The sequence below is a fragment of the Brienomyrus brachyistius genome, chromosome 12 (assembly GCF_023856365.1).
Source record: "Brienomyrus brachyistius isolate T26 chromosome 12, BBRACH_0.4, whole genome shotgun sequence".
Lineage (NCBI taxonomy): Eukaryota > Metazoa > Chordata > Actinopteri > Osteoglossiformes > Mormyridae > Brienomyrus > Brienomyrus brachyistius.
In genome coordinates, this window is record NC_064544.1 from 3,662,690 (window position 1) to 3,734,778 (window position 72,089).

General features: G+C 44.4%; 1 protein-coding gene and 2 long non-coding RNA genes across 3 annotated transcripts in view; 2 read left to right on the forward strand and 1 right to left on the reverse strand.

Moving 5' to 3' along the window:
- Window positions 1–32,536: 32,536 nt before the first annotated feature.
- LOC125704601 (uncharacterized) lies at window positions 32,537–38,856 on the reverse strand. Its single transcript, XR_007381190.1, has 3 exons — window positions 38,716–38,856; window positions 38,012–38,076; window positions 32,537–32,643 (listed from the first exon to the last, which is right to left on the reverse strand). It is a non-coding gene; the product is annotated as an uncharacterized LOC125704601 (long non-coding RNA).
- An 11,606-nt stretch (window positions 38,857–50,462) lies between these two features.
- Window positions 50,463–51,219, forward strand: LOC125704600 (uncharacterized). Its single transcript, XR_007381189.1, has 3 exons — window positions 50,463–50,557; window positions 50,681–50,787; window positions 51,151–51,219. It is a non-coding gene; the product is annotated as an uncharacterized LOC125704600 (long non-coding RNA).
- Window positions 51,220–69,924: 18,705 nt separating this feature from the next.
- Window positions 69,925–72,089, forward strand: part of si:ch211-175m2.5 (uncharacterized protein LOC568697 homolog) — a 3,686-nt gene continuing 1,521 nt past the window's right edge. Inside the window, exons 1-3 of the mRNA XM_048970385.1 lie at window positions 69,925–70,079; window positions 70,652–70,822; window positions 71,701–71,800. Coding sequence (XP_048826342.1) covers window positions 70,023–70,079; window positions 70,652–70,822; window positions 71,701–71,800 — 328 coding nt within the window. The 5' untranslated portion in view covers window positions 69,925–70,022. The remainder of the gene's footprint in view (window positions 70,080–70,651; window positions 70,823–71,700; window positions 71,801–72,089) is intronic.

The window sequence follows — 72,089 nt, forward strand, 5'->3', positions numbered from 1 at the left end:
CCGAACAACAATGTGGTGCAGTAATTGGTCAAATCTGCATCAAAAGGCAAGACTTTCCAAATGCTTAATAACCCCTTTTTTGCGGCAGATATGCATGAACAGCCAGATGAGTGAGTCACTGCCTCTCTGCAGGCATGAATAACATATTTATTATAAAATACAAAAGCTACTGGCTCTGCTGTAATATGGGCTCAGTATGTGGGGGGCGGGAGGGGTGGGGGGCGGGAGGGGTGGGGGGGGGGGGAGGCCTTTACTGGGTTGTGTCTTTATATTAAAATGGAGATTTCATATTCTAGAGGGACAGCGTGTGGCTAAGTGGGTTAGGCCTCTGTGCCTGGGATCGGACGGTTGCTGGTTCGAATCTTCTGAGTGGCAGAGCAGTCGCATCCCTTTTGGGCTCTTGAGAAAAGCCTTTAGCTCAAGGGAACCCGGGTGACCCTGTGCTCAGACCCCAAGCATCAATCTCACCTCTATCTGTGTCTTACAAAGTAATATTTGATGTATTTAGCAGATGCATTTTTTAAGAACACATGGTCAGACAGTGCCTGCAGCTACTGGGGGTAAAGGGCCTCGCTCAGGGGCCCAATGGTAAAGTTACTCTGCCGACTATGGGATTTGAACCAGCGACCTTCCGATCACAGATACAGCATCTTAAACCACTGAGCCACATGTACCAAAACCCAAAACAGCCCACTATACCCATGCTCACACTTGTACAAAGAGTAAATAAAGCTTCTTCCCATTTCTGGAAGAGGGCCCCATGGCCGGACTCTTACCTGGAGCAGCGTAGAGCTGATGGCTTTCTGATGGCGGGCATGAGCGTGACGTGCGTGTTGATCAAAGGAGGCCCGTCCTTGAGTAATGGCTCCCAAAGGCATACAGCATGCAGAAATGGAAACTCTCAATTAAAACTCTTTTAATGTTTCCCCATTTCATGCCCTTTTTTCCTGCCCTTCAGAAACTTCAGAGGTAAAGTAATTTAAAAGTTAACAGTGATAATGCCTGGGCTGTTTTTTTTGCAGCTTTTGAGGGTAAAGGTGAGACCATGGAGATGAATTTATATCCTTTGCGTATAAAATGCATATTTTATATTTTATAGCAGCGAAATATTTCAGTTGTTTGACACGTAATGCGATAAGTGCAGTGATGGATTGATAGGGCTGATATCTATAAGATGGACAAAATGACAGGCAAAACCATGATGATGTAGGGGACTACACAATAATTTGTAAAGGTTAACAGCACCCGCAGAGTGGGGGGCAGGGAATGTATTTCCTTTTTGTGTAAATGGTTTTATGAAAAAAAAAAATGGTGTGAGGCTGTAGCTTATTGACATGGGATGTATCATTACACGACAGGAAAATGCTGGTCCCGGACTGACAGTATAAACCAGCACAGCCTATATAATGGGCAACAAAAAAAAGTGAAGAGGGAATGGATAAAAAAATATACATCAAAGAATAAGAATAGCATGGTAAACCTACACATCGTGTACTGGCTTTGTGAGGCCAGTAAACAAGGTAGCATTAAACACGAGAAGGGATTCAGGAACATGCCTGATCCTGAGACACCAGGACACAAAGCAGTATGACCAACCACCGACGACCACGCTCAAAAATCTGGAATCCACCGGCGACTAATGACCTTCCACGTCCCAAAAATCTGCATGGCATCCTTCCAAACCACCTCTGCGTCGCTCATCATTAACGAACCCGTGTCGTTTAATTGTGTGCCGCCGTGCTTGGGGACGGATGGGTGACGGACGTCATTAAAACCCTTGGCTGCACGTTATCGTGCCATGAGTGAATGATCAGACTGACATTATCGGCCCTTTGCCTCCCTCTATGCTCTGCTTGACATGTGAAATATGTAAAAAAAAAAATCAATAAACAAATACATGTGTGAAGAGATTAATGAGGCACGGGCATGCCTTATATCTCGGGCGATACGTACACAGAGAAGGCCAGCTCGTTAGAATGGAGGGACACGGGAAAGAAGATACAATCTGCCTGTTAGCGATGAAATGACAAATCAAACGTTGTTTTAACCTGACAGCCCTGCTCTCCCTCGGTACATAGTCAGTTAGGTAAAGTTTCAGAAAACAAAGCTTAGTCACAAAGTGAATTTTAGAACAGCCAACTGGAAGAGAGACCCGTGTTCACAAATAAAAAACAGAATGGAAATAGAAATAAAAACATTTATGCACTGCATTATATAATCTTCAATTGTGTTTTTAATAAATCACAATGACAACGTAAATATCTGCAGCAGCGCTGAGCACGTACAATCCATTGCCTTATTATGTAATGCATTAATCTGGGCTCTGATTACTCTGATTTTGAATATGAAAACAGTGTGTTTTCTTGCTGACTTGGAATGGAGTCAAAATGAACATTAAGTCGTCCCATATGAATGACAGATGGTGGTGCTTTACCTGTATGTTGCCTGACTGCCCCCCATCAGCTACAGCAAGGGATTGAAACACAAGATGCTTCTTTAAACCGCATTGCATTCAGATGTAAGATGCATGTTCAGATGCCTTAATGGTTTATTCAGGTAAATGCATTACGCTTAGTGTCACGGGACCCTGCTTCCCCCGACTGCAGGAAAATGGGCATCACTGCAGACTATGCAAATATTTGGATACAGCAGAATCCCCCCCCCCCCCATCCCCACCCCCTACCCAGTGGGATCATGGACACATCTGTCTCGTTAATCACTACCTTTAAGAACAGAACAAACTGTTTTGATGGTTTAAGGCCTAGAACTGCTACATTGCTATACTCTGGGACACTAAGTAATTATAATTACAGTAAGATCAGTATGCAAGTGAAAACAGGTCAGTTGAAAAGGAAATATGTGTGCAGACTTATAAAACTCATTATATGCTGCAGCATTATAGCACTAGCAGTGCTACCTCACACCCCGGAAGACCTGGACTCAAATCTCTGCCTTGGCAATAGATGTGTGGACTCTGCATGTTCTCCCTGTGCCATTGTGGGGTTTCTCCTTGCTGTAGCTGTGTGGAGTCCTATCTGTTCCATTGTGGGGTTTCTCCTTGCTATTGGTATGTGGAGTTTGCATGTTCTCCCTGTGCCATTGTAGGGTTTCTCCTTGCTATAGGTGTGTGGAATGTGCTTGTTCCCCCTGTGCCATTGTGGGGTTGCTCCTTGCTATAGGTGTGTGGAGTCTGCATGTTCTCCCTGTGCCATTGTGGGGTTTCTCCTTGCTATGGTAGCATTTGTGAGACGTAAACCCCAAACCCAGGGTGTGGTGTCTCTCTCTGCGCACGTCCGAGCAGCATGTGGACCTCAGGAAGCTCCAGGCAGCTTTCAGAGTGCTGAGGTGAATGATGGATATCCTAACTGGGCACCATATGGTCCTGGTTTACATCACCACTCCTCATTTGAAAGAAGCTGGTGGGGGGAAGAAAAGCACTGCAGTGGCTGAATGCTGTTGTCTCACCGCGTAGGATAGGTATTGCAAATAGGAAACATCTTACTTATGCAGCAGATGCTTTTACCGAAAGCGATTCACATTTGAGGGAAAGCAGAGTCAGCCAATCGTGGGAGCAACTGGGAGTCAAGGGCCTCACCCAGGGACCCTCTGCTGAAATTATACCGTCGACCTGGGGATTTGAACTGGCAACCTTCTGATCACAGGCACAGAGTGATAACCTGCTGAGCTAAACATCACCCCCAAGTCTGGCTTTGAGAGGAAACATTTCATATACAGTATATATACAAACATGGCAGGTCCAGCAGTAGGATAAAATAAAATAATATGCTATGTGTTAAAATAGCTGGGATTCAGCTTAAAAGCGGGCTGCCCTGCTGGAAGCATAGTGAAAAATCAGAGGGAAGGGAAGCAGGTCAGCCAAGGCCCAGAAGCCACCATAAGGATTTTCTGGTTTGTCACGATGCCAAAGAACCTCTCAGGAAGAAGCCCCAGGCAACACTGCGGCCAGCCCTGCATGTGCAGAGCAATTCATCGAATGAAACAACCCTTGACAACGCTCCCCATGAACTCGCAATGCAAGCTAGTTCAGTACTCTTCAATCCGAAGCCGTGTAGAGTGAGATGAACTCATTCTCTCCCTTTCTCCTACAATTCCGGATAAGACATATTATCATAATAATAAACATTCAAACGTAGAGAGGGGACTGACTGAAAAGGGGCACTTATCTCGTCAGGCGCACATTAATGACTTGAGCGGCACAAGGTAACGCTAATGTAAGAATACTGAAATGAACTGGCTCTGCAACCTTTCACAGGATCCGTGATTAATGATATATGAATAATTCACTCTTTTAAAAGTAATTATCAACCCAGGTGTATAATGATATTCCAAGCTTGAATGATAACTATATAAATCTAACCAGGTTAAATTCCCAAAATGTTTCCTCCAATGAAAACATTAGCGAAAATGGGGGCCACGCCCTATTCTTCTTGGAGTCATGTGACATCCCCACTCACCGTGATTTATGTCACCTGTTTCTTTCTCTGGTTGTCACTTACCACAGGTCGAGCATCGCTTTGTGCTGCGGTAACCGTGGTGACCCGATGTGGTAACGCCAAGCGACAGATCCTGCTTATGCCCTTGGCACTGAATCCTCAGAAGCCAAATTCTTCTCGCTAAATGGTTCTGTTCCCTGATTCTGCCAGAATTTTTGTTCCATTTCTATTTGATTTATTTAGCATATGCTTTTATCCAACGCGACGTGGATTTGAGAAAGGAGGTTCAGCGGGCCCCTGGAGCAATTGGGGGTTAAGGGCCTTGCTCAGGGGCCCAACAGTGACATCACTCAAGCGACCCTAGGATTTGAACTAGCGACCTGCTGATCGCAGGCACAGCATTTTAAACCACAAAGCACACACTATTCCTACAATTACTTCAAAATTAATTAATAAGCGCACGCACACAATCACACACACAATAAAACTGTATAGTATCACTACAGAATTTCTTTGTCCTGGAAACTTTTTTCACAATTCTTCACCATACACACAATAGATTAAATATACAGATATGCTTGTAAGACAAGGTGATGGACAGGGAACTAAGGTAAAGAGAAGTCAGGCGATAAGTCAGGCACTGCAACCAGCTGTGGCCATTTTACTGATGACAGACAGCAAATCTCAAAGCAACGCTGCGGGAAATGTAAGGAATCCGCCATTACGGATGTTACACTGACTATGGAGCTGGTACAGATGGTGTCCCAGTTAGAAAACAGGACAGGCTTGGGACCTGACTGTCTCTGACAGGTCACACCACTGACACACATGTGGACGTCGAGCTTTAGGAGGTGTTTCTGGACGGGAATGAGATGGGAGGGGAGAAAAAGCAGCGTGGGGGCACGCTAATAGCTAAGGAGTCAGAGAAGCACTTCTCACAAAGGGGTCACAGTGATTACGGGAAAAGTTTGGGGGTTTTTTTTCGGGGGGGGGTGACTTTTTATTTCTGCTTCTTGTTCTCCAGGGACTTTCAAACACTCCCTTTCAGATGTCCATTTGAAATATATATTTAATTTGTTTCTGATGCAATTATTTAATGTTTTTAGAATATTCAAGAACGTTAAAAAAAAAGCATTAATTCAAATATGTGCTACTTCACTGCCAGTACTTGCATTACAGATAAACAAGCATTTTTTTTTTTTAAGCAGCGTGCAAGGCAAATATTCCATCTGTCCAAATTCAAATAAGAGAACCCCAAAGGTGCCTTTCACAGCTCTGAAGGTGAAAAGTGTGGAAGTTTTACACAGCTATTATTAAGAACGTGTCATGCTGTTTTTAAAAAGGTTAAAAGAGAAAAGAAAAAAAGAACAGTATCGGATTCTGAGTAGCTCTAAAAAAAGATATGAAAATTAAGTCTGGGCACAGGTTGTGTTTTTATATTAAACCAAACGTGGAAAGAGGAGACCAGGTGTTTGCCGGTTATTAAATATTGATAGAGGTCAGGAGGGTCACGGAGATATGAATATGCCGTTGTGTCTCCAACTCAACTCATTTCTCTTATTTCCGTCTGGCAGATACGTGCGGCTTAACATGTCATGTAGCTGTTGACGATATTTTACATTTCATTAAATATGAGGACCTTTGAGGCCACAGATCTGTGTTGCGGGAAACGGCAGGTCTTTATCTCTCGAGCGGACCGACCTAACTATCGATTTTAAGCGAGAGAATCGGGATTAATTGTACCTCAAATGTGGCCGCAATTCAGCAGTCGTTATAAGTAAACAAAGTAACAATATCATGATAAACACTAATATATGGTTTGCATTGTTTTTTCCACCATCTGTATTGCTTTGCAGGGTCATAATTATGTGGCGCGGTTTTTATCGTTTTGCGTTTCTTGCTTTGTTTTGCCTTTAAATGTTCCTAACAGAAGGTGGCTGATGAATTAAGATCTAGAATGCACTTGTTGCACACGGCCAATAAAGACCTCGAATCTTGAAATTCAGCTGTGCTACATTGTAGCACAATGTAGCTTTTACAGCACCGAGGCCGTCGCGCAGAAAGATACGTGTTTCAAGACCCCTGAGTGCATCTCAGGGTACAGACATCGGCGGTCTTGGCCCACGGTGTACCAGATCAAGTCTTTAATAGGTACACATCAATTCTTCCTTTTTCTAATGATGTCTTACTATATCTATATATCTTATGAGTCCCAACCTTTTGATGCATAAGGTTGAATGCATCATGGCGGCATGGTGTAGGCCTATAGATATTTCCCAGGCCGGTAAAACAGGCGTTTCAGGTTTCCCCACACTAAAATTTGCTGGGGGGGTGCCTAATTAAACTAGCTGACCAGCACATTGGATACTGCCCACGCCAACACACTTTTGACTGTGACCTCACAATTAATCATAATGTAGCGAGTCAGCTTGACAGACGGTAGCGTACAGGTGAGTGATAAACTGTTGTGCAAAGTCCACCATCCAGCAGTGATGAAATACGAAACAGTGCAAGGCGTGCAAATAGTGTGCAAATAGTGTGCAAATAGTGTGCAAATAGTGTGCAAAAGAAACAAATGATTCTAACTATCAGCAAATATATACAGACAGTCCTACAAGATGAGATGCTTATATAAAGATGTAGGGTTCCCTGAAGCTCCTGCGTCAGCCGGACCCTGAACACACACGTGTCATTTCACAGTAGGCTTCTCTCCAACACGCATTTCTAACAGAACACCTGCAAAGCATGTTTCCTTATTTACTTGCCGTGGGTCGCGCAGCACTGCTCGGCAAACCTCACTTTCACCCTCGGCTGTAACCTGTGGACCCATTTTCGGGGAGTTTTGGAAGACGGCCTGGAAAGCTGCCTGCCCTGAAGGACCGACGTCCCTCCACGGGCACCGGCAAAGCCTGTCATGTTCTGGGGCCGTGGAGCTTCTGCTCGCCACCGGCGGACACTCGGGGAGCCGCCTTTCCTGGCCGAGCGCCCTCGAGTTATAGGGCTGCCGATTTTTTTATTTACGGCTGACATTTGACAAATAATACGATTTATTTACGGACATCGCTACCTTTTACCCAGGGACGTGGAGGCATGGTAGAAAACATAAAAGGAAGATTGCATGCTCTGCATATAAACTGAGTTCTCACGCTAATAGCAGACGTTTCACAACAACGTAAAGTATATTTTTATCCCGGCATGTGCCTTGTAGCTCCCTATTATAAGACTTGCATCACAGCTGATATTTTAAAAATAGGCCTATTTCTAAATGGGTTATAGCACCAGGAGTGAAACAGCAGGTTACATGTTATAAGCCTATTAAGAGTGTTTTTGGTTCCCTCCTTTAATGCCTTCAATTGGAATCTGACCTCAAATGTAAACTTTATCTATAGCTTTTTATGTAACATATAAACCATAAGAGGAGCACATTCTGTACGATCTGTCTGTAACGTTTGACATGCAGTCTGTTTGATTGCTTACCCCACATCTGCTCACAGGCAAAGGCAACTTTGAAGTATTGAAGTATCCAGAATATGTTATACCAACTTCAGTTATAAACCAGGACAAGTTAGTATTTAGATAAAAATGATACAAGATGGAGGTCAAAATATTACGTCAAGAGATATGTGTCAGGTATGTGGGCTGTGTTTAGGTTACTTAGATTAATATCAACATCAATAAGTAAAAATGAAAATTAAGTTTTACAGACAACATTATTCTAATTCTTACTTTGTTTAATCTATACTTTAGTACATATTTCACATTGAGGACAAACTTATTTCTAGAAAATGCACAAAATCATTGCCAGGTATGACTGACTGATCAATTTAATTCGTCCCCGGATTTTGAAAGGGATTTTTCTTGCATCATAGAAGCAAACTGACAGTTCAAAGGCTGATGAATAGTTGATGAATGAATGTCATGAATGTTGACAGATAGCAGTGATAAGAAACAGCCGCTTCCTGTCACAATTATCTTTGACATTATGTTCAAATTGGAGCTTCTTGAATGATCTATCTATTTCTTTCCATATGGATTCTATTAAATACTATTTAAATGAGTTTCACAAGAGCAACAAAATGTACTCGGTTCTAGATGCTGATTACCAATGACATGAGTTGTGGATTATTGCACTTATTAAAACTACTAAGAACCATTCTGGCAAATGTGGATTTTTTTTTCCTCGCCCGAATTGCAGTTAATTTTCATATTTATAGGGCAAAATAAAAGCAGTTAAGCAAAAAAAAAAAAAAAAACTTCTGAGAAATTAGAATTAAGCAAAGTATTTTTTACCAATGCATCACGAGCGTTAAGACAGGCAAAGAGAGACAAAGAGAGGTGGAGCGAGAGACAGAGAGAGAAAAACAGAAGGCAAAGGTTTTCACAAAAGTGCAACAGTCTTTTCTGTGTTGATATTATTAATTTAGATTTCAGTAATTGCAATCATTTTACCGTATTGGGGGAAGCTGAGCGGGTAGGCCCCCAGAGTCCCGAAAATCACCCCTGGTGAGAGATAGATAAGAAGGAGTCGTCCGGGAGTAGATGAGAGACAGACAGGGAGTGAAGTTTGTAACGGACCTGAGGTAGGATGTAGAGTATCAGGCAGAACGTGCTGCTTCAGCGTCTGCTAAATAAGCAACGTGTTTAAAAGTGCAGTGACTGTTTGCAAACCACCGGGGGCCTCGCATACATGTGAGGTTTGATTGGTGTTAAACACCTCAGATGATCTCTGTTAATCGTCTCTCTCTTACTTTCTTTTTATTTCACATTGTCTGGATTCCATTGTAGTGTAACTTCCCTCCGCAGAGCTGTCTTTCTGTGTTCAAAAAGCATGTATAAAAATCCTCTTAATTTGACATATATGAAGCTTTTTCCTTCATATTAACATCGGGTTGTTGTATGTAGTGAAATATTTCACTTTTAAAATTATTGATTAATTTAGAATGAAGCTGCTTATTTATGGTGCATATTGTGATATGTGGGCTACACTTAAATTATACACGGTAATAAAATACCTATACGCATAACTATACGCCTAGAATGCTGTGTTGTTACCACGTTCAATCCATCGATATATGGGTTGTTCTAAATTTATAATAGTAAAAGTTGTAAATGGGGACAGCCATATCTTTAGTGTCATAGACTCTTTCCTCTGCAGTAGGTTATATGTTAAATTATTTCTAAAGTTAATAATTCATGGTTTGGGAATCTTAAAAGAATATGTTCAACAAATGTGAAATCGCTATAAAGTATTGCTAGTTTCTACACTACATTAAATAATTAAGGTGATTATATTTTAATATCTTGTCATCTATGAAATGAGGAGATTTTTGGATCGTTTTAGATACAGTTCAACTGCACGTTGATTAAATATAATTAATATACTCAAGCCGTATAGGCACATTACCCCCCTGCTTGTTAATGGGTCAGTGCGATGATAAACTTCCATCGTATTTTTTGCAGGTTGACAAACCGCAGCCTAATTATTGCAATCAATCAATCAAAACTTTATTTGTTAATTATCACTCAAGCACCTCATAACGCCATCAGATGCGGACTCGGGCAATCGGAACCCCTAACGTCTCTTAAGCTCTTCACTATGTAAATCGTATTTAGTTCTCTTATGCCTTGTAGAATATTGGTTCTTCTATGTATTAATAAGGCAGTAGCTGTTTGTCAGCTGTCAGGGTTACACTTGCCAGCTCATTTATCTGCCCGCGATCCGCCGTTTGAGAAAACGCCCCGTATATGAATCCGATGTTTCAGCGATTGTCACACATTGGCGGCGCCGGGCTTCTCCTTCACCACTCTGATGTTCCCCACTTTTTGTTCTCTCTTCTAATGAGTACAAATTTCATCATCCTGACATCAGCTGGGGTTTTTCTTCGCATTCAGCCCACGTCTCTCTTTTTTCATGCTAGCGCCCCCCGAACAAAATATGATCCAACACTGCGGCAACTTCTCGGTACCGCCAGGGCCGCCGCTGCCTGACGAACGGGGTGCAAGATACGGGGGGAGAAAAACAAATAAAAGGCAGAAAGATAAGTGCTCGCTGTGATCAGACGTTTGTCATTTGTGCTAGGCTATTTATCAGTCATCCTGTGAGGTTCATTTATCTTTTTATCGTGTATAGTGAGACAGTGCTATTAATATAACAATTAAACTCCCGTTTCCCACGCAAAAGGCTGCCTCCGCGTTTCTCTGCGCCCTCCAAGGCCGGGGCAATGGAAAACAAGGCAGCACGTACAGGCTACTCTAATTTAAGGCTTAAAATGAAGACAATACTGTGCGTTAACTAAGCTGAAATGCTTCGTGCTTGAAGCAGAGAAACAGTAACATATATCTGGAAGTGGGTTTTTGTGCTTGAAGCGGAGAAGTTGCCATGCAGTAATTCTGAATCACGTTAGGCAATTATCTCAGCGAATTGTATTTCAGACGGCAAGAACCTAACGAAGAATCACTACCACTGTAATATGGAGACATTTTTCTGGCAATCAAAAAGAAAAAGAAGACTGAAGTGTTATCCAAATGCAGTAGCACTACCTATGAATGGGGGGGGGGATAAAGGGGAATTTAAGTAGTTTTATATAGAACGAAAACAACCCAGAGAAAACGCTGAATGAACCAAAGAAATATAATTTCACAGGAAGTGCCATTCAGAAAAAAACGCAGACTGCATAAAATGGAGAACAGAGGCATTATTCCCAGCTGCGTGCAGATCAAAGCGGCCGGGGCGCGAACGTCCCTCACTAGACGTCACGTTTCGGCGGACGGAGCTGTCACGCAAACAGGACTGGCATGCCGGCATGTAGCTTAATGGGGGGTTTGTCTCATACAAATTAGGCAAAGGCCCCCAAGTCACATCATCTCCAGGCTGCCCAAATCCCACACAAACATCCCACTGTGATCAGCAGAGATGAAAAAAAACGTATCACCCGAATGATAAAAGTGGGCCGAGTTGCAGGAGACATTATAAACTAGTAATAAAAAATAAATGAATAAATAAATAAATAACAGGTGGCAAGGGATCGTCTGCTTCAGGACGGAGGAAGAACTTCACTGAAGAAAACAGTTACAAAAACATGTTTTAATGATAACAAAAAATGTAAAATTTCCCAAAAGAGTCTGAGCAATTTGCATACAGAACACACACTAATAGTAGTGATAATAATAATAATCCAACCATCTTCAAAATGCTTATCCAGTCTCAGGAATGGGGCCTGACGTTGTTCCAGACAGCAGAGGGCAGATAGCCGGGGCTCACAAACACACACACACACACACACACACACACACACACAGACACGGAGCGGGGCGAGATTCTGTACTCTGATCTCCTTCAACAGCAAAAACACGTTCAGCTAGGTGGAGAGGTCTCTCTAATGACACTTTCCCACCGCCACCATGAACCGAGCCACAGTCGACCCGTACCGCAAATCGATGGGTCTCCATCGTAAATTATCAGAGCGGACCTGAGCCGGCAACAGCCCTGCTTACTGACGGGACCGAAATCGTGACCAACCCGAACTGGTTGCGTCACCGCCATCTGATTGGTCGAAAAATACGGAAATATCTGTGATCTGTGTCAATATGCTTGGATTATCCAAGAGAAAAACGGGTCTATTCTATATGTTGTTCATAATTAGCAGGATCCCGATGTGCTGATGGAGTCCAGATAACTCTGAACTTGAAAATTTCCAACCTCCTACGTAAAAAAAAAAATTACTATAGAATAGCTGAACAGACTGGATAATGCAAACTTACGCAAGCAAATGCTAAGTGAGCTAGCCTTTGATGCTAATATAAGAACATAAGATTCTCACAGACGTGCCGAGAGAAACAGTGAATCTCTACCCCGTGTAAACAGTAAACAAGCTTGTCTTTGGTTTTACGTCACTGTCGCTCTCCAAACCTCTCAACGCCTTTACTGGGACGACCCTTCTGTAGTGGAAAACAAGTGTGAGCTGGTACCGCACTGTAACTGGTCTCTCTCTTGGGTACGGCTTGGTTCCTGTTTGCCGGTGGAAAAGTGCAATAAATAGCTCTGCCTTACTGTGTGAGTTTGTACCCTGTAACAGACGGGGCATCCTGCCCTAATCCCCTACCTACTCCAGGCTGTGTGTGACCCAGGGTAAGCGTTTGGAGGGTGGATAGATGGATGGATGGATGGATGGATGGATGGATGGATGGATGGATGGACAGGTGCATACACTGGGAACCCATGAGATGCTTCACTTCACCCTGTTCTTCTCCAGTTCACTTTGGACACCCTTACTTTGCTGTAACACACGGACGCCGGCTTTCTCAGCATCAAAAGCGCAGATAAACCCCGTGTGGGGAACCGCGCTGTTTTACCTCAGACTGTTGCCGCAAGGTCCTCAGAACCACACCTGCCCGCCTTGTGGACCCTTCTCAGGGAGGGCTGGGGCTGGGTGGAGGGAAATAACAAACAAACAGAAAAGTAAAGACCGACAGGTAGACTTCAGCTACCGACTGATGCCAGGCAAAGATCCAGGCCGGGCCTCCAGAACCGCGACACCTCATCGAGGAGAGACGGCAACGATTCCACAGCTGACAACACTTAATCCGGCATCGCTAAGAAAATGAACAAGGAAGGAAAGGGTTGCCTAGGCAACCAAAGTGGTCATAGTTTATCTTCACTGTGTAGGGGACAGATTCTGTCTTCAGAAGGGTTATGAAATGGGCGTCTTTGCACGCTCTGTACAGGTGAATGCAGTAGTGACAAAGGCACGTATCCGCTCATGTGTAATCACATGGGGTGGTCAGTCACCAGTGGCCTGCGGTTTCATAAACACAGTGCTGTCTCCACATTTCCGGATCTTACCGGAATGCTGCCCAACGAGGGCCGCCTGCCTGCCACTTAGCAGACTCCAGGCTCCCCCTGAATTAGTTCTGGATGGAAGGATGGATGGATGGATTTAACATATTAAGTGTGTAGGGGGTCCTCTTTTATCCAGAGGGATGCACACTTTTGAGACAGTAGGGTCAGACGGTACTTGGAACAATTGGGGTTAAGGGCCTTCTTCAGGGACCCAACAATGACATGGGACTTGAACCCATGACCTTCTGATCAGAGGCACAGCATACTGGCTGAACCATGACCCCCCTCCCACGTAATGCTACAAATATGCCTGCTTCACCAGCATGTGTTCTACAAAGCAAGATGTGAAACTGCAACGTTTTGCAGGAGGGTACAGGCAGCAACCGGAAGCCGAGAGATGAGTGAGGAAAAAGATGTTAAATCCAACCGAAGACCACAGGCAGAATCTCACAGGACAAAAAGCCAAAAATGGAGTAAAGAGCGGATCATAGAACCGTCGACTGAGATCCGTCTGAGCTCAGCGCTCCCGCCTTCCCGAAATAGAACGAACAGAAAACAAAAGTGAGCAACTCTCCCTTAAACCAAAAAGACTAACATCTACACTAACATTTTAAGTTAGGTAGTAGGAGCAATGGGTCGTTTGCGTACCATGAATGGTTCAGCTAGCCCGGCTCTCTGCGATACAGACACTTATCAGACTAAGTGTCCGGAAGGTCAGATCCACAAAGTACAAATCCAGAATAAGGTTTTGTTTCAACCAACCAGTGACTGTGACTCTTGAACTGCCTCGTCAAAAACAAAATTTCGGTCTGGATTTGTACTTACTGGACCTGGACTGTCCTTATCCATTGTACTAGGATGTCAGCACATGTACAGATATGTTACCTGGAGCAAGCTGGCAGGTTCTGGGCCTCCACTTATCCCCCTCAGGATGTTTCACAACTAAATAAACAGCTAGTGAGTAGAATCAGAAGAATGTAACTAGCTGGCTAGTAGGACAGGTTGCCTCAACATCTCCTAATTAAGGACCACATGTATTTAAAGGGGCAGTTCACCCCAAAACTGAAAAAGTGCATGTTTTAGAGGGGCTTGAGTGCTATCTATCCATATAGGTTGTTCTGCTGGGAATTGCCGATTTTTGGAGACATCATCCGTAGAAAGTAGTTTGGATTCTCCCGAATATAATGTGAGTGAATGACATTCTTTCTATGGTATTTCAAACACCAGAACAATACATTTAAAACATCCAACAGCAAGGTCTATTGCCAGAAAGTATGACCTGTTTACCCAAGACAATCCACAGACTTTATAGTGAGCAATTTAATGCTTATTCTTCTACCGAGCTCCACACACCAGTCATACTCATGCTCGTCTCTTCTGCACGGTGATACATTTTACGTGCCCAGCCTTGTCTACGATGCCAGTTATGCCTTAATGTAAGTCAAGCTCAGTTTTTAACACAGTATAACAACCTGCCATGAATCGGAATGTTGAGAAAGGTGACAGGCTTTGTTCCTCCTAATACAACTCATTTAATTGCCTTTAAATTAGTACCGTACTGGTGCCGATGCTTCTTTCGTTATTTTTTACTACTTACTGCCATTTTTATTTTTGCGCTCGACTTTTAATTTATTATCAGTAATCGCATGGAGTACAGAAGCTGCAAAAATCTCGTACCTGTGCAGTGACAATGAAGGTATTCTATCCCATTCATTCGATTAATGGCAGCAACATGCACAATGAGGTTAACAGCGGAAGCACACTGGGCAAAGAGTGAGTCGGGCAAATAATGGACAAAATATGATTTAACCCAGAAGTGGAGTGAAAAAAATCACGTGAAATAAATACGCGCAGAGTCCAATGTTAAAGATGGACAATGAGAAAGAACGAATGGATGAAAAGGATGAAAAGGTAGTGGAGAGTGAAACATTAGCAGGCCATGTTTACAGCTTGTAACAATAATAATTAATGCGTGTTGAGGAATCTGCAGCCCATACCTCTGGTTACATATCACTTGTTCCTGATTATGCCTGTCGGTCTACCTGGGCGCTTGATTATGAAGCCAGACAAGTGCACAGGCAGTGTCCAACTTAACACCTGGATTCTGCCTGGGGGCATTAATCAGCCCGCCGACTGCCTGAGCTCGCCTCTGATCAGGCTCTGCAGAGGGCCAGGGGGGTCAGCTCAGGTACCAGACCATACAGCCCCAGGTGTATAGCAGCTCTTTCTTTGTTCTGCCACTGAGAACATCCCCTTTCGATAAAGTAACTTTCCTTCACTGAAAGCGCACGCGTGTAAATACGCAAATGGCTTTGCGTCATAAGCAGTCCACAATCTGCTGGCAATTCGGTATCGATCCAAATTACACTTTGTACTCTGCTTTGAGCCCTGGATCAAGGAAAAGTCTTAAAACAGTGGAACAAAAATGGAAGAAGCTTCGCAAACATTACAGTTCGCTGTCCCATAAAGCGAGCATTCGAATGGTAGTTCAGGTTGCCATCAGACAATATCATTTCATCCATCCATCCATCCATCCATCTACTTTTTTGCATCCGCTTGTGCTTTTCAAGGCCGTGGGGGATCCGGAGCCTGTCCTGGAAGCTACGGGCACAAGGCAGGGAACAACCCAGGATGGGGTGCCAATCCACCGCAGGGCACACTCACACACCAGGTCCGCAACCAGAAATACATATCTTGGTGGGTTTCCCTTGGTAGATTTCACCGACATGTGGCAGGGGCGTTTGCTGGATTTCCCCTTGGTGGACTGTGCCAGCCCGGAGAGGGGGCAAGGGGGATATAATCCCCCTCAGCAAATGGCCCCCAGGGATCGCCCTTGGTACGTTTCTTTGTTTGGGGGGGGGGGGGGGGGGTTGACTGGCTATGTGCATGATTGGTAACAACCAAACTCAGACACACAGTCACACCTATGAGTAATTCGGTAACTTAAATTCACTCCAGCGAGATTTAGGACTATCAGGGGATTGGAGTTCATTCATTCCGGTGTCAGCACCCTGAGCCTAAAACATAAACATCCACCCCACCTATGATTGGACGTAAGTTCAAGTGGAACGTGAAAGCAAAATAAATGCAGGATATAACATACAGGTAGAACAAGTGAATACAACCGATTAGAGTCAAGTCCCATCCCACCAGGTGTACTGCACCTTAGATAGTAACCTAAACCAATAAAATATTAAATAAAAATATGAACACAAATTTTGCAGCAATATAAATCAAATGGTCATCAGTGTTATTAAAAGTATTTTTAGTAGGTTATACAATTTATACATTGATTTATCTTCAAAGACTTAAAATTTCATGTGCATGACTCTATATTACACATGAAAGGATTCAATTACAAGAATAAACTAGAATCTCAATCAATTTTCTGTCGTATGTTAATGCAACTTCAACAAAGAGTAAAAAAAAAAAAACTATACAAAAGTGTAATTTAAACGTTTAGTCAAACCAATTTTAAGCTTTAAGCTAATGATGCAATGTCCAGTAGTATACAGCAGCTACTAATTCAGTTGTACATTTAGAAAAATCATGTTTCCTTCTAAATAAGCAATAAGTTTTATCCCACAACTTTGCTCGATTGATAATGTCATTTTCCACTCCTTTGGGGGGAAAAAATGTACAATAATTAATGTAATTAATAGAAAGTGAAGAAATAAACACGCAATTACTTGTGATTAGATTATGATTGTGATTCGCACATTTTTGTTTCTTAAACAGATTTACAAGGTTCCACTGGTACCTGTGCGGAATTAAAGATTTAATTTCTGATAGAATCTGATATGCTCGATCTATGATAGTGTTAAAACAATAATTAAACCGAAGACTTAGTTATTATCAAAATACGTTTTCAGAAAGTAATTTGGATTTGCACCTTCACTTTGTGCAAACTGTACCATCTGAAATGGTGAGCTTTTAAGCCATGTTGATTATATCTTGCAGGCACTGGGTTGTCAATCCTTTACTGTTTACCAGATGAGCTTTTAAAAATACAGAGCAACACTTTCCAGTCCCCAAATGTAATAAAAATCAATTAAAATTTGGAAGCAAAATCCGCAGTTGTTGCCATTTGTTTAGCTCTGCAAATAATCTATAAGGTCACTGTGTCACTTTTCTCCCACTAGAGGAGGATTAGGTCTTAGCTGTCAGTTAGCTTTTAGTTTTCATACATTTGGGGGGATTTAGGCTCTTGTTTTCTCACCATGTATTCAATGACTGTCCTGGAGGATCTGAAATTGTCGATTGTCTTTTCTTTCTAGTAATACTTTGCCACAAATTTGCAGGCTGTCAATCACGCTTTCTTTGTGTTCTTCAGACGATCTGAAAAGCCGACAGCTGAGGTTAACTTTGCCGTGACGGTGTAATTAGCTTACGGGCCAAGCAGACTATGATTTCAATCAGTTAAATGTTCCCAGCCTTGAAAACATCTTTCAAAACAAAATATGACATTTCTTTCTATAGCAAGCAAAGAATTAAAGGATTATTTTGTAACCGTTAATCGGTTGTTAAAATGATTAGGTCTCAGTGTTTTCTGCTAAACCATGTCTAATATCATTTCTTTTCAGACGTCACAGATTGTCACCTGGATAGAAAATCTCTTTGAAAGAGAGATTTTGCTCAAAGGTAAGTTTATAACTAATTATATAGCAGCATGTCAAATCATTGGCAATGGACTTAACTAGACACTGTGCGTGTAACATCAATACAAGCCAGAGTCTTAGTTACTAATTCCTTTGTTTTGACGCATGCTACTGTTTCAAAGTATAATTTCATGCACTCCCACCCAAACCTGAGACCTCTGCGTTACTCTTGTTCCTGACTGGTTTGTTTACGTTTTCATTACCATTTCATGCCTCTCATACAAAAAAAAAATGCAAAATAATCCTGACTAAAAGCAAAGTTTCAGCAGATCAGGCTCTAAAGCTGACAAATAAAGAATCTTTTGAATACTGTTTTACGGTGTCTGGAGATCACAGAAAAATCCGTCTCACGAGACACCAGCTGGCTTCCTTCTGAGGCTCGTGTTCGTCACCTTGCTCTGTCTTCAGGCTACATATATTGACGCCGACGTGAAGGGAGATACGTGCTACAGCTCTGCATCCAGAGTTTACGTGACGCTGACAGCCATCTCTGTCCGCTACTCCTGCTGCTCATCAGCCAGAACTGAATCTATCAACAGTTATTATCAAGAAGGTGGAGTGTGAGGGAGTGAATGTGAACAGGCATTGGTACCTGTCAAAGGCCAGGTGGCACCCTAGGAAGACTTCCTCACCGGCGCCCCCTGTCTGAGACAATGAGAAGTCGGCGGTCGGCACCCCCTCAGATGATGGTGCCGTAGGCAGCCGCCTAAGTCATCTTATGGGTTGACTGGCTCTGATTACTGCGATGGGCTGGCCCCCCATCCTGGGTTGTTCCCTGCCTCGTGCCCATTGCTTCCGGGATAGGCTCCGGACCCCCCGCGACCCAGTAGGATAAGTGGTTTGGAAAATGGATGGATGGATGGATGGATGGCTCTGATTAGCAGACTCCTGTTTGTTCTGAATCATTACAGAGTCTCGACTAATAATAATGGTTAATAATTGGCGAGTGAAATGTCTCTGTGAGCAGGGGCTATATGAGGAGGCCAGATTAGTGTTCGTCGTGACAGGTGGGGGGATCAGAAGTGCATGAGGATGGCTGGCAGGAAAATCGCTAGGTCAGGTCACCACCAGTCCCAACAGCTGGAAAGAGGGGCCCTGTCGAGAGGGACATGCCCCCCCCCCCCCCTCCACGCCAGAGGGATAATCCCAGATCTTATGCGACATGCTCCGCTCATGCTGCGCTGAGCCGAGAGCCAGAGGTGAGGTCAATCTCACTGCTGTAATCCCCATTCAAATTACTCCAAACCACCCCGGAGGGACCCAGCACTGCACAGCACTGTCGCAGTGTCACTGGCATCATTATACAGAAGGAATAACACCGAAAGAGAACAGACATATTTATAACAAAGCGTATGCAAATCCACACTGCATGTGTGTGATTGCTTAATCAGATGCATACTCCCTATTCTATAGAATACAGCTGTCAGTCTGTAAATATGCAGTTCAGGCCAGGCAATTTGTCTGAAGCTACGCAGGTTTGTACCTGGCCAGGATGTACATGGGAGACCAGCTAGGAAAGCTGGGTCACTGCTGGAAGAGGTGTTGGTCTGGCCAACAGGGAAGCCCAGCCTGAGGTCTATGTGGATCCCAGTGCCCCAGTGCAGTCACGAGGACACTGTGGCCAACAGGGGGAGCGAATCTTGTGGTCAATGTGGATTCCAGCGGCCCAGTGCAGTGACAGGGACACTGTGCTGTAACAATGGTCCTGGCTACAATTGCCCACTGTGGCCCTTTCAGATCTGGCCTCCTAATCATCCCCTGCATCTAACTGGTGAATACTCTCCTAACCCTTCACCACCTTAGCTACTGTGTGGTGAGCGTACTGGTGCAGAATGGCTGCCGTCACATCATCCAGGTGGGGGCCACACAGTGGTGGTGCTTGAAGTTGCTCCCATAAATGTAACATTTATTAATTCATCAGAGTCCAGTACAGTCAAAAATAACATATGTATCCATACAATTACAGCGACAGTAATGTATGATATGTACGTCACATCTACCAGGCGACACTGGCAGCCACCTAGAGGGGCATCTTCTGAGGGGGTGCCGACTTAGCAACCCTTGGTGTCAATAATAACCCCCCCCCCCCCCCCCCCCCGCCCCATAAAGCTTTACCTCCAGCTCCCACCTATCTCTCCTCAGGCTGAGAAGCGCATAGCTGAGGTTACAGCAAGGACATGCATCGTCAAATGCGAAGTGAAATTTGAGTGCTGAAGTTATATGTGGGGGGGGGGGGCGCGTCAACCGACACTGACATGCCGCGTTATCAATCCATCCATAAGCAGGTCCTTGTCAGAGTCCCATCAACCCCAGATTATAAACACGCCCGGGATTGCAATTGAAAAAAAGGCCACTCTTTCTCAATTATGCCTGCAGCTCCTTTGTGGCGTAAACGTTTATTTCTGCATTTCTTGTGCCCCCCCCCCCCCCCCCTTCTAATCAGCCCTGCTGCACGAAGCTTAGGAAGAACCACACATTAAAATATAAATAACAAGGGCAATGAAAGATAGGGCCCAGAGAATCCCGCGGGACACCAGCGCCTCCTATCTGCCGATCCCCCCAGCGGCACAAAACGTTTTATTTGTGACCTAAATGCACCTCCAAGACCCCCCACCCTAGCCTCTCCGCATCTGAAGCATAATATCGCTTTGAACTGACACCTCTGAAACCCAGCCGGTCTGCAGATAAATCGGCTGCATCCGGCGAACAGAACGTCGCGTGAGATCGACGCTCGGCATCGGGCACCTCTGCATGATTAAATACCCAAATTCTGCATCTTTCCCTTCATCTTTTCATCATAATGGTGATCAGCGCACAGGTGCAGAATCCCGCCGGATTGGATAAGTGGCTGGGGTCGCTTGTGATGCAAACGCCGTTCCTGGGGCGAGTTTATAAATTTTAATAGCGTTCAATCATCGCTACACCGGCGTGGAGTTTTTCTGAAGTAATGAGTCCAAATCTCCTGGGAGTTTACGAGTATATTTTAAGGACCCCCTAGGGGGAATCCAGAGCCTATACAAAGGACTCCCGACGAGGGAACAGTTATGGGGAAACGAGGACTATACTAGCTGGGAGATCTTACCAAGCTCTTCCCTGTGATCTTCCCTGTAACCTCGATTCTTCACCGGGACAATGGCGTGAATAATACACAAGGCGTTACAACTTTAAGTGTGCAAGAAAAGGACTGTGAGATGCAAGGTTCTGACCCGTCTGATGTCTTTCTGATAGCGACCAAGTGGGCTATTCTATAACGATTCAGATAAATCATAACGTAAATGCCAGCTAAAAATGACACTGAGGGGATTCAGTGCAAGCAGTAAAGCCCGCTCTCTTCAGGACAGCAGAATGTTTGATTACGACATTTAGGTCTCCAGTAGTCTGCAGTTAAACTCCTAGCCCTGCAAGAAACGACAGACAAATTCTTCTGACACCCCCTTCGCTTCCTTTCATCCGGAATAATATTTATCCTAGAGGATGTCTGTCTTTTGAAGCCCACCGCTGGACCGGCGCTGCTCCCTTTCCACATGTTAGAAGGTGAACATTCCAAGGATCAGGCGTGTTAGAAGCCACCGTGTAAGTTTTGTACTTTATGCTAAAATCTGACCCCGTGCGGGAGGGTGACGCCCGCGTTAATCGCACGACGCGGTGCCCTGCAGAAATCACGAGCTGGCTCTGCTCCTCTCGCCCGTGACTCTGCCTGCGATCGGTCACGACGGCCGGCGCTGCTCATTAGCGGCTTTTTCCCCCGTCGCAGAGCTGGCCGCTCCTGTTTAAGGCTCGCCTAGGCCAAGGACCCCGAGCGTCACACCTGTTTTCCTTGATCTCTCCACAACGGCCCTCCTGCTGTCACCTTAACCGCCCCCTGAAAATATACATTTGCAGGACAGACTAAAGTCAAGTAGATTTTAAAGGGCAAGTACTGTACGACTGTTTGGCTTTTCATTTTTTAATGATTTCCCTCTTGCATGCTTTTCTGCATTGCCCTTTTATATATATATATATATATATATATATTTTTTAGCATTTATCGAAATACATCTTGGTATAAGCAGGATGAGATAATCCTTAGGCGCGATGGCGAAGTCACTCTGCCAACCCAGGGATTTGAACCAGTGACCTTCTGATTACAGGTACAGCACCCTAAGTCACACTCCCATCTTTCTTTATTACTGCTACACGTCTAACTAGCAGCCACAATGGATTCTTAGCCCTGAATAACAATGTCAGCCATATGAACTGTTTTACATCAAGCCTTCGGGACCCAGCTGTCCCACGATGCATTGTTCTTTCCATAGTATCACCCTCCCCCCAAAAGTGCATCACCTACATTCATTGTTAATACCACAGAACGTGGCAGGCAATTCAATCACACATTGTGTAATTAAATTTTAATCATTATTTGTTTTTGCTGAATGGTTACATCCAGCAAATGAATGCATCATAAGTTAATTCTTTCATTTACAAGCAGCTAAGCAAACCGAGGAAATGGGTTTGTTTTTCTTTTAAGAAACAGGATGAAATCCCTGTAATGAAGTACATTGTCTGCTATAAAAAATGACATCTCTATCAAAAATGAAGTATATTTATTTGGACTATGAAAGCAGTTTACAGTTTGTAAACATACCGATTCATGACTAAAAGTAACTATCATTTATTTCCTAACACCTTTCAATCAGAGCCTCTGAATAAACACAAAGCTCATTGTCGGTGTCTGGATGTCTCAAAAACACATACAGAGTTAAATGTCATTACTTACTGTAAGTTCTGTTCTACTATAACTTTGCCCGTCACAATTTCACGACCCCGGAAACCCTCCCCACATCTATGCCAGTGACTCCTCTCCAACAACATTGTACACTGACATTCTTATTATATATTGCTGAGGTGAAAACAAAAGCCCCCAAAAATTAAATAAACTGTGAGATGCATAATACATTTGAATATTGTACATGTACCTTATTACATCTTCATTACATTTCATTTATCATATTCAACCTTGTACTCTAATTATGATTGCATTACACTGTACCATAATGATTTATCTGCTCTGTACCATAATTATTTATTCACTCTGTACCATAATTATTTATCCGCTCTGTACCATAATTATTTATCCGCTCTGTACCATAATTATTTATGCACTCTGTACCATAATCATTTCCACACTTCTGGTATCGGTTTAATGTCTGTCACTGTGTCGTTAGTGTCTTATGGATCGGTCGCACTGGACAAAATCCAGTCACAGCTAACATGGCTGAGTGTCGATAAAATATATTGAGATGGTGGATCTTGAGCATATAAGGGCAGGGGGCGGCCCTCGGATGCGGGGACGGGCGGACATTATCAGGCCGGCCTGGGCGTGACGGTACCGCTCTCTATGGCGCGTATCTCAGTCCTCGGGGGACGCACTGTGGCATGAGGACAAGGTGGCGTCCTGCTAGGGCCCTGCTTTGACACCTTAATGGTAGGCGTGAGCACTGTTGAGCAGAAAGCTGCACTTTTACACCAGACCTGGTGTCAGAGACACCAGGAGTGATAGCGAACTTGGATGTTGGCGACGAGACCATTTCCATCTCAATCATCGTCTGACCCCATTTTGTAAAAAAAAAAAAAAAAAAAAAACCCGTAACTCATTTGGGCCATATTAACAGGAAGTATGCCATGGTCTAGATTTACAGCCACCCATTTTCCATAACCACTTACCCGATACAGAGTCACCAGGAGCCTGTCCCAGGAAACAGGGGACACAAGGCAGGGGACGCCCAGGATGGGACACCAGTCCATCACACACACACTATACACACCGACTGGATACCAGAACGTGCCCAGAACTGGGAGGGAAACTGAGACGTGGGCACCTGAGTCTAAATTGCAATTAACTGCAATTAACAATTTGGACATCTACGCTATATTCACACTGCTATGCTATCGGTTAAAAATAAATAGGATTCCCATCAACGCAAGCATTTTCACATTGATAACGAAAACATACATGACGCAGCAATTAGCGAGCGTCAATACGCTGACCGGTGAATTCGTTTCTTTTTATGCAAATATGTAGCGCTCACACTGTGTAACAGACTATTTAGCTGCATACAGGTCAGTAGCCACCATATCCGCCATGTTGGAATACTGTTCACTTCCATGTAGGGTGACCAGGTGATCAGACAATGAGAGGGTATAACTAGCGGGATCAAATCAGGGAAGAGTCACATGATGAGAAGAGGCCAATCAGGGCACTTTTAAAGTCTATTTTTGTCAGTATGTTTTTCACTCATTCACACTACATCGCTAAAAGGGAATTTTCAGAAGTATCCGGCTTTGAGAGTATTGACAAAAGTCTGCATTTTTGGGGACTGAAAACTCCGGGGTAGTGTGGACTAAATGCGAAAACGGAGACTAATGTCTGCGTTTTTAAACAAAAATATAGCAGTGTGAATGTAGCCTATGCCAGTCATAAAGAGAGTCGACTTCTCCTGCAATAGGTAAACTGCCTTTTAAGTGTTCTACCTATGTGGCAATAATGGTAGGTCTTTGGCACTTCGCACCTTTGCATGAGCAGTGTGTTAGTATCATATAGGCAGGTAAAATAATAATTATCTGTATACAAGACTTAACCCACAGGGTAAGCGATTGTGTTTTTTTTTTTTGTCACCCAAAGTGCAAATATCAGGCTCCGCCTATGAATTCTAGTGCCCACTTCGGACACACGGGCCACCCTGCCAGTAGGATTTACATGACACTTTAAAAACGGTGCTTAATATCACGTGGGATATTGGGTGTATCATACAGCATCTAGATGCACTGATGTATCTGAAAGTAATTCACCTGTTTAAAAAACACACACACATCATATTAATTATTGTATTAGATGCCTGATCAGGCATGTACTGCCAGCTCAGCTGGAAAGTTATTTATATTTTAATTATTACTGAAATCTCTTAGGACTCGCTACACAATATTTTTAAAGGTATTTACTCAGCAACCATTAACCTTATCCAATTAATAATGTTCTACCTTTATTAAAAAATCCTCCTATTGCCTTAACAGAGACAATCTGGCGCACTGCTGTCGTTCATTAGTGTGTGTGGCATAGTGGCAGTGAGTCTGTCTTCACAGTTGCTTATTCAACTCGATCCAAATTATTCCTGTATAGCGCCTTTCATCACACAGACACGCCACTGCACTTGCCAGGAGTGTGTGGCAGACCCTTACTGCATTATTTGTATGACACGATACATAGGATTGAGGAAAGCAACAAGAAGAACAGCAGAAGACAAAAGAGGAGAGGAATCAAAAGCTACCAAGTCAGGAGAAAATAAACCCCTGGGGGTCCAAAGTGCACTGGCTGCCCACCCCCCAGGCATGCTAACATTATAGCGAACAAGGAGAATGAGGCTGCTTTAATAAAGGCAGGGTGTGAACTGTGATCATAGTCAGGGTCCATCAGTGAGCCGGACGCCCAGGCAGCAGACCATAAGCCGGCCCCATGGTGTCACAGAGCTGAAGCTGCACCCACGGTGTCACACAGCGCAAGCTGCATCCACAGTGTCACAGAGCTGAAGCTGTACCCACGGTGTCACAGAGCTGAAGCTGTACCCACGGTGTCACAGAGCTGAAGCTGTACCCACGGTGTCACAGAGCTGAAGCTGCATCCACAGTGACACAGAGCTGAAGCTGCATCCACGGTGACACAGAGCTGAAGCTGTATCCACGGTGTCACAGAGCTGAAGCTGCATCCACGGTGACACAGAGCTGAAACTGTACCCACGGTGACACAGAGCTGAAGCTGCACCCATGGTGTCACACAGCGCAAGCTGCATCCTCAGTGTCACACAGCTGAAGCTGCATCCACGGTGACACAGAGCTGAAGCTGCATCCACGGTGTCACAGAGCTGAAGCTGCATCCACGGTGACACAGAGCTGAAGCTGCACCCACGGTGACACAGAGCTGAAGCTGTATCCACGGTGACACAGAGCTGAAGCTGCATCCACGGTAACACAGAGCTGAAGCTGCATCCACGGTGACACAGAGCTGAAGCTGCACCCACGGTGTCACAGAGCTGAAGCTACATCCACGGTGACACACAGCGCAAGCTGCATCCACGGTGACACAGAGCTGAAGCTGCACCCACGGTGTCACAGAGCTGAAGCTACATCCACGGTGTCACAGAGCTGAAGCTGCATCCACAGTGTCACAGAGCTGAAGCTGCATCCACGGTGACACAGAGCTGAAGCTGCATCCACGGTGTCACTGACCCAGAGTCTGTTCTACTGATTCATGTTTCTGTTAGGCACTAATATTTGCAGTCCTGCCCAAGGTGCATCCCATCCTACGCTCTCTGCTTCCTAGAAAAGGCATCAGACTCCAGGCAGAAACCCCGTGCTGGATAAACGGTCGTAGCAAAGCAGCAACTATCCAGTCATTTTTAAAAGATTAAAGTCTGCCTATTGACATTTTAAAATTATTTTTATGACCAGTTATGTCAATGGCATGATTCAGCTTCCTAGGATAAGTGGAACAATGAAATCAAAAGAAACTCAAAATTGTAGAACTGGAATGACTGCCGGAGGGGGGGGGGATGTGCGTCACTCTCCACAGCTCACCTCATGTCGACCCTGTTCAGTGGGGCTCCATTCCGTGACCCCTGGCCTCTCCTCGTCCCTCCCTGAGTCGGGATGGTGGTGCTGACACTCTCTGCACCGCCCCCTCCGCTGGTCTCCCCGCCATGGACACCTGCCTCCCCAGCTGGTGCTCGGCCCCATGCCATGCTTCCGGACAACCTATGTCACACTGCCATATACCAAACACACAACCTGCAAGTACAGGTCTTATACGCATTTAAATTATACATAAAAATATTTATATATTTTAACATGTATAACGGTATATCTACTGTGAATACACTGGATTTTTTATTTATTCAAAGTGACAGACGGTCCCTGGAGCAACTGGGGGTTAAGAGCCTCGCTCAGGAGCCCAACAGTGAACCTACTCAGCTAGCCTTGGGATTCGAACCGATGACTTTCCGATCACACACAGAACACCCTACCCCGCGAAGCCACATACCACCCAAAAAACAAGAACCGTACAATCTGCATTCGACTAGCTAGGAATTAAATGTTGTATGACTCATAGGAAACAGTGGGAGGAGGAGTAGCAAGCAATATATGTAGGGCTTGCAGTGTACAGAGCGCCCCCTACTGTTCCGACAGCGGGGAGAAGGATTAGGAAGAGCGAAGACCTGCGGAAGCTGTCAGGCAACCTCCGACAGCGCTGTTCCTGTCCGCGCGCTCCGTTACATGCCTTCTGGAGCCTGTTCATTAGCACGCACCATTAGCATGTGCATTATAATTAATTTCACATCTGTCACAGTTAATTACATACAGCGCGGCATAACAGATCTGATGCGGGATACGTTTCCCAGGGGTTCAAGTCAATCAATAACAGCTCGCCGTTCCCTCCAGAGGCAAAAATACAGATAAAAAAGTGAACTACAATAGTTCCACCCATGGTTCTGAAAAGCCTAAAGATTCACCTCCTTTGCTCACAAGTGATTCTACTATTTTAAATAAATGAAAATGAATGGCATTATTTATTGATGTACTTTTAAGCTGCCGCTGAGTAGCAGTATTTTAATTGCATCATGTCTGTTATATTTATTTTATTTTATCAGAAGCATAACAAATATCTGGAACCAGATACTGACACAGAAAGTAGACTTCAAAACCAGCCTCCAGAACATAAGTGCTGTGTCTGTATATGACTAACTGAATGTTCCCACATCTGGCATGATTTGCTCATTTTTTTCTTCCCCTCTTGCCACGATTGTCACGCAGCTCCCAGGAAGCGCGGAGATGGATGTGCTGTAAAAGCACGCCAATCCACCGGCCTCCCCGCTGAGCTGCCCGCATATCCCGCCTTACGCCTCTCCACCCGCGTCCCGCTAATTGCTCCCTCAGTTACTTAAACCAAGGATTTTAACTACCTCTGAGTGGAGACTTCAAAGCCCTGTGACACGGAATACAGAAATATTCAGGCTGTAAATTATGCAAGGGGGAGGGGGGGCTTCACACACCTCCAGGATCTGGAGACGATACGGAAGAACCTTCACCTTCTGAAGGGGATGCCAAAGATCGCCGCGATTCGGCGCCGCGTTCCCCGCCTCGATGTAAGGGGATCACCAACGGAGCGACGACGCTCGCCTGTTCCGTCAGAAGCCGCGTTAATATTGAAACGACAACAACAGAAGTGCGTATTTACGGGGCGCGGTGGCTACAAACAGTGGGGCGGGAGTACCCTGTTGGCAGGGCTAAGCGCGTTTTATTAAACATAACGAGGCTCTGAGAAACACGAAATGAGCAGGACTTATACTAAGGACTACAGAGACAAGCAGTGTGAATTGGACTGATTCGGAATGTCGGAGCATTTTATTTATCAGATGCTTTTATTCAAAGCGACGTAAATTTTTGAGTAAGCAGGGTCAGACGGCGCCTGGAGCAGCTGCGGATTAAAGGCCCTGCTCAAGGGCCCCGATGAGAGCGTAAATTGTGAACCAGCAACCTTCCGATCACAGACACAGCGCCCTAACCTGGTGAGCTACACATCACCTCAAATGTGACCTCAAATACCCAAATCACATAAAAGCCTATCAGCATGTAAAAAACTGAACTAAAGCTATCCTTAAAAGTAAGAATGTGCTTCTAACAACAGGCAACAGGTTCTTTATTATCCGAGGCTGAAATAATAGATTGGTAATTAGTTTGCATTTAAAGAAGCCGTGATGCAAAGGTTAATTAAGAGTAGAATTCCGCCTGTTTATACTGCCAACAATGTCAATATTAATACTGAAAGGTTGCTGGTTATGAATATTGTTTTCTAACAACTAAACATAACAAAAATAAATAAATCATCAAACCCCCCCCACAGAAGATGTCGATTAAAATGATTAATATGCATCACCAGTCAAAAGTTTTCGCACTAAGATGCATGTTCTTGCATGTTACCCACTTAACATTTACTAAAAACACATGCAATTTTTTTTGCAAACAAATTAATTTTACAGTATGTTCACCATTTCAGTACCTTTATTAGCAGGAAAGTGTCATATCTTTGATTCATCCAGGTAACCTCCTCTAGCAGTTACAACAGCAGAGAAAATTCAAAGCATTCTCTCTGAAAGGGGGATTAAGTATTGCTGTTTCATGGAATGAAACACCGAACGAGTGCATTTAAAGTTAAAGGACAGCCTAGAATCTGACTATGCCATCACCACACAGCCAGTTAATAGGAGGACAGACATGCACTGTTACAGACTCTTTCGATGTTATAAAGGAAACTTGCTTTATTTGACTTATATTTTCATTTATAGTTGTTCACTCAACTTTGCAGTGCTTAAGGAGAATAAAAAATCTGCAGTTTATGAAATAAATTGAAAATTGGTAAACTGGTAGTCTAACAAAAAAAGTGAAACTTCTGAACTTCAAGGTGGCAGAATGAGGAAGACAATCAATTAATTATCTGATGGCGACATTGTGTATGAAAATGGCACAGAAATGAATGTATTCAGGAGACTCATTGGAAGGGAGGGTGTAGAACCTATCAGGTACGGGTCAGTCTGGTATCTGGTCCCTCTCATGGTGTCTGAGGTCAGGACTCCAAGCCTCGACTCTCCCGACCCGCTTTCTAATTCCTCACTCATCTGCATGTTGGCCTCTATTACCTCTAAATTGCCAATAAAGACAATTTATGTTCCTGAAAATAGTATGGCTCTTAAAACAAATCACTGCTGAGGCTCTCCATGCCCAAGGCTCAGGATACCCCAGACTCACGCCCCCCTTGGCTCAGGATACTCCAAGCTCACTGCTTCAAAGGCTCAGCACAAGCCAGGCTCTCCATGCCCAAGGCTCAGGATACCCCAGACTCACTCCCCCCTTGGCTCAGGATACCCCAAGGCTCAGCACAAGCCCGGCTCTCCACACCCAAGGCTCAGGATACCCCAGACTCACTGCCCCCTTGGTTCAGGATACCCCAAGGCTCAGCATAACCCAGGCTCTCCACGCCCAAGGCTCAGGATACCCCAGACTCACTGCCCCCTTGGCTCAGGATACCCCAAGCTCACTGCTTCAAAGGCTCAGCACAATCCAGGCTCTCCACGCCCAAGGCTCAGGATACCCCAGACTCACTGCCCCCTTGGCTCAGGATACCCCAAGATCACTGCTTCAAAGGCTCAGCACAACCCAGGCTCTCCACGCCCAAGGCTCAGGATACCCCAGACTCACTGCTTCAAAGGCTCAGCACAACCCAGGCTCTCCACGCCCAAGGCTCAGGATACCCCAGACTCACTCCCCCTTGGCCCAGGATACCCCAAGCTCACTGCTTCAAAGGTTCAGCATAACCCAGGTTCTCCATGCCCAAGGTTAAGGATACCCCAGGCTTAGTGCCCTCTTGGCTCAGGATACTTGAGGCTCAGCACACCCCAGGCTGACTGTCCCCAAGGCTCAGCATACCCAAGTCTCAGCATACCCTAAGCGCACTGCTCCCAAGGCTAAGGATACCCTAAGCGCACTGCTCCCAAGGCTAAGGATACCTCAGGCTCAAAGCACCCAAGACTCAGGATGCCCCAGGCTCACTGTACCTAAGGCTCAGCATATCTGAGGCTCAGCATACCCTAAGCTCACTGCTCCCAAGGCTCAGGATACCTCTGGTTCACTGCCCCACAAAGGCTCAGCACGTTCCAGGCTCACCACGCCCAAGCCTCAGGATATCCCAGGCTCACTGCTCCCAAAGCTCAGCATACCCTAGGCTCAATAAAACCCAGGCTCAAGATACCCCAGGCTCAGAACACCTGAGGCTTACCATTCCCACTTGAAACGCTCAGGCATTCTGTGCCTCAGATACAAAGCACACACCATTCTGAGGCCGCACATGACGACTGAAAGTACGATGGAAAAACCTGCAAACACTCCGAGGATCAGCTCACATTGGCAAAATTCTTTAAAATATTTTGGTGCCACCCCAAAGTACTTTCCTTACCTTACTTTGTATATTTCTGGTTATCCTGGCTACTAAATAAAAAGTGCTACCAAAATGTCATAGTGCAACTACAAATTATATTAATATTTAAAAATGTCAAACCTTTTAAAACTTGAATAAAGCTTTTTTCATGAATGTTTCACAGACCCAGAAACACAATATTTTAATTTGTTAGAATTATTGTTTTGGTCACGGTCCTTGTTAAAGACTAAATAATTGAATCCATCCTTACTTTTCTGCTCTCTGGTGCCTTTTGTGTGCATAAATCCCATCACCCCTGGTGGATGGGACGTGTCGCATTTTGATTTTATTTATTTTTCCTTTCAAGGTCTGGCTGACGGGGGACAGAGCAGGAACTGCAGCGAGCTTCAGATGCCTTTTAACGCAGGATCCCTGTTGAGTTTAATTAAAACTCATGGGGCTACAGTTCTTATATCCTGGCAAATATTATCCTAAGTCACGTCATTAGGGGCCTTCTGTTTGAGGTAGGGGTGTCACAAGGCAGATGTACATAACATATCTAAACAATGGATGTGTCCCTTTCCCTGTCCAGAGGGATGTAAGAGGCGTTTTTCTCTTACGTATACCTTAAAGAAAAAGTACTAATCCCTTCTTGTTTCATGTCATGAAACAATCTTTCGCTTCTTTGAAACACTCACTCAGAGCTGGCCAATTTCCCACAGAAAATGCAGGCAAACGACAGCTGTGGATTACTTATGGATTTATTTCTTTACGTGTTTGCTTTATAGAATTTTGTTGTTTGAGACTTAAATGTACATCTAATAGTTTACTGAATTCTACAGCCAATAAGGACAGGTAAAAGTTTATCTTCTGCATCCACAAACACATAAACAGCAGTACAGCCAACTTCCTTTTGACTAAAATACCAAGAAAGAAAAAAAAAATTTACAGTTGAGTTACACTTTCTGTGAATGCCATATGTACAATCTATGAACACATTCATAACACATTATAATGAATTCACAAAGCATTATCGAAATGTCTAAATAATTATATAAAGACTTAACACATTATAGCCATGTTTATTACGCATTATAAATGCTTTATGAAGCTCTCATTTATAATGCAGTATAGATGCCTTCATAGTGCATTAAAATGGTCAGTATAACAATTAAGGTTTCTTTGTACTGCATTATGAAGGTATCTGCAGGTATGCCTTATAGACGACAACTTCGAAAAGCATTCGTAAGTTCTATTTAACCAGACAACAGATTTTGGATACATACATTTGAATGTTAATTTCTGCATACATACAGATGCAATTCAGAAAACATTTTCAAAGGTAAGCAACACACTGCTAACTTAATATTTAAATTTTTAAAATCACCTTTGTATTAGATCTGCAATAAAAAAAAACTGAAAGTGGCAATAGACGAACAATGACAAACGACTCGTTCAAAATCAAAAGTCATGCTCTAGGGATTAATGTCTATGAGTGTTGAAATGACAGGAAAAAATGCAATTATGAAGAGAATCCGAGAGTCTCTTAGCCACGGCTGATAGTGACCCAGGGCTAATGATGGCAGGGTAGAGCACAGAGGCACGACGCTGCAGAAGATGTCGAGGTTGGTGAACGTCCACCCAGGCTGAAGGTCTGGCCAGTGCTGGCTCTCTGCCATCTCGGGTTCAGACAACCTGAATGCAGTAAGACGTGTAAAATATATGTTAATTTATCTATATTTGAAGTGCTTATCCAGGACATCCTGCAGCGTATCCCAGATAGTAGAGGACATGAGGGAGGGGAACACCCAGTCAGAGAGCCAGCCAATCACAGGGCACACACACTCACACACTGCGGGCAATCGAGAGACACCAATTAGCCTGACTGCACGCGGTTAGACTGTGGACGGATTCTGGAGTTCCCAGGGGAGAGAGGGAGGTCATGCAAACTCTGCGCATGCAGAATGATGCTGGGATTCGAACCCAGAATCCAGGCCGAAATCCTGTCCACTAAACAACCCCAAAAGTATCTACAATATAGCAATTCTGACTTAAAAATAATTGTTAGCTAATAAAAACTTTTAAAAAACACATTGCTTTTTATATATATTTGCAAATGTAAACTAATTTTGACAAATTACACATTACAGGCAGCATATGAGGATGTTTTCAAAATCTCAGAGAAAAGGCACATTTAATTATGCAAAGATCATACTCATAAATGTCTTTCACACTGGCTTTTATTAACTCGGAGTAAGGAAGCTTTCAACAGGGTACCTCCAGTTTGTCTGAATGCTTTAATAATCCACCGGGAGACAGTTGGCTGCCAAAAGTAATTATCTGTAAGTGAGAAATCATGCCAACATGGCTTCACGCTACGGTGAAGAACAAAGATCAGCAGAGCTCCAGTGTTACATATCAGCTCAGGTTCTGTGTAAAGGCCAGATGGTCACTCTCTAAATTACAATCCTGAAATATATTTCTTCTTTCGAGGTATCAGCTTCACCCAAGGCTGACGTATAATTTGAGAATGGAATTTCAAGAAGGCCTTTATTTTTCTTTTTTTTTTGTAGGAGGGAGGGCGTGAACACCCTAGGTAAAGCCTGCTATTTCACGAATGATGTAGATCAGTATTATATTGTGCGCAGGTCATATAAACATCGCACTATGCATTTGTACCCTTGTATCCAGCCCGCGTGTGATATTGTCCTCCGTTTCGCACTTTAAGTTCTGTGAAAACTCACTGACTGTTTGCGCATCACGTCGCGGTCCTGGAGAACTTTATTTCATGCCATAGTACACCTGAATATGGAAGGCGTGACCAATAAAGTCAACTTGACTTGACTTTTACTTCTCCTCTGGTCTACAGAAAAGTAATCACTCCACAAACCTGGTGAAATGAACTTGTCTCCAGTTTTAACCCAAAGTAATTAGACAGCTACTAATAATTTATGAAGCAGAACGGCAATAATAATTTTAGTCAACCTTCTTGTGTTCTGAGGAAGCCTCGACATTCTCCCACACATGGACCCGTCAGAAGTCTGAGCCTCGCTCTGTCACTTTCCGCGCTGAAATACGCCGATTCGCGACCCTGGAGGAATTCTCATACTGTTCCTCCTTCCGACTCACTCAGCTAATTAATGAGATAATCAGAAATGCGGGTACGTTGTTATTGTCTTAAGAAGGCTCTCATGGGACTCTTCCTTTCGCAGTTCCTCTTGTTGTAACTCGAAGCCTCAACAGGCGTTGACACACGTAGACGCCGGAGAATGAAAAACCAGTAACAAGAGGCAAGGAATTCACGCTCCTTCTTTATTAAACTCAGTTTCGAATGCAGGAAAGACGTAATCGCTTGAATATAGCTCAAGGCTACCAATTAAATGCTAACATTCCCAGTAGTAATATATTCAAAGCAGGAACTCTTCAGGTCTTTGAAGGCAGCCCATGCCAGCGTGCCATCTTCACTCAATGACATTATCGTCTGATTTACATTCAAGGCTAGATTCCATAGGCCAACCTGTCGGAGTGGGTGAAGTGCTCCGATTGTGTTATGGTGGCAGAACTGTCCCCAAGTGAGAGGACCTTAAAGAAAACCACACGATAATGAAGGTCTGCCCTAGCTCTGTCCTTTCACAGGAATACAGGTGAATCTAAAGTGGAGCTGGGAAACGTCCTACCTCGATAGGCGTTTTGCACAAAAAAAAAATTACCAAAAAAACTGTCATGTATAGCCTTCAGGTAACTTTTATGATCTTGGACAAAAAAAGTTGCTCAGATAAAAAATCAACATGAAAGACTGAGAGATAGTCAAGTCAATAATTACGAAGTTTTTTTTTTTTTTTTTTTTTTAAATGGCTAACACGGCACACATAATGAAGCCAATGGTAATTGGATTGAATACATCCGGGAGCCACGGATTAAATCTGAGGAGGGAGAGTAACATAATGCATTTAAATGAGGGCACCGGCAAGTTTATTGCGTGCCACCACAACCGAACGGAGTACCTATTCAGGACACGCCGGATGTGTGGGAAAATTACAAACGGCCGAGCTGTCTGCAATAACGCAAAGTGTGGAAATAAGACGGATGCCGCCCGGTAAGGACGTCACGTTCCGGAGCCCCGGCTGCCTGCAAAAACAGGACAGAGCGAGCGCTAAATGTTATCCATACACACATCGTTCAAACCCGTTTTTGTTCTCCGGGAAGATCGGAGACTTAAATGATTTATGATTTATCGGAGTTCCCTTTTCCTTACAGATATGTGCTTTTTTTTACTATCAACAATTTCATGCATGAGATCAGATAATTTTGTTAATTGCTATTCATGCAAAATACCTCAAATCGGCTTACACTGGGACCTGACAGGCTGCGCGGTTTAAGCGTAATTATTTCAAAAAGCGGGGATGACAACGTGATGGCATTTGCATATCCCTCCTTCTCAAACGCTTGGGGAACAAAAGACGCCTAGCGCGGGGTAATGAAGGTTGTTCAATGTGAATTTTAAACGTCTGCCTTCAATACAGCACAACACAAAAAAGTGCCATTTTCAAAGGCAAATATGGACTTTGATGTCAACATTCAGAGGTGATGCGAGAAATGTTAGATATTATTCATCATCTTCAGTCTTTGGCACTAGATATTAAACCCAGAGCCACAAACTAAAGTAAGCTTCGATAGCACATAACTTTCAGTTAACCTCAAATAATTCTTAAATAATTATAACAACAATAAAAAAAATCCATGATTCTTGATTTTTTTTTTTTTGTTTATTTCAAAAGAAATATTAAATTCAGTCCTCCTTTTATCCCCTGCAGGGATTAAGGAAAAGAACTGTAAAAGCAATGTCAACACATAATTGTATGTTTACAGTGTATAATCATTTTTGAAATGCAGTATTTAATATATTATTGATATCAAACAAGGTCTTTGATTTGCAACGAGATCAGCAGGGATTGTTGCACAGCACTGCTCATTATGAAATTGCCAGATATCGCATGTTTATTGTTTAACACGCCAAAAAAGACTCTTAAGAGGCAAGTTGCGGGGAAAGATGGCAAAAGTTTTAGCTTTGCTCATCTTCATTTCAACAGGAAATTGGGTCATTGTTTCCCAGCAAACCTAATGCCTAGTGAAATATGCATGTGGAGATATGTCATCCTTTCCAGCCTGTGACCGTCTGTGCACAAAACACCCTCTGAAAAGGGGGGAAAAAAATGATAAATGGATATAGACTTTATACCCGAAGGACCGGTTGACAGTTGTTTCCCTGAAGCAGAGATCGAAAGGTTAGGGGTGTCGTTAGCAGACCGTGTAGAAGGATTCACCTGTTGTGTTTTATTAAGAGTAAAAGCGCCAGGTGACCTATGTGAATGCATGAGGACGAGCTGCCAATTGTCACCAGGCCGCTGTGGGGGTCCACACCCAGACGGGGGTGTCCATGTCCAAGCAGAGGGCCTCTTCTGAAGGGCGGCTTGTCAGAGGTGCATCTCGCTGAAGAAACTGCGATCTGACACCTTTATCCAGTGAACCTGAAATGCTTCGGCTTCCATCCCGGTACCATCCAGGGCCGTTTGTATCAAAGAGGAACAAAAGACGAAGATCCAGGTTGACAGATTGTACCGGACGGGAGCGAAATCGTAAGAGACACACGATCACAAGTCCGCATTAAGGCTTCGGGAAATTAAGCTTGGTTTCCCATTTGCACCAGTACGAGGTTATGCTGGGACGTCTTGCTTTGTATATTCAGTCTTGCTCTCTTTTCTGACACGAGCAACATGTAGAGGTGAGATCAAAGCCGGGGGTGAGAGCACAGGGTCAGCCACTAAGCACCTCCAGAGCATATTTTTGGGGATCAAGGAACTTGCTCAAGGGCAAACAACCATGAAGACCTAATACACTAAGCCACACACTGCCGCTTTCTTATATACATTTGTTATATACATTGATATATATTTCCCCGACACACAGAGAGGCAATTCTAATGAATTTATCACATACTGGCATCGACTTCCATTTGTGTGCATTGATTCGGAGGCTCGGATCTCGCCGATGTTAACGTCTATTTCGGGCGTCATGTCATGTCTCACTTTGCAAGGGACACTTGCCGGCCTGAGATTCCTCGCCATGCATAATTGAAACAGTAGGAGCGGCACAGCCAGCCTGCATGCGGGCGAATTACGCTTCTTAAACACGTTCACTCATTTCTCTGACTGGTGATGTGCTCCGCTTTGGAGACGGATGAGGCTTTTGCAGGACGGGGCTTCAGATCGGATTAAAACGGACTTATGTTCAGGCGACGGCAAAAGGGGGAAAAAACTAGGACGTTTCTAGTAAGTTGGTAAGTTACCGTTCGCATTGCTGCCGGTGAAAACTGGGAAAGAAACGCGACCGTCTGATTGGAGGTCTTCCCAGCCTGTTATCCATCGATCTGCGACGCGGCGATGTAGGAATGACAGCGAGATCAGTGAACCCCGGCCTGATTCTCCTGCCTTTTTATAAGCGAACGTCTGAAGTGTTTCCTTGGTGATGTGGCTCCGTCGCCATATCGATCCAGACGCTTCCTTCGTTACTCTTGGAAAAAAAGGGGGCCAGCATGGGGTTAGCTATTGAGCTGAGGTTAATTATCAGTTCACCAGCCAGCCGGGCTGGATTTGCTAGATGCTGTATCTTTCTTATATCTTTCAATGGAAGATATCGTTTAATGTTTACGGTCCCTAACGAGAAAGATCCAGGCAAGGTGGTTTTATTAGGCTTGCTGCTTGCAGGTACAGGGTCTGTTGTTGCCCCTTACTGTCACCTATCGACCATTTTAGGTTTATGTTTTAAGGAAGACTATGTGAGGTCTAAGAATAATAAACTCTGCGATTGATTTTTTTTTTGTTTGTTCCATTCAGTCCATGCACAGTTGTGCTTTTAAAACTGAAGTCTGACAGAAATGTTCTTAAGAAGAGCACCGAAAACCAACAGAATGAGTTTCGAAGGAAGCCGCCGCCAGCGTCCTTAACGTAAACCAGAAGTACAGCTTCATACGACGGACAGCTGTGGTACGTCTGAAGTAACTTACCTGCCATCTTGTCACTGGCTGTGTTGTCAGGGGCAACCAGGGGTCCAGCCTTCAGAGACGTCCAGCTACAGGCCATAACCACACGAAATCACACATTACATTCTCTACAGCTGGACCCAGCGATGGATTTTACCCTCGCTTCCGTAATCACCGCCTATAATCTCCAAAGAATTACCTGAGAATTTTCTGAAAACAATTAGCAAAATTACAGAAAAAAGCTACTTCAAAGTTCAATATGAATTATTCAGTTTTTTTTTTTCCTGTTCCCATTCCCAGGGAAAAACAGAATATATTAATAATTTCAATATATTATAAGAAACACATTTATTCCGCTCCCTGAAGGAAGTGACACGGTGGCAGTCAATGGGAAATTACAGACTGGAGACAAAACAGCATCTTTTCCTTTGCCCAAAGTTACTACAACATAAACAGGCTAAAGCAGGTAAATATAAAATAAATGACATTGTATAACATCATATTTTTTTTATTTGTGCCCTTGGTTATAAAAAAAAGGCACATTGGGATGCTGATTTAAAAAAAAAAAATGTAGAGAAACAGAATTATTAATAATGCAGGTGAGATGACCTTGGCCCATAAATATGTGGCCCCGACACCCGAGTGTGAGAGCCATATGTCTGTGCTGATTGGGCCCCACGCTGACTCTCGGTCCGGCCCCTAACCCTAAACCACAGCAGAGGCCTCACCTGAGTCCCGGCTTCTCCTTGCTGACGTCGTCGTCGATGAGGAAAAAGCACATTGATCACGGCGGACTGTTGGTATTACACTCAGATACACACTCCGAGATTGAGGGGAATTACGTCTGCCCTTTACACAACACATTTATGGATTGTACCTATAATTTAAATGATTAAAAATGCGTTTAGTGGGCGGTACGGCAGATGGATGTGTAGCTGTGTCATCCCTGCTCCCCCCCCCCCCCCCCCAGCCTCAGGAGCTTGACTCCCTACCCCAAGTGTCCTTATTTATTCTTTAATTAATTACTTAAGCATTTATTTTAGGTATGGATTTATCGTCTGTTTACTTACATTATCCTTTGTTATGTTTATTTCTACCTGAAACGACGCTTTGTTTGCCATTCGAACAAATACTTCTTTCGTTTTGGCAAACCCTATCTCACTCCCTTCTTGTATTCCCTTCTGTGCTCACGGACAAAGAAATGTCCCCCTACATGAATCCATAATGGTCCGTATTATTTTATCTACCCGTGTGTATGCAGCCTGCATGTTCTCCTGCATCTTTGTCGGGACCCAGATATTCCACTTGTCCAAAAACGCACGGGTAGGTGAGAATGTGGCCTTAAATTTCCCACAGTGTGTGACTGCCTGCCCTGCGATGGACTGACTGCCCTCCACGGTGTCCCCCTTGTCTTGTGCCCTGAGCTTTCCTGGGATTGGCTCCAGGAACCTTGTACTGGATACAAGGTTACAGAAAGCGGGTGGATAAATGTTGCTTAAAAAGAAACATAGAAACTGAAACACTGGATTTAAGCCGGAAGAATCACGTACGTTACCGTTGCTCCTTGATTTCTGTTAATTGGAACATCAGACATTTCTAACCTTTTTTCGCTTTTCTTTCTGTAGCCGTCAACAGAGAACAATAACATAAATGAAGCAGACACACTTTGTAAGCGTATTAAGCGACGATCGCCCATATCTCTGAGGCCTCATTTGCATCACACAGGCCTGCAGATGAACAAACACACAAAGGCTTTTGTTACGCATTTGTAGTCATTAGGGATGTTTGTAGGCACGGCGAGTATGAAAGGTGTGTACAATGCAGGTATCAAAGGGCCACAGTCATCAGGCAGATTAGTGGAGTCTGCCGATCAAGCCGCCCTGAAAACGCTTTGGTATATCCTGGGCGGGGATGCTAGCAACACAAACGCTTACAGTTGAGGCCTAAGGTTTACCCCTTTGAAGGTTAGTCATTTAATTCAGTATGCTTGCTTTGATCTGGTGCATCACTGCCGCACAACAGGTATGTCCCATGTGCCAAGCTCACAGGAACCTCAGCTGGATTGCCATGGCAATTCCTCGCCGTCTGTGAACGCAGCACAGAAACGTCACCTGCTAAAACCCGTGCTCAGGGGACAGAGCTGAGAGTATCTGCTTGTACGGAAGCAATAAATTAGTCATTCAAATATTGACATGACACAGACCAACACACACAAATAGCGTATCAAGCTTAAGAAAAGCTTATAAGGTATTATAACCTCATGAACACCTTATAAAAGCGGTTATGAAGTTTTTTAGGTCTTGGTGTGAATCTGAGTTTCAAAGCGGCAGACTAAGCCAGTGGTTGCTGAGGATTGATATTATCCACCGTACTGCAAGCGTAACATGGGAAAGGCCTCAGCAGATCCGTTAGCGCTCATCTCTCATGTAGCTCTGCGAGGACAAACCGTGACCCATCGGCTTCAAGGCCAGCGGTTGACATTCTCTGTAGTCTCATTGATGGTCTCGGCTGTGAACTCCCAGGCGGTTCTCCACCATGAAGGGTGGGTGGCTAACAAAGGGCTTCGCTAAAGTCCACCGCCTACTTTGAAGTTCCGGGGTTGTGTACCTTCATCTGTATGCGGAGTTTAAAGCTCAGCGTTCACGGAAACTGCTCAAGGATAATTCACTCTCCCGTTGTCCTTTGGTACTCTTCAGTGGATTGACTTGTCACAAAGGTCTTTTGAGCCGACGTTTCCGCTTCCTTGATGACGGCGTCATCTCTGACAGACACGGTGCCTGTGGCCCTTCTTCCCTCGCATGCACTTGACCTTCCATCGCTTCCTCTGCAAGTGTCCCAACCTGTTATCATGTTGCCTACTGATGCCCATGCAGCAGCTGGGAGCCACTCACTGTCTCCTCAGCCCTCACAGCCCCGGGGGTTCCAAGAAGTCCAGGAGAACATCTCTGCATGCAGCATCCACTGTGAAATCTGCTGCTTCAGGGTCTCACTGTAAGGCTGAGATGTAGGACAGCTTATGGAATTTGTCGCCCTTTGGAGCAACTATGAATCTTAAGTTAGGAGTTTTTAACCTTTCAGAAACCAGGAACCCTGAAATGAAAGCAGAGCACAACCAGGGATCCCCTATCGAATAAAAGTATTAGTAATAGTTAACCCACAGTTTGCATTTGCTAGCAGGAAATACAGTCTCACTTTCTGAAACAACATGCTTGGAGTGTTAAAATCCATCCAGCCATCGACGACTCCTTGTCCAGTAGATAGAGTAGTCAGGCTGTGAACTTGTGTTTATCCTAGAGAATAAGGTCTGGTACACCCTTGACATGATGTCGCAATAAAGTACAGTCCCCTAGAAACTCTCATTCTCTTATAACCTCTTATGGTTACCTTGCTGACACTACATTTTTTTAAGTAATTGGCAGAAGGTCATCATTTACCTGTAACTTTACAGCCTGTATCAAATGTGGATGCATAACTCCACAGTGGCAACTGGGTGTGAGATGGAGAGATGCATCTTTTCTGACTGTTTTTTCCCCCAAATCCTCTGCGAACAAAAGCTGCAAATGTGATCTGATGCCGGGAAATCGAAAATCAATATTTAATAGTTTTAGTGCCCTTCAAATTATACTTCACTAACCCACCAAGGACCCACATGGAATTGGGGGCAGAGGAGTAAGAAGAAGAGAGCAAGATGAAATGAGGAAGGCATGTGAGAATGCGTGATCATTGTCCATACGAGGTCCCTCAAGATCATCACTGAGATCCCAAAGGGATCGTCAGGAACACCTGCGGCCCCAACAAAAGAAGCATGCCCTGATCATCAGATCACTGCAACCGTAGAGCGGGAATCCACATAATCAGCATCCACGTGCATCTCATAGACTTCGTAGATCTCACAGATCATGGCGATGAAGGTGATGAAGGAGAGCAATACCGAACATTTGCTGCAAGCGGCTCGCCCATCACAGCCAAGTAATAGCGTAACACTACATTAAATAAACCGTACAGTATCAACATGGGGGAATACGCCCTTGCACTTCTTTACAAATCCATCTCACAAAAGATTACACACAACACAAGAAGGCATGGCTTTAAGTAAACGTATGGGGAACATGTGACCAAAATCTCACCGCAGTCAATCCTAAATAGGGCACGGAAAACACACCGCTCTTATCCTTTATTTATTATTTATGTTTACGAAAATCCCACGGCTACTGTCCTCTATGGCCTTAAAATATAACAAAACATAATCTTCTCTGGGAGAGGAAATTGAAAGCGGAGAAAGAAAGCATATAGGCGGCCCCACTGTTCCGTCTTGCTTGTTCCGTCCTTTGTTGCTCAAAGCAGTCAATTAGCAAGCATGGCTGGGGGAGAAGTGACACCGGCGGACGCTCGTGGTCGCGTTTGTGATTCGCACTGGCGTGTATCCAAGGCGATGCCTCTGACGCACGGCGGGGCGCCTGGGCTTTAAACGCCGGCAGCCCATTGCCGTTACAACCACAGGAGCGCCCATTTACCCTCCCCGCCAGGACCCCTGCCTTCCAGTAACACAATACCGCGTGGGGGGGCTCCTTTGTGTTATTTTCTGTTTACTCGGTCGACGGTGGTGCCGGTGGGTGGGGGGGGAGTCATTCTGCTCAGGTTTGATCTGCTTTCTGAAGCTTTCTGTCGTCTGTTGTTTTATCTCCCTCTCTTCCCAGTAAACCTACATAATTCATCGGCGGCGATACCCCCCCTGCGCTTCGCCCTAATGAAGCTGAGTTCACCTGGAAGAAGTTTCAACCAGAAATTAGCTAACCCTTCTGTCTAATTACAGCGAGAGGTCACATGTTCACGTGGGTGCTGCCCTGGTGACCCACCCGCGTTAGGGGTATGCACCCCCCCACACACACCTTCGCTTTTTACATCCATTGACAGGGAGGATTTATATAAAACGCAAAACAGCTGCAAACAATTATTCTCAGTCTCACCATTGTGATGCCCGAAATGTGATTCATTTTATCATTACGACTGATGTCCTTAGGATATGAAATTCAATTGCGGTGATACATCAACACCAGCATCCTTCACACGGCCTTTTCATTTTTTTTTCCAAAAGTAACAATTAGCCTAGCTAACATCGTAGCATGTAAATGATACCGAAAGTTAAGACAATGTTTCATTCCCTGAAGTATTTCAAAACTAAGATTGCAGATTCAATTTAAGTTGCTTTCCTGCGCATGGGTGGGTGGAGCGATGACTCTGAGGCTAGGGACCGGGACTATACTGGTGACCGGAAGGTTGCCGGTTCGAATGCTGTGATTGCCCGGAGTGATTCCACTCTGTTGGGCCCTTGAATAAGACCCTTAATCTGCAATTTCTTCAACCTGCATATGATGTTAACCTACATCCAGCCCTGCAAGCAGGTCCTCCAACTTGGAGGGGAAATGTGGGGGTTGGTGTTCTATTCAAAATAGTGTGGCGCAGAAGCGTCACTACACTCGGGTTCTCATTGTGTCGGTGGGGGCAGCGATGTGCGTTTCCTAGCCTGCATACATTTCTGAGGAACCCGCAGAACCCGCAGAAGGTTTCCATGTGTCTTTCACACCCAAACATTATTCATTCAGACAGGAGTCAGCTTTTCATGTTTGGCTATCGAACGTAGCTCGTCTCCTAAAGATCTCTATGCCACCTTACCGTCTGGATGGAGTGGGACACTGCGCCCCTTTGCCTGGGTGCCATGCACTTGTTTTCTTTAATACTAACAGTCGTCGTTAATTTCAAGTACAGCAGGGAGCACAGCAACGCAGCAATGCAGATCCAGGCGTACATTACTAGTGATACTAATTATCTGCTGCCAGCAATTTCAATGCAAATTGAGAGTTTGATTATATACTTTGTGCGCACGTGGGTGTGCATGCACAGGTTTTGTCATATTAATGGGGACTTTTGAGAAAATTTCTCCGCAAAAACAGGGAACCTGAAAAACAGACATTAAGTGCTAAAATTCTCACTTTCGTCCAACTTCTAGTCCTGCCAGAAAACTGCTACAGATCAATAACTGCACTGAAACCAGACTCCCACAAAAACAGCAAGTTGTGTGTCCGTCCGTGTGTGTATGTTTTTTTTTTGTTTTAACCGTCAGATATAGATTAATACCGAACACATTCCTTAGCTCTTTGCGAATCCGTGAATATGGCACATGAATAAACACACCATTCCTCTTTATTTCAAATCATCCTGAAGCTCATGGCCAAATCCTAACAACACAAAGCTCTATGGGACTCAACAAGGACAACAGATTGTAACCCCCCCAATAAAAAAAACCGGTAAATAAAACCTTCTGGACCCCCTTAAATGGGTGAAGACCTTAACCCAGACCCCCCCCCCCCCCCCCCCCATGACGTCTGTGACGAAGTCAAAGCTCTGGTGACCCTATGATGATACAATCGGGAATCGACAGAATGCAGAGAAATGACCAAATTAAAATATCTTAAGACAAAAGCTCCTCGAGGCTGTGAAGAGCTTCTCATTCCACTTGCCAGTATGTCCGTCGTGGGGGGGTCTGGAGCCTATGGGCACAAGGCAGGGAACAACCCAGGATGGGGCACCGACCCACCACAGTACGCACCCACCCACAACTCACACACACCTACGGGCAATTAGGCAGCTCTTATGCTGTGCTCCATTCCAACTCATAGCCCGGATTCTTAGTCGGAAATTTCAGCTGTAACACCCCTGAAGTCAGAATACCGACCCGTGAGCTCGGAGGAATATAACAAAACCCCGAGCTCAGGATCCAAGATGGCGGCACCTTTTAGCAACATAAATGAAAATTGTAGTTTTGTGCTCTTTTTTTAGCACTTATGCGTTATTTGTGTCTCATTAAATCAGTCGTACACACTGTGCTGTCCAACCGCCATCTGTTGGACTATGCAAAATACCGCATAATGTGCTGATATCCAGTGATATTGCTAACAATGGCTAACAATTAAATAAGTGGGGCCCGTTTCATTGTACTCCAGGCTACACGTAAGTAAACAAAGGTAACAGGGTAAAGGCCCTGTACACTGAGGTGAATTAAATCCGACAAGTTGTCCGGCTAAGCAAGAAATCTTGCTTATTGAAATAGGTCCCTTGTATTGTTAAATGGCTTTCCGGCTTGCTGTACTGGAACGCGTTTGACTTGTGCCTGACGCCATTCCCAGCTCCGAGTTCCAACCTCCGAGGTGAATGGAACGCAGCATCGTTAACTTGTGTGGACTGTGGAGGGTTAACTGGAGTACCTGGAGGAAACCCCATAACGACAGGGGGAGAACATCCAAACTCCACACACATGCAGCCCAGGCGGAGACTCGAACCCGGGTCCCAGAGGTGTGAGATAAGAGACCAGTGTGCCACCTCAAGGTTTAAAAGAGAACTGCTGAATATTCTTTTTTTGCCATTAGTTCATTTTAACAATGGAATTGATTAATTCTGAGTGATACTGTAACGTGACTTGATTTGCAAGGTCTTTAACTTGGCCACTATTTTACACTCACAATATGCAACTGTAGTTCACAGTTAATGTACTTTATTCACCATTTTACATTTATAACATGCATACTGTAGTTCGCTTACTGTACCCAGTATTTTAAATGCATAATCTACATACCACAGTTCCCAGTTACTGCAATTTACCCACTATATCGTTCCCATGAGACCTATACTGTAGCATATTCTTACAATTTCCAGCTTTTATCTACGCTATATTCACCCTGCCAGTAAGATTGCCACAGCAGATATTTCACTCTAGAGGTCAATCACAATAAATTAAAGAATAAATCTGCAGTCTACATAATAAATCTCAGCCCACTACGTTATAACGTCGTCGGGCTCATCCCTTGTCGCCCTGTATTAATTATTTCAGAACTCGCAGGTGCAAATAGTAATGTTTACTCAATCCTCCATTGTATTAATTAAGCGGAGTTTCTGCAAAATGCATAAATCATGAACAGGCAGAGATAAGATGAGGGTATCAGGGCGTATCAAGGCAAACACTCCGAAGAATAAGAGACGTCTTGCTCTTGACCTCATTCTCTACTTGTTACCTTTGGAGACCCACATAAAATCACAGGCTGGCATGAGGAGACTCAGGACCGGCCCTGTTTTACCTACAGAGCTTAACAAAGCCAGTGCAGGCTGTGCTGACTGCCCCACACCGAAAGCATATAAATCACAGTCTTTCGGCCCCATGTCAGGATAATAACCTCCTGACATTCAACACCTAGTCCTCAAAGCTACTCAAGAAAAGTCTGGAAACTAACAAGAGAGCAGCCCAGTAACGGAAACACTCTATAAACAGCATATTTAATTATTTTTTTTTCATTATTATTATTTCATGTACTATGGAGTGTGGCACTGTACTAATTCACTGTGTTTGAGGCCTGTTTTGCTATACGCTCTTTATGGCTTAAGTCACTTAATGCCTAGAAAATGCACTGAAATCTAAAAACATACATGTGAATGTAAACAAGAATCCAATGTGCACGAGGAGTATTTGCCTAGCTAATTAGATGACTTTCCGTTAAATGAAATGCATTAGTTTAATTTATTTTTTTTCACGCACCTGGGGAAAACTCGACCTCCATCTCTACATGATCTCCATAATGCAGTGTTTACTTTCTGAGGCGCGTGGCGCATTTGGGAACTTTGCGTGAAATGGGGGGGGGGGTGCGGGCGGGGGGGGGGGGGGCGGTGTTGGCAGCGTTTGAAGTGCGTGAGTGCGGACGTGTTAACGAGAGAGTGGATCGGCTGCTGCGGATGATCGTAGAAATTATATATATATATATATATATATATATATATATACATATATAACGGCAAGGAGAATCGTGTGTGAATCGGCGAATGATAGCGATGCACATCTGATTTAAAATTTACGCGCGATTAGCTGAGATGGTGCAACACAAGCAAACGAACGGGCTAAAGTGTAAGCGAGAGAAACTCCGGAGCTCTGTGACTGCACATCAAAGTGGACGAGCCTGCAGCCTGTCCGCTGGGGTCATTGTTATTCAGCACAATGAACAGCCTAGTTTCAGGGGGGCTGTAGATTTTATGATTGAGCGTTTGAAGGCCAGGATTATGAACGATTCCTGCTCGTCTAAGAAACTGCTGCTTTGTGTAGCAGGAGACCGATAACAACGTGTGTGCAGATTGCATTGGCGTTTTAATTTTTTTTTGTTATCATTTTTTATTTGCATTTGTAATCATTCACATTCTTCACCGATGGCTCGGACGTTATCACATCGCTGAGGTTTTTACGAGCGCTATGTGGTCGAAAAAGGGGTCGCTGTCGTCGGAAAAGCCCAAGTGAGCTGAAAAGCTATATGCTGGGAGAATGAAACGTTTGTCACGATGCCTGGATTTTTTAGCACAGGATATACAGCGTTTAATGCGATAAACACCTCGTTTACGCAAGACGGTAGCATAAATACATGCAAATAGATGATGCACCTAGACGGCAGCTTTTAATTATCACTAAACAGCAACAGCATGAGGGAACGTGTCTTGATTTATACCGGCATCTTACCTACTTCTGCAAGTGCAGATATGGAAATGTTCTCGTTTCTGAATTCACCTTCTTCTCAAATTCATCATCACTTTCAGTAACACGTAAGTCTGATCCTAGGTGTCAAACCCATTTTTGTTGCCATTTTTGTTCTGGATCATAATGGAATATATGTTAAATATCTCACAAGACGTGCGGCAAGTACTGTTAAGAAATGTCACTTAATATTTGGGGCCGGGAATCGGCAAGTTTAAGACAATGTGCCAATGATCGGAAGGTCATCTGTTTGAATCCCAAGGTCAGCAGAGTGATTTTACCATTGGGACCCACGGGCCCCTTTACCCCCCCGACTGCTCCAGGGACTGTTTGACCCTGAAATTTCAATTGGATGAAAGCACCAGCTAAATGAAATCTAATATCGTGTTAATTTGCCGAAGGAATGCAATGACAGGTTTTTAGGAACAATCCACATGTCAGGCGAGCAAAGAGACAGCTAGGATTAAAAGGGAGGAGAAGGTACATATACACACATACATCTGAACAGTACCCCCCCCCCCACACACACACACACACACACAAAGATTTACGGCCAACACACATCACCCTGACCCCACCCTCGGCCCATGGGGACAGATCTGCAGCAAACACAAATATTTGCAGCCAGTAGCTTTACAGTACTGCTAAAACGCCCCTCCAGGTCCATTATGACGAGGTGTATTTGCCTCTTTCTTTATACATCATAGAAGCCAAGTTCCTACAGAGATCTTATGTACTCAGCGCTCACACCTGAGGCAGCCATGGAGCGCGATTTGTCACCCAAAAGGCCGTAGGTCCTGTTCTCCACAGGGGCTGTGATGTTCTGCCCCTGAGCGAGGTGCTTACCTGAATTGCTTCAGAGAGGGAGGGAAATCAATCTTAAAAAGTGACTCCCAAGCAACTGCCTAATATCAAAAGCAATAAAGAGATCTTGCGAAATAATAGAAACCAATCGCTTGAAAAGTATGGTTTAGTCTTAGTCGCACTCTGGCTGGGAACGGAGGCGATGCAGAATTCATAACGCACAAACCACATTATGATTAGCTGTCAAGCTCCGAAATCCAGGACAAAAAGGCCAGCGTTCTGATTTGCATTTTTTTTCTTCCCAAGGATAAAAGAGGATGATGGAAGGGAAAAAAATTACCTTCCGATGAGAAACACTGCATGGAATTGTAATTACTCTCAGGAAATGTGTTTCTAGAGCCTTCCACAGTGACCCCTCACATATCTCACATTGCATGAGTGTTTAAGACCAAAGAGGCTTGGTGGGTTTAGAAGGTAAACTCCAGACAACTGCAGGTGGAAAGACCTCCCAGCGAACATGCTGGAATGTTCCGCCATGTGCAGCCAGGAAGATTAATTGAGATCATATTAATTTTCGATATGAGGCACTCGAGAATTTGCATGCGCACCAATTACATTCAGATCCAGATATAGTGCGCCAAGAAAGTAGGCCTTTGAGCAATTAAAAAGATTACTGATAACGCAGGGGTGCGTAATTCCACACTATGCTAGAAACTGCCACAAGTCGCATTGGAAACAAGATTTCGGAAGGGGGTTTGTGGGGACATGCGCGTGTAATGTTTCGTCGTAATAAGGTAAAATTTTAGTCATTTCATTCAGACTTTTTTTGCATATCCAGGATAGTGTGACACTCTGAATCCATTTTTGGTAGCAGTTCATGAAAAGTAACACTGAAAATGTTTATTTTTTTTCTCTTTTTATCCTGGGTTTGGACTAATAAGTAAATAAAACGCGAGGATAAAAACACAGCCGCGCACTTGAGACATATTTACAGGCACGTTGCAATCACCCCTTTGGAAAGTTAATGCTGTTACCTGCACGCGCTTCTCTAAGGACGGGGATTGGCAAAGCACGCGCTATTCTTCGTGTGCACCCGCATAAAGAAAAAGGGGGACTTGTGTGACGCGGCTGCCATGTACGAGCTTATGAATTGAAAAGCTGTGCATGAAAATGAAACGGCTCATTAGCGTTTACAAGCTCAAATCAGCGTGTTTGAACGCTACCTTTCATCTGTCGTGGTTCACGTAGCCCCGGGTTCGATCAGGGAACCTCGCCGTCTCCCCAGCACGGGATCCCCGGGGACTCCCTCTGCGCGCGGCTGGGCTTCGTGCAGCCCAGTCTGACCAGGGGGCGTGGCCGCTGGCGGACTGCGCGCAACCGCTGTGCAAAGTCTAAGTGCGCTGCTGTAAATTACTAATAAAGATGCATAATAATATAGGGCGAATTTTCAGCAGAAGAAGTAGAAATTTTTAGCATTAATCCATATGTATTATAGTAATTCAACGTTTCGTTTAGGTTACATTTTACATTTATGGTTTAAGAGTGAATGCCGAAAGTTAATCCGCCTTTCATCGTTTATTAATTTTTAATTTATATTTTCCCCAAGGTTCTGTGAAAATGCAGCTGTGCTGATTATGCTTAAATATGAAGATACGTGTGAACTGTAAAGGTGATGTTGCTTTAAACTCATTCAAACTTCAAATGAAAATGACTGGATGAGTGAAATAATACAGTATGGTATAGTATAGTATAGTATAGTACAGTATAGTATGGGATAGTATATATGGATTGTTTTGGGGGTCGCCTAGGACTGAATTGAGAAAAACTGAAGTATAGTAACATAGAGGGTCATAGTGAGAATGCAGTTTAATCAGAGTTGGAAATTGCTAGCTGCTACAATAACGGTCTGCCCAGCCTGTAAGAAGCCCTTAAGTATCATCTCTTGAATCATCCTTTTGTCTAAACAGAATTGATTAATTTATTATTAAGGCCTACTAGAAGGAATGGCTCTGATTCTGCATGTATTTCAGGAAAACAGAGAGCAGACTGTGTGTTGGTGACAGGACCCCTGAGGTTTGACCTCTGGGGAAGTGCTCTGCAGCCTTCACCAGTGAAGTGAGCATCGGCCTCCACAATAAAGGACACAGCGCCTTCACCAGTGCCCCCGTCGCTTGGATGGAAACGCTGCTGAAACAAAGACTGGGGTAAAAAAAAATAAATCAATAGAGCACTGAAATATGTCAGTAGAAATGTTTGTTCTACATAGACTTGAAATGATGAAGATGATGAAATCAGGTTCAAACCTAAACCAGTTTCCATCGTTGTAGGTGCAGCTGATTCAGCTGAAAATATCAGTGCAAGGAGAGAAACATTTTCAAGGACCGGAGGAGCTTTTCCACAGTATAAATCCGCACTATTCCTGATTTGAAATCAGGTCTGATTATGCAATCAGAATGCGACATTGATATCAGGGCATATATCTGTACAGTGCATCTAGATGTCACATGACACAGTGGCAACGTTTTTCTACCTCACGATACATACCTGCATGTGCCCATCTACATTCCTCCCTCAAAGAAATGGGATAGGACACACATTTAGGCCAAATGCGCATCTCCGTGCTATTTAAATTTGAGGAATTAACATATTAGTCATATATATAATTATATATATATGTAAAATGTCATAATAAAATTCCATTTGGTGGGAGATGTTTATAATGCAATACATGGCATTTATGTATTCTATAAACATGTTGTTTACTTTCCGTGTTTTTTTTTTATTATTGCCCCCGCAGGCTTCGCAGTTTAGCGCTGAGCACCAATTAAGCCTTTCAGAGGTTACAAAGCCAGAAGACCTACACTGGAAGACCCTTTAAACTTATTATATTATATATATTATTATTTCATATTATAAAAAGCACATGTTGACTTTTATGTGGTGGGATTTTATCTTCTAAGGGAAGAATAAAATACTAATTTGCTTTTAACGAAGAGTGGCAAATCATTTATTTAAAATTATTGAACCGACGACCCGCTAAAATGGATCGTGTAGCTACATCGACGCAGGTGTCACTGCCTGTGTGGAATCGCCCGTGGCCGTGGTCTGACCCTTTCCATGATGCCACCTGGGAATTTAATTTAAGTAGAAAAAAATCTGCCATAAAGCCCAGCACTGCCCCCGGTGATTGATTTTTTTAACACCGTGCTTTTGCGTTACGGGTTTCAGGTCTAACAGGCTGTCCTGAAGTGTGCAACAAGTCAGCGCTAATTACGGCTGCCGTGCTTGCGCTCGACAAAGGTCAGCCGCACCCTGGTTGAGGCCCATTATGGATTTATCATTTCTCCATCTTACGCTACGATCAATGCTACGCACTCTAGTGAGTCGCACGCTGTCAGGGCCTAGCTGAAAAACGTACACACACTAGACCAGGAATGATTACAATGCAACATGAAAGAAGAAAGATTATCGGAAGTAGAAACTCATCTCCAGCCTGCCCCCTCCCTCATATCCTGCTCTTTTTGGAAAAGGTTCCCAGTTCACTATGTTCCTGTACTGACTTAGCAGTTGGATGGATGGATGGATGGATGGATGGATGGATGGATGGATGGATGGATGGGTAATACGTATTACTTTTCAACCGATCACAAATCTTTGCATCGTCAGTTAAAACACACTGAAGTAGATATTAACTTTACACTATACGGTTTTCGGCCCTGTGTATCTCTCAATTGATGTTGGCCAAGAGCAGCATCTCAGCGGCAGATAAATGTGGTTACGGCGTGAGGCGCTCCTGGGAAATGCTGGGCCGTCGGCCAGGCTACCTATATCTGGCAGCATAAGCTAACTGTGTGACACACCTACCGTGTTCCAAGGATTATTGCAGAGCTTCCTTTCCTTAGCCCATTTCCAGTGCTCCAACTGAACAGAAACCGTATGAGGAAAAGCAGTGTAGTGACCACTAAGAAGGACAGGGGGCAGTACACTCACTTCGTGATGTTCATAGGTCATGATTTGCTCCTGTCCTTCTTGTACTCTTGCACGTGCTTCCTCTCTTAACATTGGACCCGGGACCAAAAGGAATCTAATCTCTGACCAATCGTATTAGCCCGTGCGGATTCTTTTCCTTGGCCTCTGCACAGGATGGGACAGGATGTCTCTCCCAACTTCATTTTTCATAATTTACAGCTCATTCCTAATGAAAATAACTCTTCATTTATCTAAAGAAAGGGAAACTATTACGGAACATTTCTCAGGACTGGGGTCTTCAGCATAATTCAGTTTCATCACTACTGGTAATTGGGTGAAAGTGTTACACTGCCATCTGCTGGCAGGGACCGGAGGTCATCAGCCTCATCCGCCTCATGACAGCAGCTGCAGAGGCAGTGAAGGATAAATGTGTGTTCGCAGGAATTAAGCTGATATTTAGGTGCATGCGTGTGTGGTGTGCGCAGGTGCGTGCACGTGTAATGGAAGCACCATTTCATATTTCACAGCGTGCTTTCACACCGTTGCATTACAGAAGGAGAGAAGCTCGAGAGTGGGCACGGGATTCGATATACCCTGTCTCAGCTGTGAAAACAGAGGCTGCCTGTTGTTGCTCGAATCATGATTATTGTGATAAAATGTCAGGCACCCGCGTCAAATAGGAAGTCCAATAATGACAGCTGTATATATAGTGTCTTTTGCACACAGTCCTGCGTCACTGGGCTGAAATGAAAGCAGAGTCAATGTACGTCCAGAAAGAAAGACAGCAGATTCCTCGACTGATTTGTGATTTACGTTGCTAGTCCTTAACATTTAACTTTCAAGAAGATAATTATTAGTGCCTTAAGATGAACTCTGCGATGTTCAGCTGTTTCATTCTTATTGTGTCAGGCTGTCAAGATTCGAAAAAGCATTTTGGTCCAGTAAATAAACTAAATGTACTAGTTGTCAGTTATTTAAATGCTTAAACCACGATTATTTTACAGTGCATTAAGGATTCAGTATCAGTAGCTGGAGTGTGTGTGTGTGTGTGTGTGTGTGTGTGTGTGTGTGTGTGTGCACGCGCATGTCTGTGTGTTCCCACTTCTGCCCATTTCCCTCGCTGGACCGCTGCTAGAGATTGGCCACCCCCCAGCGTTCCCATGACCCCTGATAGGCTCCGCCCCTCATCCTGGCTGAGTTCAGCTGAAAGTCACTCTTCCACCATTAGGGACGGTCTCCAGCTCACATGCAGCAAATCTGAGCTAAACAGCACGGCCGTGCTTCACCCTCCCGCTTTGGGCCGAGTGCTGATGTTTCCCGGAGTCGCCTATAATCCAAAAGGCATGACAATCTACCCACACTAGCCATTCATCTCTATAGTCACATGCATTGAAGTTGTCCATCGATCCGGTTTTACTTATTGAGTTACATTTCCCTTAGATTTGTCCTTCCCTATGAAAGTCATAATGTAAAGGTCACCCCAGCTAACTTACAAATCACATATACTTTTTTTCCCCTCCAATTAGGAGTCAATCGACTTCCTTCGACCAAAATAGCTGGAGCGTTAACCTGCCGGGTTAAGTCATGTGCCGTAAATGGCTGCCATCACCACGGGGCCGCATGGACGTGTGCGAGAGTGCAGAGTGCGCGACCTGAAATGAATTTTGCTGCTGGTGACAGAAATTACTGTGAATGACGGTAAACTAGAGACGATATAACAGCCGTATGTCAGTGCAAAATTACGTGTTACGGGATTTAAGCACATTTCAAGTCATTAGAGTCTACATAGTGGGTGAATTAATAAGGGTTTACGACAAAAATTTAACTCGCGCTCAGCTGTCATATTCATTATCTCATTATCCATCTGTTTACAGGTAATTCCGAAGCAACAAAGAGTCTGTGTGTCTCTTAACCACATTGTGCTGTTTGTGTGTGTGTGTGTGTGTGTGTGTGTGTGTGGATGACCTTCATTGTGGTGAAATGCCTCATTATTACTCCATTGATGGTACTAAATGTTATCATATAAGGAAATACTCAAACTGTGAGGAATGAGCTCTGCCTGTTACTAGCTTGCGGTTATACCTGCGTACTGTGGGGTAGCTACATTAGATCAGAGAGACATTTTGCATGTGTGGGTGATGCATGCTGATGAGTGTCATACCAGGTTTGTTTTGCCATATTGCTACTGAGGCCATTTTTATTGAACACTTTATATAAACAGCTTGACTGTAAGAATTTGATTCACCTCACTGTTTGTTGATGGAGAAGTGACCTTCACAGCTTTTAAATGTGTGGTTTAAAAAAAAAAAAATCCTCTTTTTTTTCCTTTTCTTGCTGATGGTAAAAATATGAAGAATATCACTGTGATGCAAGAATATTTGGTAAGGAACAGAGCCGACTTTGATGTCGCGCCCGTGTAGAAGATGGCCGTTAGGTAACTCCGTCGTGAGACCTCAGAAACAAGACTCGGAGATGTTCAAAGACATATTTTTTTTGCCATTAGACGTAATCTTAGAGGAGACGCGAAAATGCCCGTGGTGTCATCAGAACCACAGCGGCCTAAAATAATTCAGCTTCTTCTCCCAGAATTCCTTCATAGGAACCTCAACTTAATTGATTGGCCTGAATCGACGCTGCACGAAGAAACGTCATTGGCTGTCAATTTGAGTCACGTAGCTGATCCGTACCTTTTACTTTATAGTAAACCGTCTGAAGGCGATTCTGCCAGCTATAAGAAAAAGATATCAAACTCGCGAATCGTCCAGAACCGCTAATACAGTCGCAGGCTACTGTGAGCTTGGAGCCTATTACAGGAAACACAGGGCATGAAGGCAGGTGCATGCTGGTCTGGATCGTAAGTCACGCTCGCACGCAGTGGGTAGATTTAGAGGTACCGATTCACCGAGCCGCGGTTTTTGGATCGCAGGAAGAAGCTCACACAAGCTTGGAAAGTATACGTGAATTCTGATTCAAGCTGCCCACAATCCTGAAGGTGCACAATCATGGTGCTACACGCCGAGTCACCTTCTCGTGTGGAAATACGTTAAAAAGAGGAAATAATGGCTGTGAGCGTCTCCCTTCCATGACAATGTCTGCCGCTGTTTTCCCATCGGGACTAAATGGCTGCTCGATTCAAAGTGTGTAGACGGCTTAGCATAACATCTTAATGCAGTCGTACCCCCATGGCCGGAACTTTCTACACCTGCCTCCATTCTCTGTCTTCACTGCTCACCCCTCACTATTGACCACATCATCTACCACTTAGGGGGAATGAAGTCAATTTCATATAATCAGCGCTCACACTGTCCTCCACTGCAGTCAAGAGTTAATCGCTCAGCGCTGACGAGATTGACTGTTTTCGTCTCCCCAGATATTGGGCTAATCCATCGGATGACCCTCATCCACACAACCCCGTCTCAAACTGCACCAAGTTCTAAAACAGTGTTCCCTATTAATTAACAAAATAATCCTGGGTTTATGAATGGAATACAAAGCTGAAAGAAGGCTTTCCTTCAGATTATTATAAGATTATTCGTTCCCAAAAGGAAGGATATATCTTAGAAATTCTCTCATCCTAATTAACGCTTGGATACAAGAAACTCTTAATTCTTATTTGTTTCTCCAGGGAGCCAAGGGCAAATTGTAAAGTATTAGAGCGGCTGGCGAGTGACAGCTAATGTCGAAAGTAATTCAGCTATACTTTTCGAGACGGGGTGCCATTAGTGAAACAAAGGCAGCGCGGCATTTAATGCGACGCCTCCATGCCAGAGAGACATGGAGGCTGGCATTTGTATTCCTGCGGGATATTTTTACACAGTTTACTAGCGGAAAATGCCGCCGGATCCCACTCCATCGAAGCAGAGCCTGGTTTTTTTCAGCAGCAGGGTCAGGCTGATCCCTGACGCGTCGCATGTTATCTGTCAGGTGAGCTGTACCTCTGTATGGATGCGGCGCCACTGCCTTGCCGAAAATCCCACCGCTCTATTCTAATCTGCTGCCACATGCTAACGCAATTAATGCATTCGGGGGAGAGCTCTGAAGAACCACAGTGCCACCTACTGGTAGCCAAAGGGCTTTCTGGGGAAATTTGAGGGATTCCTTTGATAGAGATGAAGCGAATATTTGATACACTCGTTATTTTCTTTGTCGGGGGTGAGACCTAGGAAGACGTCACCAACAAGTTAAGCCTTCGCAGACAATAGTGAAGACAGGAGATAAGAAAGCCGTGTTTGTACGTTCAGATCAGGCATACAGAGATGTGCCAAGTGCACAACAGTACTCCTGTTGGTTTTTAAGGAGGCTTATAAAGAATGGAGACGTCTCCCACCCTTCATGTAGAAACCCGTCTTTCCATTCCAGGTGTAAATATTCATGTCAAACACTCATTTCTGTCTGCTCCATGCCTGTCACATCTAAGGGCAATGCCCTTGCAGTCTTTAGTCCTTAAAACACATAGAGATTGATACGTGGTTTTAAAATTCCGTCTCTGAATGTGTCCAGCGTCGGAATGAGGAAAGTTGCTTCCTGCCCTAGACTTATGACTGGTCAGGTTATCAACCAAATCTTCACCTATTAACCAAACGGACTTGCAGTTTACATGGCCCAGCACTGGGGGGTGCATGGATTGAATACTGGTTATACTGGCATCCCATTCTGACTGTCCCTAGACTTGTGCTTGTAGTATGTCTCCTGGTAGACATTCCAGGGACCCCCCTCCCCCCCCCCCCACAGGGATGGATAAGTAGCCATGGAGGATGGACTGAGTATAAGATGAGAATGAGGGGTGAACCTGTTTAGAACAAAAGCAGTTTCTTGCCTAAGACTTGATCTGGTTAGCTTGTATCTCTGCTTCCATAACTATTACGCAGTCCTCCAAAATGTAGACACAAAATCTGTTTAAAAATACGAGCAGAATTTTATTCTTTATAAGGAAGAAAAATGTAGGAAGGGAAAAAAGAGGAGACAGATTCCGACGTGTGACCTCAAAGGAATCTGCGGAAGCCTTCATCTCGCTCAAAACCCCTTTGGCTTCATCAGGCAGACGCAGCAACGGCCGGGCAGGGAAAGGTTATCGTCTCGGATCTGATTAGCCACCGGACGGGGATTGTCAAACAGCCGCCTTCGCTATCGCGCCGAAGGAGGTGCAAATGTGGCCGCTCGTTAACAGACTGCAGAACAGGAAACTGGCGGCGCCGCCGTGACAGACCATGCCGCCGCGGCTCTCCGGCACCTTGCGGAATCTTCCAGAAAAAAAAGAACTTTATCGACACTCATGACCTTAGACGCTAAAACATTTGCATGGGGTAGCCAAACACCAACTTTTCTTGCGTAGACTGAGCTTTAAATATAGCATTAGCCCATCTTCCATGCCAGACCTTTCAAGGTGTAGGATATCCCCCTCAGTAAATTTTATGTGATCACAAGGGACACTGAAAATGGGGGGCACTTTCAGTCATTTTGGAAAAAGGAACAGATCTTCAGGCACCCACAAATGCTCCCCCCCCCCCACCCCGGCACAAGCCTGCTCCATAGCCACTTATTCAGTACAAGATTGCAGTGAGCCTGGAGCCAAACCCAGGAAGCACAGGGCACTGGGTAAGGAAACACCCTGGATGGGATCATTATCAGGGACAGGTCATCGTGGAGCAGGTCATCAGGGAGCAGGTCATCAGGGAGCAGGTCATCATGGGGCAGGTCATCAGGGAGCAGGTCATCAGGGAGCAGGTCATCAGGGAGCAGGTCATCATGGGGCAGGTCATTATGGAGCAGGTCATCAGGGACAGGTCGTCAGGGAGCAGGTCACCATGAGGCAGGTCATCATGGGGCAAGTCATCAGGGACAGGTCATCAAGGAGCAGGTCATCAGGGACAGGTCATTATGGAGCAGGTCATCAGGGACAGGTCATCAGGGAGCAGGTCATCAGGGACAGGTCGTCAGGGAGCAGGTCACCATGAGGCAGGTCATCATGGGGCAAGTCGTCAGGGACAGGTCATCATGCGGCAGGTCATCAGGGACAGGTCATCATGGGGCAGGTCATCATGCGGCAGGTCATCATGCGGCAGGTCATCATGAGGCAGTTCATTATGGAGAAGGTCATCAGGGACAGGTCATCATGGGGCAGGTCATTATGGCGCAGGTCATCATGCCAAGTCATCATGAACAGGTCATCATAGGGCAGGTCATCATGCACAGGTTATAATAAATCAGGTCATCATGCACAGGTCATCATGAATCAGGTCATGAATCAGGTCAGCATACACAGGTCATCATGCACAGGTCATCATGAATCAGGTCATCATGCACAGGTCATAATAAATCAGGTCATCATGCACAGGTCATCATGAATCAGGTCATCATGCACAGGTCATAATAAATCAGGTCATCATGCACAGGTCATCATGAATAAGGTCATCATGCACAGGTCATCATGAATAAGGTCATCATGCACAGGTCATCATGAATCAGGTCATCATGCACAGGTCATAATAAATCAGGTCATCATGCACAGGTCATCATGAATAAGGTCATCATGCACAGGTCATCATGAATCAGGTCATCATGCACAGGTCATAATAAATCAGGTCATCATGCACAGGTCATCATGAATAAGGTCATCATGCACAGGTCATCATGCACAGGTTATAATAAATCAGGTCATCGTGAATCAGGTCATCAAGGGTCAGGCACAATTTAGCAACACAAACCCACACAAACACAGAAAGACGCTTCTTACATGTGGACACAAATTTAGTGGCAGGATTGAAATCCTCAGTATGGTCTTGCCAACTAAACCACGAAGTTGCCCAGTATATATACTGTAGAGCCTGTACTGTTGTCTCCATTTGCTTCATCCATGAACGAACCTTCTTTTTCCGCAGGACAACATTGACGACATTATCTACGCCCGGCCACAGAGCCTCTCTTCCCGAGACACTTTTATTTCTTTAGTTTCCTACACGGGGGGACATTTGTCTGAGCAGATGGAGTGCGATGTGATTATCTGTTTGTGGCGCAGCATGGCGGTACCCCAGAGGCCCCCCGGCCGTTTCAGCGGGATCGACAGCTCGAGTGGGGGGTGGGGGGAGGCGAGGTCACTCAGGATAGTACCTATCTGTCATCCATGGCCCTCCCCGGGACCAGAGAGTGAGGGCAGTGTGGAAAAGCAGGTCCCAAGCCGTGCATCTGGTACAAGGAGCAGGTCAGGGAGGTATGTGTGAGGACCGTGACCTAAAAAGCAAAAAGCCTGCCCCCCAGGTGTCCAAGTGAGAGTCCTGCCCCCCAGGTGTCCAAGTGAGAGTCCTGCCCCCCAGGTGTCACAGCAAGAGGCCTGTGCCCCCAGGCGTCATAGTTTGAGGCCGGCCCCTTTCATAATATACTCCTTCATCCACGACATTCAGCTGCAGTCTGAAATATCCCAACTATTAGCCTAATTCATATCCATCAAAGCGACACAGTTCAATTGTACAAAAGAGTGATCTGATCTGAGGATGTATATAGTTTGATTTATATAATTACGCAGGATAATTTCCTTTTCTGATGACCAATATTAGTGTGTAAATGTAAATATTACCTGTTCTAGCATGTACGTTTCCTTTTGCCTTTATAGATGGTATGGACACATATAGATTTGTTTTGGGTTCGTTTAGTTAGAGTGAGAATATCCTTCCGTGTGAATGACTGAAAAATAAAATCACATATATATCCACCCATCCATTTTCCAAACCACTTATCCTTAGGTCGCGGGGGGTCCGGAGCCTATCCCGGAAGCAATGGGCATGAGGCAGGGAACAACCCAGGATGGGAGGCCAGCCCATCGCAGGGCACACTCACACACCATTCACTCTCACATGCACACCTACGGGCAATTTAGCAATTCCAATCAGCCTCAGCGTGTTTTTGGACTGTGGGGGGAAACCGGAGAACCCGGCGAAAACCCCACGACGACATGGGGAGAACATGCAAACTCCACATACATGTGGCCCAGACGGAGACTCGAACCCGGGTTCCAGAGGTGTGAGGCAAGAGTGCTAACCACTGCACCACCATGCCGCCCCCATTACATATATATCCCATTGCTAATTATGTTAAGAACTAGTCAATCTATAAACACACTTGCATCCAGTGTCCTGACCGACACACTGCAGTGACAGTGAAGTTTCTTGCCTAAATCATCAGCGCTCATTTCATACATCGTTTTATAATGGTTTAACTATTTCTCTGCTATTTAAGAAACTGTGGTCATAGAAACGCCAGCAGGACAATGAACAGTGGCTTTTTAAAGAGGATCCCCTTGCCAACGAGAGCACCACTGGCGAGACTAGTTACTGGAGGCAGGAAACGACGGGAGGGCCGTGATCTGTTAGCGGGACTCCCACAGCCTCCCCGTGTCCTTCCCCGGGACGGCAAACATTAGCATTCCGACAGGACAGGAGCAAAAACCTTAAATCACCTTATAAAATACACCATGCCATTAAAAGTTTAGTAAAATACTGATTATTTTCACAATTTAGCTTAATGCTTTTGCATTTTCAAATGACTTTGTTGCTGGAAACCATGATGAAAGTTATGTGGCTTCCATATCACCAGACCACGCCCATAAATATCCCATAATGGGGGGAGGTGATAAAAATTCAGAGGGCGTTTTATTCCGGCCAACAAATGAAAGGACATGAAAGCTGTTAGGGCCCCCCCCCCGCAGCAGGCCGGAACACTGCTCTACAGGAAGAGCTCGTTACCAGACGACATGGCCCCCTCGGCTCAAATCACAGGCGAACTGTACCGGGCCCCCACTGCAGTCGCATTAGGAAGCGTCGGAGACAAGAAAAATAGTGACAGCCACCGTACCGTTAAAACCGGCCCCCCCTCGGTTTGCTAGATGCTCATGGTAAAACTTCAGACGCTCCCTTCTTTTACATGCCGGTAAATTTACAGCCGTGTTGGGGCCGTGTGCTATTAACCGCCCACAAAGTCCTCCTATCTGCCTCACTAAGCTTTAGTAAGAAAAGTAAGACCTTTGTATATTTTAGCAGTGCTGGAATCCCGGGCAGTGTGTCCCCTGCTTTGTGGGGACATACACAAGGCAGGGATGGATGGATGGATGATGGATGGATGGATGGATAGACCGACGAATGGATGGATGGATGGATGGATGGATGGACAGACTAATGGATGAATGGATGGATAGATGGATGGATGGATGGATGGATGGAACATAGTAGGGCAGAATGAAAAGGTAAAACATAAGCAAGCTGAGAAACCAATATATTATAAAATCATTGAACCCTAACAAGCATTAAAAGCCAAACACTGATAAAGTTTCACCAACATCACGATGCAGCCAGACCCCCCCCCCCCCCCATGTTAAATGCACCGTGGTCTCTTTGCTCCTCTGTTAGTCTTCTTCTGTCTAATGATGATAGACACCCTGCATGCGTGGCGGCGAGCTTCGGCTCCCCTGCGACACACACACACCCTCGCCAGCTGGATCATGCCTGTTTATTTTTATGTTTTTGTAAATGTTCACTCTTTAAGAATCCGTATGTAGGTTAGACATATATAAATAAATAAGCTTACATCTCTGTTTAAAAGCGGGAGCGGTTATCTCTGAGGGCTGGAAACCGGGGAAGGTGTTGAGGGTGACAGTGAGGGGGGGGGGGCGGTGTTTGGGGTTGGCGTGGGGGGGCCTTCTGAAACACCCCGTCAGAAGCTCACCAAGACAGACGGGACTTTGCGATGCCAGTCAGGTCTTGTCAGCACCCTCCGCCCCCCCCATTTTGCAGTGGAATACAAATAGGCTGGCGTGTCGAGGGGGTGGGGAGTGGGATGGGGTGGGGAGTGGGATGGGGTGCGATGGAGCGGCTTTGAACGGGGACAGCTGTGACAAGGTGAGGAAGAGAGAGAAATTAGCGATGCTCGTGTCTGGGGGTCACAGCGGCGTGTTCCTGCCCCGAATAGCTCCAACACCCCCCAACGCAAAGGAAAGTGCCACTGTGACAGCTTTTACTTTTTGTCTTTGAAATGTATTTAGGTCATTATTTTGGAACAAGTCCTTTTACCGTTTTGTCCATTCTGGCTTCCTTTGATTTTATCGTATGAAGTGTGTCCTGGGATCTTACCTGTGGTCCAGCAGCTCTGGATCAGTGCTGTGTCTCTTTATTCTTCCTTATTGTTCAGTTCATGTCTTCTTCTCTCTTCCCATATTCTCTGCAAGAACAACAAGTATTACATTGCTAGTGCGTGGCACTGCAGGTTAGTGTCTGTGGTCGGAAGGTCGCTGGTTCAAATCCCAGGGTCCACAGAGCAGTTTCACCACTGAGTCTTATTGTTCAGTTCATGTCTTTTTCTCTCTTCCCATATTCTCTGCAAAAACAAGTATTATATTGCTAATGTGTGGCACTGAAGGTTAGTGTTTGTGGTCAGAAGGTCGCTGGTTCAAATCCCTGGGTCCACAGAGCAGTTTCACCACTGAGCCTTATTGTTCAGTTCATGTCTTTTTCTCTTTTCCCATATTCTCTGCAAGAACAAATATTATATTGCTAATGTGTGGTACTGCAGGTTAGTGTCTGTGGTCGGAAGGTCGCTGGTTCAAATCCCAGGGTCCACAGAGTAGTTTCACCACTGAGCCCCTGAGCGAGGCCCCGAAGCCCCCAGTTGTTCTAGGGCCCGTCTGACCCTGCTTTCTCAATTGTATGTTGCTTTAGAAAAAAAGCATTTGGTAAATAAACAAATATTTTATTGAATCCAGGTTCATGACTTGAGGGACCCAGAAAGGAATGACATAATTAATGAAGGTCCCACTTAGCGTAGCTTTGGGATGGATGTTTGACTGTGATGCATGCCAAGGCCTTGTTTATATCGTGCTATTGGGACGGTGCCCTTGCATTTGGGCCAGACTGTGATCTGATCCTAATCCATGTTTACCACAGACATTTTTATGGCAAATCACCGCATTAGAAATCAGACTTATGATTTGGGTCAAAGGCGAAGTTATTGCCCCCCCCCCCCCACAAGCTTCGGCAGATTAAATCTTATTTTCATTACTTCCATTAGTTCCACATTAGTGCAGAATAAAATAAAATAAAGCCCAACAAAGGTTGTTGATGTATATTAGGGATAAAGACGCAAAGACCTAGAGCTGCGTTACATTTCAGCTGAAATAAATATTTAAAAATTGCATCCAACCGTCATGGACACAGCGTCAAATTTGAAATTAATTCTACCTTTTGAATAGCAATAAGGCAGAAATAGCGCAGCATCGCTGGTGACGCGGCGAGCGACTCACACGGCTGCTTTTGTTAATATAAACGTTCTAATGAGGTGTTCCGTTTGTAACCGTGACAACAATAAACAGCACGTTCTGTTGTTTTTCAATAACGCAGCAGTCCTGTGGGAGGGTGGCCCCCGAGGTCATGCCGTTTTGTTCACTTTTGAAGGTGGTTTTATTGCGGGAATTCAGAGGAGGTTCGGGACATTAAGGGAATGCTGATTTTCACATCTTCGTCCTCCACACCCCTTGTTTTGTTTTGTTTTGCTTTGCTTTGCTTTGTTTTGTTTTGCTTTGCTTTGCTTTGCTTTGCTTTGCTTTGCTTTGCTTTGTTTTGCTTTGCTTTGCTTTGTTTTGTTTTGCTTTGCTTTGCTTTGCTTTGTTTTGCTTTGCTTTGTTTTGCTTTGCTTTGCTTTGCTTTGCTTTGTTTTGTTTTGCTTTGCTTTGCTTTGCTTTGCTTTGCTTTGTTTTGCTTTGCTTTGCACAGGTGGAGGTTCATTCAGAAGCACCAGAGGATCCTCAAAGCTGTAGAAGAATGGCAGACACCTTCCAGCACATGGGGTAATCTCCCACGTGAGGGGCCGCCTGTGTAAATTGTAAATCTCAGCACCCATCCAGGGGAAGGACGCCTCCTGTCAGCAGGCTTCGACCCCTTCTCCTTTCAGAGGGGTTCGACGTCGGCCGAGCCAGATGAGGTGATCCGCGATCCGGTGGTGTGCAGCGTCGCGCGTCAGAGATAAACACAGATAAGGCAGCAATGGATGGGGGTGGGGAGGTGAGGAATTTATCTCGCTGGCGTTTGATGAATCCCAACAGGACCCGGCCGCTGCAGAACCCGGTCCTGCCTGCGCGGACCTCGCCGCCGATCATGCGAGTCCATATCTCCCTCGCCAGCTTCAATAGAAGGCTAAGGGTGAGAGAGGTCTGTTCTCTGCTCGCCCAGCCTCTGCACATTAAGCGTCCAAACAGACGGTTTTTTCTGACCATCCGGCCAGACGGAGTGTTAAATTGGAGTAAGAGATGTAGGCCCTGTTAAATCAATGGCTGTTCATTAACTCCAGCAGCGTGGGGCCTTGGTGGAGCGGCATTAATATGGAACGATAAAACGTGCCCCCCAGCACAGAGGGGTGGCTGTTCGCGTCTACAGAACAGAGGCTCATCGGGGCCTGTCTGAAGATAATAACCAGATCCAAGCCCAGTCTCCTTTGATTAGGCAGAGCTCGAGAACGGAGAAGGGAGGCGATTCATGGCAACGGTTACTAACGTGCTACCATATCTGTGCGCTTATACGTGTATATGCATTTGCTCGCGTCTCTCTGAACTGACAGAAGCTCGGCATGTGGTAATTATTTGTTGCCTCATTCTCATACATACGGCCTCCATCATCCGTGTCATTTGTCCAGTATGAGGTCACGGTGAGCATGAAGTCTATCACAAGAAGCACACGCTAGAGGGGGGGGGCAGGCTGGTGTGCTGGTGGGGATGGACAGAATGGCAGTCCATTTTACATTCACTTTTATTTAACAGACACTTTTGTCCAAAGCGATGTACAAGACATTCAAACATCTTAAATTATGAATGGTTGGAACTGGGATCAACATACCTTTGCTCGAAAATCTCTAAGACCTTCCAGAATGATCCCTAATCCATGCCAATGACAAGCAGAAGCAAGCTAAAGTTATTGGCCGGATACTGCAACCTGGCCGACTCAGCACATGTGCTGGGCTCTTCATGTTCTGCACAAAGTGCAATTTCTTCATTCACGCTTCGAACCAAATGAAGTCGCCAATCAAAGCTCCTCATGCTACCTTCGTGAAGGAATCTCAGAAATTCCATCTACCTGTGTTTCTGTCACTGCCTGATGAAGCCTGACGGCGGTCTGCTTATCCGAGGGGAACACCCAGCAAAATTAGAACATAAGAGTCGGATTAACCTCCTGCTGGTACAGCACCTGCCGCAAAGATCCATCCGGCACGAACGCAAGATAGAGGGAAGCCGGCAAGGCGACGTCAGGCTTTATACTTATTTACCAGACGCTTTTACCCAAAGCAACATACATTTGAGAAACCTGGAGCAAATGCGGGTCAAGGGCCTCACTCAGGCACCCAATGGTGACATCACTCTGCTGGCCCTGGGATTTGAACCAGTGACCATCTGATCACAGGCCATAGGTGCTTCTAAACCCTTTGTCTCAGTCCATCTGAAAAATAATACTCCTAAAACCATTTATTTTCCCTCTATTCTTGTATACATTTTGTACCTGCTCCCAGGGAAATTTTTATCGTGTGCAAATTTACTCATGGAAGATCTGCAGCAGATCGGATTTCTTCAGGGGGCTGAGCCCCCCTAAGGGTGAAATCTTAGAATCGCCCCTGTCACGGGCACAGTGTCCATACCCACTGAGCCGTGTCCCCACCCCCTCAAGAGCTACATGATCTTCCTGCTTCAGTATATCTAACATATTTGCACACAGAAACACTCAAGCATGTATCATCTCTTTGTAGGGAATGTGTGGATGTCGGGGCGGGAATCATAACTCAACCTAATATTTAATCCCTGTCAGGCCAAAACATTTAGCTGTTAAATATTCATAAAGACACCAAAGTCACGTTGCATATTGTGGTCGTTTGTTTTTCTCTTGCTCTCCCAAGTCCAGCGAGCCTCTTCAAACTTTATTCCACTAGCTTGCGTTAAAGTTTTATAGCTGGGTTTTATTTATGAGATTATAAAGGTCAGGCTAACATTTATTAGAGGACGTTTACATTACAAAGGAAACGACGACGCAGGCTACAAATGCCAGGAGAATAAGCTACCTTTTCAGAAACATTGTGTGAAGCAAAATGTTGCCTCTGAATGTAATATTACTCAAAAAAAAGAACCATCCAATAGTGCATAAAAAACTAAGAAAAGTATTTATTTTATCGCATAGTATTTTTATAATGATAATGCTAAAACCGATAATATAGACATATATGATATGACTTGTAAAAGCTATTAATAAGCAATTCACTTCCATTGCCTTCATACTATTATCATAAATGCAATGTTTGTCGTGGCTTTTTAAAGTATATTCTTGCAAACTCACCAAGCCCATCTCAGTTTACAACAAAGACTGATATACTTTTATAAAGTGTTATGACATGTTTATGACATGTTATGATACTCACATGACGACAGGCAGCTAAATACCTGTGCTTACCTATGTGACTGATTTGTGGTTACAGTATGTAGGGTTTAGCATTAGTATTATACATATACCCTCACCTCATTAATAGCCATTCATTTACGTCATTACGTCATTTGTTACCATTACACATCTCTTTGTAAAAACTTTTTATGAGGTCATTTCCCCTGCCCCTCCTCCAAGGTCCTCTGACAGCTGTCATTGGTCAGATGACAATGCCCCCTCCCGTCACTGGTTGCCTCCAGGACAGTGCCAGCGTGAAAGCAGCAGGGTCTCCCCCCAGAGAGCTGCACAGGGCGACTCCCACCTGCGTAGTTCTGCTGTCGCCGTTCCAGCTGTCCAGCACACAGCTGGAGGCGGTGCGTTACCTCAAACAAATTTAATGGTCATCAACGGTAACTGCAAAGTATGTAAACGTAACGAATAAAAAAAACTAATAGGCAACTAGTAAGGAAATTAAGATCTGATTTATCCTTCGTGTGTTTCCTGATACATGAATTATCAGCTCGGTTACAGCGCAATGGGCTGAGTACGCCACGCATGCGCAGTCTGTCATAAACCACGTAATGAACATGTATTTAAGCAATTAACTGGAGATTAATCAATTCTTAACGATTTTCATTAATTCTTTGCCCCAGTGGAATGTGTCCAGTTAACTATTTAAGTTTGTAATTAGTGCTGTGTAATTTTCATTATGGGTTACTTCCACTATAAATAATTACCCATTTGATTAATGATTTAATAGTTTTCTTTTTTTCCCTGGGAAGTGAAATGTATTATAATCATTGTGTAAATGCGCTCGTACTTTGTGATCCGATGCCTAAAAAATGCAGTTTTTTCAGAAGCATTGAAAAATACATTTAAAAAAAACTTGAGGCACTGCCCCTCCACCAAAGTTGAGAAATTTACTATCGAAGGTGTAAAATGCGATTAGCCCTGTTAGTCTTCAGCAAATACATTTGATCGGTCACTAAAACTTCTTCTCCCTTTCCAGAGGATAAACTGTCACATGACCATCATTTCGATCATGAGTTAATGATTCTGCAGGATGCTGACTGACTGACCGAGTGGCTGCCTCTCATGACCAGGGCCATTTCCCTGTAATAAAATGGTCGCTCAGAACCCCCAACCATTCTTTTCCCGCCGGTAATTTCCATGGAATGCCTATCGTGGAGTTTTATTACGGCCCCGCTTTTCACATTTAGACGGAAATATATCTGCCCCGCATACCACGTGTAAAACAAATGCTCGCGAAACACAAATGAAAAAACAAGAGGAAATTGAAGATTTCATTTGCACGGGCATAGTCATTAGTATTTTTTTCCCATCGGGACTTAAGAGACAGCAGTAGATTTATACCGAAGTGTCGAAATGCCAGCGCTTCACGTGGTAACATTTCCGTAGCTGATCTATGAATGCATTAAAAATCCGTGCGGAAAGAAGTGCACATTATCTATAACCATCAGGAATGTCCACTTACGTTTAACTCTTTGCTGCTATGTTCTGCATCTGGGGTTACTATCATACTATTTGGTTAAACGGATAAAAAAAATGCATTTGATGTAAATCTCATTTTTAATTCAAACAAAAAATCAGTCCTCAGAGCGCTGTCACGTTGGGGAAATGATGAGAGGAATTAAAGAACCATTCGTGAAATGCTTTTGATTTTCAGATGCAGCAGAACATAATTGCTTTCATTCCGTGACGTCTCCTGGGTTTCATTTCACGTGTCTACTATAATAGAATGCCCATTTTTTCAGCAGGTTATATCTAAGAACATTTTTTGTGCATGCATCATTAAAATTTACTTTTAAATTATTATTCCCGTTTACTAAATCGCAAGGTATAATTACCCCGCTTGAAAAATTAAAGGGCAGACAGTAGATTGACGTTTTCCCATTGTGTTTTATTTATGCTAATATAGGAGAGGTTGTGTCTTCGTGCAGTCAATGTACATGTACAGCTTTGTTTTGAATCAGATTTGTAAGACGTTTGTTTCATCCTCTTTCGAGAATGATTTTATCGTTCATTTTCATTCCAGAAAACTATTGCACGTTATTAAATGAACATATACTTGTAAAATTATACTGTTTTTTGTCACATTAGGCTGTCGTTCAACAGCACTGTTATGCTGTGATGTCTGTACTACAGTTCTCTTCCATTTAAATATGCAGTAGCCTAATAAGCCATTCTTACTCAGTTTTAAGTAAATTTACCGATAGGGTCATGGTGTTCAACGGCAAATATTCAAACACTTGGATCATGCACAGCTCAATAATTTACTTTAATATTTGAGTCATGCGAGTAAAGAAGCATGTAAAGAACCAAGCGAGATCACAAAATACACAAATACACATACGGTTTCTCTCCCTGAACTAGGAATAGTTATATTTCGGGTACTCGTCCACTTCGATGTAATACTCTTGATACAAATAAAACATAATTTGGCATTTTTTCCACCTCTGAAAGGATGCTCGGGACCAAAACTTTAGGTTTTGTACATACTGGCTTTTGAAATGAGCAGCGCTGGAGTATAAAATCGAATACAATAAGCTTGCCGAGCGAAGTTATGCAATTCATTAAAACACCAACTTCGCGCAGCAGATGGCGCAATAGACCAGAGAGGGCAGTCTTCCGAAAAGTACTCAAGTCACAAATCACGTAGTAACACTGTGTTAGTTGCGTTCATTAATTTTTGTATTCGTCACAGGGGATTACTGCTTTTAATTGCGATCTACCACAGCTTTGTAGAAGATATAAAAATGGAGGAACACAATTCTGACGTTTTACCGGCTTTTCAGATTTCTGTTTACTATATTACAGTGGAAATAAATAAAACGTCATTTTTATTAGGAACTGGAAATACACTGTGTAACGACCTTCAATTTTTAAAAAATCTAGTCATCTCAGGTAGCCTGCAGTTTGAAATATACATGTACGGTTATTTACACATTATTGTTTGCTTTAAATTTAGAGGAAAAAGGGAAATCGTTGAACTGAATATCTTTATTGTCATTGCACATGTGCAACGAAACTGGATCCCAACAGACAGCAAAAACAACAAAGAATAAAGCTATAAAGATATATACATATAAAAAGTTATGTATATCGGCTCTGCTGGGGGCGTGTCCGGAATCCGGCTCTCTGATAGGCTGAAGCGCGAAGGCGGGATCGCGAACCCGGAAATGCCGGGGTGTCTCTGGCCGGGACGCACCGGTTATAAACAAGTGTATTTCTGTGCAGTGGGACGGTCATGGCCTGCGGCGGGGGTCTGCTGAGATGGGCTCGAATGGTGAATTTTGGCTTGTCTGTGAGTAAACTCTCGACAGAAAAACAAAATAGGCGTACGCGGGTTTTATTTCAGCCAACATGCTGTAGATTCCACAGTAAAGGGTGTTTATGTCTCTTGCGGAGTGGTAATGAAAAACGCATGACGTTAGGATTTTATTGTATAATTTTGTCTTAATCCCCTTCGCAGTTAGCTTTGAGAGCTTATTAAAAATGCTTGATTATCTTGAGTTTTTGTTAGGCTGTCGATTACTCTTGTAGACGTGTTGTAAGTGTCGCAAGTCAAAATCGCGTAGATTATTGTATTCCGTTTCATTGTTAAGGTTTTTGTCTCTAATGTAGCTAGATACGTGCTGAAACTAGGTCATATAAAATTACGGTTTGACGTTAACGCGTCACAAAGTGTTCGAGACGCCAGCGGGCTAAATTGGGTAACTGGAAAGCTGCACCCTTGCGCAAGCTGGGTAGATCCGCCGCCACATTACGCCAAATCCTTTTGCAGTTTACCGTATTTTAAATCGATGTTGCAACTGGTATTGTGTCTGACACATCCGACGTTAAATGATGATATTTGTAAAACCTCTGTTTGATTAGGCAAGGCTGCTGCAGCCAGATAAGCGCCACCAAACCTGCGCTGTGACTGCCGGCATGAACAGGAAAGGCCTGTCCAGCGAACCCCCAGAAAGCATCAGCAGGTATCCCATTCCATACAAGAAGGACCTGCCTTACGACATCGTCGAGCTGATGGAGGAGGTGGAGACAAAGGTAGCAAATTGCAGCCTTTCAAGTAGTGATTCTCAAATTCAAAAGTTACCTGTTCATAGGTGTTCGCTAATGGGTTGTAGGTGAGCAGGGAACTTTTCTGTTAACAGTGTTATATGTGTTAATTTCGTGTACGTACTTATTCACAGAAACACATTGGTGCACTGGGTTTAGTGCAATTGGTGCAAATTTTTGTGTGTTGTAATTGGAGCACAACTGAAAAGTTAGCTTTAATAAATCAAGTAAACACTAATAATAAGTTTCCTCCATACATGAAAACACACATCAAGCAGCCTCTCCCTGCATCAATGGCACTGCTATAGGAGTCGCATGCAATATACCTCTATTCACTCTGTCTGTGACTCTGTCTGAAATGCTCTGAGCTTTAAGCCCCACCCCCAATGAGCCCAGTGTCCTCTGATTGGTCAGTTTGCCCTACACATTCCACTCCTGTCTTGCAGTCCGCAGACAGATCCTTGCAGGTAGGCGGCCAATAAGCATCGTGTTACGAGGTGACCTCACCGTATCACAGCGTTTCTGAAGGGCGGTTTCTGTGGTGAGAGTTGCTCTCTTTGGCGTGTACCGTGGGCATTAAAACTTTGCGGACTGTTAACATGCACTTAAAGCCGTACTGTAAAACACACTAAAAGAGAGGAAAAACACAGGAAAGCAGCATAGGGGCCCATTAGAATCTGGATCGGATGAAGTCTAATACACATAGGTCCAGTTGCTTAGCAAGTAGAGTGTTGTGCTGACGATGCCAAAGGTTGTGGGTTCGAGTCCTAGAGGGTAGGGATAAACCATAACCATTGGCTAAAAGCATCAGGTAAAATGTAATTTGTGAAAATGTAATAATAGTTTTGACTTTTCTCCTCCTCCAGGGAGGTTTCCTGCCCAATGTTTTCAAGGTGTTGGCGCACCGACCCTCAGAGTTCCGCGCTTTCTTTGCTTATTACAACGCACTGATGAACAAAGACACAGGTGGGAAGTCTTCCTTGTGTTTGGGGAACCGTTCAGTTTTGTGTTATAAAACACCCCAACCCTGTCACTCCTCTGTGCTCCTTGTATGCATGTATGGACACTTACAGAGAAGGAACTCCTGGAAGTTTAAAGCCAACATGCAAATGTGTTAATAATTATAACATAATATATAAAGGCATGGTGGCCTTGTGCCCCGTGACGGACCGGCGTCCCGTCCAGGGTGTACCCCGGCCCCGTGCCCCGTGACGGACCGGCGTCCCGTCCAGGGTGTACCCCAACCCCGTGCCCT